At 33.5% G+C, this 72089-nt stretch overlaps 6 protein-coding genes and 1 non-coding gene across 8 annotated transcripts; 3 read left to right on the top strand and 4 right to left on the bottom strand.

Annotated features, from left to right (window-relative positions):
• Positions 1-4965: 4965 nt before the first annotated feature.
• LOC115981423 (MDIS1-interacting receptor like kinase 2-like) lies at positions 4966-8340 on the top strand. The gene is made up of 2 exons (XM_031103557.1): positions 4966-7852; positions 7930-8340. Exons 1-2 carry the CDS (start codon positions 4966-4968, stop codon positions 8220-8222), a joined length of 3180 nt encoding a protein of 1059 aa, XP_030959417.1. The 3' UTR covers positions 8223-8340.
• A 13395-nt stretch (positions 8341-21735) lies between these two features.
• Positions 21736-21808, bottom strand: TRNAA-UGC. The gene has a single exon. It is a non-coding gene; the product is annotated as a tRNA-Ala (tRNA).
• Positions 21809-23768: 1960 nt separating this feature from the next.
• LOC115978969 (14-3-3-like protein GF14 iota) lies at positions 23769-27411 on the top strand. The gene is made up of 7 exons (XM_031100901.1): positions 23769-24115; positions 25199-25505; positions 25810-25897; positions 26012-26121; positions 26216-26364; positions 26843-26889; positions 26978-27411. Exons 1-7 carry the CDS (start codon positions 24043-24045, stop codon positions 26981-26983), a joined length of 780 nt encoding a protein of 259 aa, XP_030956761.1. The 5' UTR covers positions 23769-24042; the 3' UTR covers positions 26984-27411.
• A 3046-nt stretch (positions 27412-30457) lies between these two features.
• LOC115979600 lies at positions 30458-33756 on the bottom strand. 2 transcript variants are annotated; one of them, XM_031101653.1, is made up of 5 exons: positions 33586-33756; positions 33416-33488; positions 31729-31780; positions 31540-31609; positions 30458-30876 (listed from the first exon to the last, which is right to left on the bottom strand). In XM_031101653.1, the coding sequence occupies exons 1-5, from the start codon at positions 33694-33696 to the stop codon at positions 30790-30792; spliced, it is 393 nt and encodes a 130-aa protein (XP_030957513.1). In that variant the 5' UTR covers positions 33697-33756; the 3' UTR covers positions 30458-30789. The 2 variants fall into 2 exon arrangements, with proteins under 2 accessions (XP_030957513.1, XP_030957515.1); XM_031101655.1 differs by having other exon boundaries at positions 33416-33476.
• A 4203-nt stretch (positions 33757-37959) lies between these two features.
• On the top strand, positions 37960-44975 carry LOC115978968 (triose phosphate/phosphate translocator, chloroplastic-like). The gene is made up of 12 exons (XM_031100900.1): positions 37960-38816; positions 39007-39078; positions 39610-39675; positions 39782-39860; positions 39940-40060; positions 40732-40827; positions 41206-41318; positions 42069-42146; positions 42256-42372; positions 43371-43470; positions 43591-43691; positions 44395-44975. The coding sequence occupies exons 1-12, from the start codon at positions 38527-38529 to the stop codon at positions 44419-44421; spliced, it is 1260 nt and encodes a 419-aa protein (XP_030956760.1). The 5' UTR covers positions 37960-38526; the 3' UTR covers positions 44422-44975.
• A 276-nt stretch (positions 44976-45251) lies between these two features.
• On the bottom strand, positions 45252-46394 carry LOC115981422 (NAC domain-containing protein 79-like). The gene is made up of 2 exons (XM_031103556.1): positions 45882-46394; positions 45252-45509 (listed from the first exon to the last, which is right to left on the bottom strand). The coding sequence occupies exons 1-2, from the start codon at positions 46392-46394 to the stop codon at positions 45252-45254; spliced, it is 771 nt and encodes a 256-aa protein (XP_030959416.1).
• Positions 46395-60181: 13787 nt separating this feature from the next.
• On the bottom strand, positions 60182-66136 carry LOC115978967 (pentatricopeptide repeat-containing protein At1g26460, mitochondrial-like). The gene is made up of 7 exons (XM_031100899.1): positions 65311-66136; positions 63211-63433; positions 62629-63111; positions 61658-61864; positions 61196-61333; positions 60907-61095; positions 60182-60533 (listed from the first exon to the last, which is right to left on the bottom strand). Exons 1-6 carry the CDS (start codon positions 65961-65963, stop codon positions 60907-60909), a joined length of 1893 nt encoding a protein of 630 aa, XP_030956759.1. The 5' UTR covers positions 65964-66136; the 3' UTR covers positions 60182-60533.
• Between the last annotated feature and the right edge of the window lie 5953 nt (positions 66137-72089).

The following is a 72089-nucleotide window of genomic DNA, read 5'->3' as shown; positions in this document are numbered from 1 at the left end:
TAAAAACCGAATCCATCATGTGGACGGATCACCCCTAACGGTGAATAATTTTACAAGTTCATAAGTTAGGCTGTATAACCGCCGCAAGGTGAACGGATCGTCGACTCAATGAAAAGCTGCCTACAAAAGCGGACGGACCGTAAAAAAAAAAAAAAAAAAAAAAAAAAAAAAAAAAAAAAAAAAAAAAAGAGAAAAAAAAACGGACGGTACTAAAACACCATCGAAGTGGACGGATAGTATACCTAATCCGTAATAGACGGGTCCGATTGGAAGTGAGAAAAGCTTGTTAAAGTGGACGGATCAACAGACCAATTTGTCCAGACCAACACTCAACATATAAGTAGACGGAGGAAAAAATCCTTAACGGACGCAAATACTTAACCAGCAACAAAAACATGCGTAAACATATAATGAAAGAAAAATATTGTTCGGTACAAGAGTTAACTTGAAACAAAACTGTCTTCAAAGTGCTTAAAACATAAAAAAAAAGGGGACGGATCCTCCTCAACATTTACTACAAATTAATCTACTTTTTTCGGCTCTTCAACTTGAACGTCCTTCGACGGAGCAGACTCTCCGTCTCCCTGAACAGCATCTTCACCAAAAAGGTCTTCCGTGTTTTCTGAAGCGACGGGCAGAGCGGATGTCTGATCTTGGTCACTGACGGTTATCATGGATACGTCAAGATCCGGATAGGCTTTCTTTATCTGACGGAGCGCATCGTCAAAGCCTTGAAGGAATGAACCCCCCAGCTCCTTCAACAAATCCAAAGAGTTGCGATACTCGGTGACGGCATCCTCCCCAGCTTGACGGAGTTTCTTCTTTAACTCTTTGACCTCCTCTTCTTTACCCTTCAAGGCCTTCCCAGCTTCCTCCGTCCTCTGTTCAAACTCTTTCCTGGTCTTCTCAGACAGTTCGAACTTCTGCTCCATGGTGAACTTCCACTTATGCAGCTGGCTAAGCTCCTCCTCCGTCTGCCCAGCTTTTGTCCGTACACGTTCCAGAGCCGCTTCACGGTTGAGGCAGCGATCCATCAAGCCCTTCATCATAACCAAGGACTGAAAAAGACAACATTAAAAAGGTGTTAAATAGAAAACTAAGAGTGGACGGGCAAATGGTGACGGATAAAAAAGGACTAACCTGTCCAATGGCGAATAACCCCGTCTCCCCCATTGCCTCCGTCGAATGATTCCCCAGATCCTCATAATCCTCTGCGGAAATTATCGACGTGAGTTTCTCCAAGGCAAACTTCGAGTCGTCACGGAGAAGGGGAGTGGGCTTCTCCTCGTTGACGGGCGGGGCATGCATTAATCCCTTGCCGGATCCATGTTTGGCAGGGGTGACGGCCTTAACACCCTCAGCCAGCAAGCCTACAACAGGCTCCAATGAAACCTTCGGCTGCTTGAACGGACGGTCAGACTTTGGTGGCTGCTTCCTCTTAGCCGACGACCCCGGCAACTTAGGAACCACAACTTCACCCGTCTTCTTTTGTTCGACGGCTAGAGATTTTATCATCGCCCTCCTCTTAGCGTCGTCCATTTCTGTAAATACTGGACGGGTGAAGATTTCTTACTCAAAATAGAAGCTTAAATTCAAGAGTAAAAGTGGACGGACTCACGTTTGTGTATTCTTTCGTCGTATGCAATGGCCTCGCGAGTAGGTTCTGGACCGTCACAATACCAGTGTATTGTTTTTGGGTTCACTAACTTAGCCCAGGTCCTTTCTTCCGGCTTAGTTCTTCTGCAAATCTCTTCAAGGAAACTAAATTCCTCGAGGCTAACTTGCGGGCGCCGTCTACCTACAGAGAAAGACGATCAGAATATACACACAAAAATAGACGGATATGAAAAGCAATATAAAACTGAGACGGATGCATACGCAATTGGTTTATCACTGCCCAGGTTGTGTCAACGGGCAGATACTCCGTCTCCCCTGGATGGTTCATCCATCTGTTACCCTCCAGGAAGAAGTAACGACTCTTCCAGTCTCTGTTTGAGTCTGGGGTCTCGAAGATCACCTTCAACAAGGGGCTCCGACTAGCAAAACTATACATCCCCCTTGATCCAGAAATCTCGTCTGGACGGTAGCAGTGAAGAAATTCACGGACCGTCAGTCTCCTCTCTCCATTCGACCAAGCACCATAGAGAATCTCCATGGCTATGAAGACCCTCCAGGCGTTAGGAGATATCTGTGTGACGGACAACCCTAGATACTGCAAAAGTTCCCTGTGAAGTGTAGAGAGCGGGAACCGAAGTCCAGCCTTCAATGCCTGCTCGTATACTCCGACACCTTCTACCCCTTCATAGTAACACTTCTCAGAGGCATAGGGTAGACGGATGGAAACGTAGTCTGGGATTTGGAAGTTGGTCCTAAAAGTGCTGAAATGTCTCTCCTTGATGACGGATGTGAACTTATGCACTGTCCACTCTGGCAACATGATGAACTTCCTTAGTCCATCAGCACCTACAACGGACTCCAGTGCTTGATTCCCGTCGTCATCAGAACCCTCTATTTCAACTATCTCCACATCCTCATCTGTAGAGGACGAAGAGGAGGCAGATGGACTCCTATCTTCGCCGGGGCTCTCTTGGTCTTTATGACCGGACGGGTATACACTCTCGTATTCCGTCCCGTCACGAACCACCGACTGGTTACTTGACGCACTAGACATTTCCTACAATTGACGATAAAACCTAAGACTGACGGGTTTGAAATCACTGACGGGTATAGTGAGCCTAACAACAATGCATGGACGGAAATGTACTTGATAATGTATTGAAGTAAGTACTTACCACACTTGGCGGATTATGGGTGACGGTTGATATAATCGGTAGATTCTCGACCACGACGGGTGCTCTGACAAGGTTGACGGTTTCGCTCTGACAGTCGTTTTCAGGGTAAAAATTGTGAAAATGAGAGTAAGGCGCCTTATATATATATAGGAGATGCACGGAAGACGAAGCGACGCTTCGATCCTATACAACAGCCACTTAGAGATTGACACGTGTCATGCTCAATAAATGCTGACAACCTGTCAGTGCACATCAACAAATTGAACCCTTCATGTAACCGTCAACTTGATGAATCTTCTCCTGACGGGTTGATCTGTCTATAACCGTCATCTTAGCTTTCATGAATCCGTCAATTAGTGTAAACTTTCTTAGCCACACGGATCCCATACCGTCATTAAAATACCCGTCATACCCGTACTTTGTGATCGTCACCCCATTGATCCTCTGACCTAGAAGTTGACGAATCATTGGGGTGAAGGGGGCAACTGAAGATGATAAAATATTAAGCCTAATGGGCCTACCTTAATGGGCCCGACGGATTGGGACTGTTGGGCCCATGTGAAGATGGTCCCACGCGCTTCGAAGGCCCATCGCAGACAAACATCGTGTGGGCCCATGAAAAATTGGTATCAGAATCCCACATTGGAAAGATCTGGAGGTCAAGAAGAAAAGCCTACTCTCCACCACTATAGTCCCACATTGGAAAGATCTGGGGGTAAAGAGCCACCTCTGCACCACTATAAAAGGGATGACATTCTCGCAAATCGAGGTAAGATTAATTGACCCCTCTCTAACGCTTTAAAAAGGAAAAGGACGAATTCTGACTTGACCTTCGGAGAGTGTTAGGCCGGCCCCACACCGGTGCTCTCTAAAGGTTTTTCTCTCGATCGTTTTTGCCGTGCAGGTTCGATTTTGAGTCGCGAGTACGGTGTGACCCATTGGTGACGAATTTTCAACATCATCAGCAACTTTTCCAACAATAAAAAACAAAAGTTGCTTAATTTCCTTCCCGGGGTTCCTTTTTCTTTTGGAATTTATGTTCACGGTCTTTTTTTTTTTTTTGACTTGGAAAATGAAACCAGAAAAAATATATGCAACTTTTCCACAAAATTTTCCACAAATCTGGAAAGTTTTTCCAAATTTTCCAAATTTGTGGAAAATTTGGAAAAAAATTTCCACAAAATTTATGTTCATGGTAGGTATACGTGAAACTGACAACCAACCCGTAACAACTTTGGAAAAAAATTTCCACAAAATTTATGTTCATGGTAGGTATACGTGAAACTGACAACCAACCCGTAACAACCAACAACCAACCCGTCTGTTACGGAAGAGAGCTAAAGTAATAGTTCTATGATTGTTTGTGGCACTAGGAAAAACTCTTTTTTCCACGCGAGAACAGCAAAAGTCTAGGGTTGATACATGGCTGGGACCATGCCCTCCCAAATTTTGAAATTTTTCTTAGTATATATATATATATATATATATATATATATAAAACTTTGCATCAAATATGTTTGAATTTATTTTTTTTAACTTATTAGGTAACAATTAACAAGTTATTAACTCATTAAAAAAATTTTGTCATAAAAACTACACGTGAAATGTATTTTTAGTTGCCATATAATGAGTTAGAGTAAAATAACTTCAAATATGTTTAGAACTTAATTCAAGTATGTTTGGATAATTCATGTTTTTGAAAATTTCATTAGTTTAATTGAAAGATTTTTCAATTACTTTGGTATAAAATTTAATAATTTGGAATTAAAATGAAACTTTTTAAGAATTTCACTATGAAAATGATAAAAATAAATTTTATTTTATGAAATACCGCCATCAAATATAATTTTGATTAAAAACACAAAACTCTTTTTTTGTTGGGTATGTGTATGTATATAACTTATCAAATAAAAAAAGTTTATATAATAAAAAAGCACGCATATGTGTATATTCTGTGTGGGATTGTTTTTGATAAATATATTAATGCTAAAACTTGGTCCTCAAACAAAAATTCTTAGCTCTACCCTTCCAAAGTCAATGATGATGTTGAAACTCTTCTCTTCCCATTAAGACAATGCTTGACTTGATTGGTATTTAAAGAAAGAGAATGATGAAAATTGATAAACAGGGATACTGAATCAGATCCTTAATTTTCATTAGCTTCAAAAAAACCATGGCATTCACTAGCTTCAAAAACGTATTTTCCCCCGTTTCTCTATTCATGTTGGCCCTGTTACATTTTTCCTTTATTTCTGATTCAGTTTACGTAGATAAAGAAACCGAGACAAATGCTCTTCTCCTTTGGAAAGCCAGTCTTCAAAATAAAAACCAGTCACTCCTGCCTTCATGGACTCTCCTTCCTAATAATAATGCAACCAATTCTTCCAACAATCAAAATGCAAGCTCAAATCCATGCAGTTGGTTCGGTGTTTCTTGCAACCATGCAGGAAGTGTTATCAGATTAAACCTGACTAACTCAGGCTTGAAAGGTACTCTCCATGAATTTTCATTCTCATCACTCCCTAACCTTTCATTTGTTGATCTCAGCATGAATGAACTCTTTAATACAGTTCCTATTGATATTAGTTACCTGTCTAAACTCATTTATCTTGATCTATCCTTTAATAACTTTTCGGGGAAAATCCCACCCCAGATTGGCCTACTGATCAACCTTGAGGTCTTGCACCTCGCTGAAAATCAGTTAAGTGGCTCAATTCCTCCAGAAATAGGTCATTTAAAGTCTCTTAATGAACTTTCTTTGTATGGCAACAATTTCTGTGGATACATTCCTGCTTCATTAGGTAATTTGAGCTATTTGACTGACTTTTCTCTCAATAGTAATTTCTTTTCGTGTTCCATTCCTATATCTTTGGGTAATTTAAGCAACTTGGCTTATTTGTACCTCTATGATAATCAACTTTCTGGTTCCATTCCTCCACAAATTGGAAACCTTACCAATTTAGTTGAACTTGACATAAGTAACAACAGTTTCGAAGGTCCCATCCCTTATAGTATTGCAAAATTTGAAAAGCTAACATTGTTGCATATGAACCAAAATCAGCTCTCTGGCTCCATCCCCCTAGAAATTGGAAATCTAAAGTCTCTCATATTCTTAAGCCTTGAAACAAATAATCTTTCTGGCTTAATTCCCAAATCTTTAGGTTCTCTTAAAAACTTAACCGTTTTACACCTGTACAACAATCAACTTTCTGGTACCATTCCTGAAGAATTAGGAAACTTGACGTCCATAATTGATCTTGAACTGAGTAGAAATCAGTTGAATGGTACTATTCCAATTTCCATTGGTAGGTTGAGTGGCTTAAAAGCTTTATTCCTTTGTGATAACCAACTTTCTGGTTCCATTCCACAAGAGATTGGAAACTTAATGAAGTTGACTGCTCTACTGCTAGATGCCAACCACTTCACTAGCTTTTTGCCTCAAAACTTATGCCATAGTGGGTCTCTCCAATTACTAAGGGCAGACAACAACAGTCTCACTGGTCCAATACCAAAAACCTTGAGAAACGGTACAAACTTAATTAGAGTCCGCCTTGAAAGAAACCAATTCTTTGGAAATATATCTGAAGATTTTGGTGTCTACAGAAACCTCCAGTACATGGACCTGAGTTACAATAGATTTTATGGTGAAATCTCACACAATTGGGGCAAGTGCACACAACTAACTACTCTAAGGATTGCTGGGAACAATATTTCTGGTCGCATACCACTTGAAATTGGAGACTTAGTTCAACTCCAATTACTTGATCTTTCTTCTAACCACTTGGTTGGGGAGGTTCCAAAGGAATTTAGAAAGTTGACTTCTTTGTCGAAGCTGATGTTGAATGGCAATAAACTTTATGGTGGTTTACCCTTGGAGCTTGGATCATTAATAAATCTTGAGTATTTGGATCTATCCACTAATAGGTTTGGCAAGGAAATCCTGAGAAATATAGGGAACCTTTTGAAACTACATTACTTGAATATGAGCAACAACAAGTTTATCCTTAACATTCCAGCCCAAATGTGTGAATTAGCTCATTTGTCCCAGCTAGATTTGAGCCTTAACTCACTCGAAGGAGAGATACCTTCACAAATCAGCAATATGCAGAGCTTGGAGTTGTTGAATGTATCCCATAATAACCTCTCCGGTTTCATTCCAACTGCTTTCGAAAAGATGCGTGGCTTGTCGTTTGTCGACATATCCTATAATGAGTTGGAGGGTCCTCTTCCCAATAGCCGAGCATTTCATGATGCTCACATTGAAGCATTACAAGGTAATAAAGAATTGTGTGGAATCGTTACGGGATTGCAACCCTGTAAAGCAAGACATGTCTCAGAGAAGGGAAATAAAATCATTTTCCCTCTCTTGGGAACACTTTCACTTGTATTGTTATTCCTAGGAATATTCTTCATTTTAAAAGGAAAAGGGCAAAATCCACAGACAAATCAAAACACATACATGGACAAGGAAGAAGTGTTTACAATATCAACTTTTGATGGAAGAACAATGTACCAGGAAATCTTTGACGCAACCCAGGGTTTTGATGCTAAGTTTTGCATTGGGGAAGGAGGATATGGAACCGTCTATAAAGCCCAGCTATTATCTGGAGACACATTTGCAATTAAGAAACTCACATCCTTGTGTGATGGTAATATTTCACAACAAAAAGAGTTCTTAAATGAGATAAGCGCATTAACAGAAATCCGGCATCGAAATATTGTAAAATTGCATGGCTTTTGTTCACATTCACGTTTCTCAATTTTGATTTACGAGTACCTTGAAAAGGGTAACTTGGCCTCAATTTTGAGCAATGATGGAGGAGCTAAAGAATTGGACTGGAATAAGAGGGTGAATATCGTCAAAGGTGTGGCCCACGCTTTGTCTTACATGCACCATGATTGTTCACCACCAATTGTTCATAGGGACATATCAAGCAAAAATGTTTTGCTGGATTCAGAGTACGAGGCTCATGTTTCAGATTTTGGCATAGCGAAGATTCTTAATCAAGACTCATCCAATTGGACTTCACTTGCTGGCACATATGGATATCTTGCACCAGGTAATGTACTTACTTGTTTAATCAATATAGAACATATATCATATGAATACATTGACATAATATTCTACTTTTTTTAGAGCTTGCTTATACAATGAAGATAACTGAGAAATGCGACGTGTTTAGCTTTGGAGTTTTGGCTATTGAAGTGATCAAAGGTAGGCATCCTGGTGAAATTATCTCCATTCTATCTGCTTCAACCGTGGAGGATAATTTCTTGTTGAATGATTTGTTAGACATACACCTTCCACCTCCCACTCTTGAGGTTGAGAATCAACTAATACTCATCAGAAAGTTGGCAATTGCATGCTTGCATGCTAATCCAAAATCTAGACCAACTATGCATATGGTCTCTCGGATTTTATCAAGCTGAAGTGCACTTTCCTAGAGCCATCATAGTCTAACTAGGACAAGCAAGGATATGAAATAAGACACTGTATTCTGTCAAATTTATGTTGTTGAAGGCAATTATTTGTTTAAGATTATGTAATGCCTAGATTACTACTAGATGTTTAATTGCATGTATTAATAATGTGCTTCTAGTAATACAGATTTCAAGGCATTGTGATTATACATGTTTGATTAGCTATTATTAGGGTTTTTGGCCCCGATAGTAACAAAGTTAACCAACTCTTGACCAAATAATTAATTAATTTAATTATGCTTTAGATCTGAAATGAATAGCAACACACGAATATGCATCACACAGAGACACCAAAATGATGACCTGAGAAAACCGATGAAACAAACTATTTCATAGTAAAAACTTGGGGGATTTAATCATCAATACCCAAGTCAACAAATCCACTAGAATATTATTGAAGTGTGTAAAAAAATATTTAACCCTAAATCTAATGCTACTTCTTGTAGTACTTACTAACGTGACCACACAGCTTCAAGACTATGGGTTCTTCTATTCTCAACTTGTTGCACGCGAATGTACGCTCAGGACTCAGAGAACAACTCTAAAAGATTTGTACCAGTAACTTGAATGTAAATTGGATGCAACAATTTCACTTTGATCATAGGATCTTTCCAATAAACATAGGTCTCTGGCTGATGCTTCAAGAGTGGTTGGGAAATTTCAAATCTATGTACAATACACTACTCTCTTGTAGTCTTAGAAAACATGCTCTAAGGCTTGCTTATATAGTGTACTTAAGATGCAAGTAGCTTATATAGTGTACTTAAGATGCAAGTAGCTTTAGATCAAATGGTTGACAGAAAATACTGCGAATTCAATCAGCATGATTCTCGATTAGTTGAGATATGCAGGAAGTCGGTTCACTTATGTAACACTCGACAGGTCGAGTTGGTGATAAAATCCTGTGCAATAATAGTCCAGTTTATGTTTCTTGATTCGTTTGAACCTTGGTTTGTCTTGTACTATGAATTACTTCAATACCGATTTAAAAGACAACCTAGATTATAACTGTTACAAATGTTCATGACTTGTCAACCAAAAAATAAGGACTTCACAATCTTCCCCTTTGACAATTCATACAAAAAAATTTACATCTAAAGACTCAAATACAATACAGCTCAAAGAAAATTTATATCCCTATAAACTACACAATCCTAGGAAGCTGCAAGGAGGTTGAATGTCTTGTGTAGAGATTACTTACCTTTTTCTCAAACACTAAAATAAAGCATAAACACATATGTGGAAATAAAGATAGCTAAACAATATTGATTACAATGATATATAAAAAAAATACTACAAAAAATCATAAATAAAAGCATGTGAGTCAACATAAGAAGCCAGATACCAATTGTTAAACCAACAACCAAAAACTAAACATAAAGCATAGTGTATCAAAGATTAAAAAAAAAAAAAGGTACAAGTCCCAAATAGAAAAGAACAAGAGTTTTAGAATTAAAATAACATAATCAAATAAAAGTCTCCCCCTCAACACAACATCTCCCCCTTTCTGCCATGATGGACAAAGGGGTCACATGTAATGCCTCAAACTCAGATAAGGTCTAGAGAGCATGAATCCTCACGTGTAACGCCCCATTGACAGGGTTGCGTGGTCCCCTCTTTGGAACCTAAGGGTACACTCTCTTGTTGAGGAGCTCTAAGGGTGTACTCCCTTGTTAAGGAGCTTCCTCTTCGGAACCAGGATTGATAAACTCCCTTGCTGAGGACCTACCAAATGTGCATTGTCCCCTCCTTGGGACCGTCCCTCACAAAGGACTAGCTACGGTATGACCGTCCCTTGCAAAGGACTAAATACGATGCCGTGCTTCTATTCACAACTTGCCATAGGGTTTCAAATCAATTCTAATGATGTTCACACAAGGTAGGTTTAAGAATAAATCAATTTCAAATATGTTTCCTAAAGTTTCCAAGACACTTGCTTTCCAACCATTGTAAGTACAAATAACTCATCAAATCATAAAACATTTCATGAATGGGATCCAATAATAATTCCTCAAAGTTATTTTTCTTTTACACTTCTCTGTGCACATCTTTCACGTTCACCACAATACTGCTCTCCCATTTTCCGCCATAGCAAAAACATGTAATGGTCTTCTAGAATTGCTTTATTTCTTTTTGCCAATCTTTTGACCTTCTTATTACTGGAATTTTAATTGATACATTTTGTTTTTTAAGGGAAAAAAAATATTAATCCTCATTCATATTTGATTCGAATGGAAACACAAAACAATAACTCCAAGTCACTATATGCAGAAAAGAAACAGGGAGACGTGAGAAGTGAATGTGAATGTACAAAGAGACAGTTAAAAAGTGATATAAATGACTTACTCATCAACAATGGTGATCAATGAGAGAGAAAGAGAGAGAGTGAGAGAGAGCTTACCGATCAATGAGGGAGGAGAGGCGTGAGGTCTGTGGGAGGCAAAAACGCGTGAGTAGAGGAGCGAGAGAGATAGGTTAGGGTTTTGTTTCTTCAAATAAAAAATAAATGAAAAAAATTGGCGCTGAAAAAAATATTAAGCTGAAAATTATGTTGGCGCAGATAATTGAACCCTTGAGAGAGTGTTACTCCACATAGAAGTGCTACCAGTAGACTACTAAACAAAATGCTATTTGTATGTGGAACTAAATTAATGTATTCTAACACTGTAGATATTTAAAGTTTTCAAGAACAAAAAAAAAAAAAAAAAAAAAAAAAAAAAAAAAAACACACACACACGCACACACATTTATTTTAATATGCTTTCCAAAAATTGATAGTTATGATAACAAAAATAGTAAATTCAAATTATAGTTTTGAGGTCAAATTATAGTTTAAATTAATTAATACTAGTATGTAACTTGTGTTTACACATGAGATTGATCAATTGAAGTGGTACTATTGATGTTAGCTTGAGTTATTAAACATATAAGACATTAGTTCAATTATGATATTTAGATGTACTAAAATGGTTTTTCCTCAATTTTTATGATATTAGTTATGTCAAATTTCTCATTACATTACTATTATGTGTATAACTAGTGTGTAACCCCGTACATAAGAACGTGTACATTTAAAACTAATTACAGTTACACACACACACATGATTTAGGCACAAAAATTTAAAAATTTAGATTAGATGAGCCACGTGACGCAAAATTAAACTCTAATTGAAATCCAATTGAAATTCAATTAGGTTTATGTGGTATTTCGGACTTTTTTTATGTTTTATTTCGGACTTTTTTTATGTTTAAGGGGTATTTAGGTCATTTTTTAGGTTTTTGGAGTATTTTGGTCATTTTTTAGGTTTCGGGGGTATTTTGGTCATTTTTAATGTTTAGGGTGGTATTTTAGTCATTTTTAGGTTTAGGGGTATTTTGGTCATTTTTTAGGTTTCGGGAGGGTACTTTGGTCTTTTTCAGGTTTCGAGGGTATTTTGGTCATTTTTTAAGTTTAGAGTGTATTTCAATCATTTTTAAGGTTTATGGGGTATTCTGGTAGTTTTTAGGTTTCAGGGGTATTTTGGTAATTTTTAGCTTTCGAAGGTATTTTGCTCAATTTTTAGGTTTCGGAAGTATATTGCTCAATTTTTAGGTTTCTGTGGTATTTTGGTAAATTTCTACGTTTAGGGGTGTTTTGGTCAATTTCTAAGGTTTGGAGGATATTTTGGTAATTTTCTTGGTTTTAGGGACATATTTTGGTAATTTTTTGGTTTATGAGGTATTTCAGTCATTTTTTAGATTAGGATGTTCACCAATGTCATCCATATCGGCCATCTCATCAGGAGATCTTCAATGGTTATTCCTCCTTTTTTTCCACTAAATGACAATCGGCGAAGAACATATTTGTTGGACTGTAATTAAATATGTCAATTAGAGATAATCAAGTCAGCAAAAGTTGGATTGAGAAATCCTTTGTTTGTACTGCATCATAGACATAGAGTTCTTAAAACCATATTTTTCTGTTAGCTGCATCATAAAAATATTTAATATATAATAACATATATTTCTGATTTTAAAAGTTTTGATGAAATTGACACAAATGAATGTATATATTGACAAGTTTGACACAATTAAAGTTCTTCCATTTTTAAAAGTTTTGGGATGAAATTGGGATAATTAATAGTTTAGGGACAAAATTGATACAATTAAGTATGGACAAAATGTTTCTCAAAAAAAAAAAGTACGGACAAAATGAAATAGCTACTTTGTTAGGTGTAGTCGACTTAATCTTTATATTAAATGTTTTTTGACTTAATTAACAAGAACATACTCGTTTGACTTAATCTTTTTCTGGTAAGTAATATAAAATTCAATAATAGTCAAATGGACTTAATCTAGATAATTGAGCCACAAAATTTACACAACTAATAGTTAAATGACCTCGATTTCAAATTTTAAAAAACAAAACAAAAATAATAACATTTAATGATATGAAAAATTAGACAAAACTAAAAATTAATGTGAGAAATGTACCAAACTAAAAATTATAAAATTAGGCACAATCTTTTCTTTATTCATTAATCTTGATAACATTAACACAATTAAGAGTTGGAGTTACAAAATAGATATCAAACTAGTTACTAACCCGTACTATGCACGGGAATTTACTTATTTGAGAGGTAGACTAAAATAAATTTATAAAATCTTAATTTGACTAAGAAACTATACCACTGCATGATTTGCTATTATATGACTTCAATTTGTGTTACAATTTGATGATGAAGTCATTATTTGAACGTGTAATGTCTTACAAAAAATTTATAAGATAGTTTCAGATACTACAAAAAAGTAACTCAAAAATTAAGATATTAAAATTTCTGAAAGACTAAAAAATATTAAAAAATCAGATGATTCATTGCTTAGAAATGATTGAAACAAAACAAAATATATATAACTAAACAATAGAAAAATATAAAAGAAAGATAAATTACATTCAAAAGAATAATCCATAGCTATAACTATTGAAAGGAATCAAAAGATTCAAACTGTTAGGACATATGTGTTATACATGTTAGGAACATATGTCATTCTTTTATGTAATTGGCTAATCTTTTGACAAAATGCACTTTACTTGTAATTGAATAGATTTAAGATGTGTTTAATACTTCAAGAAACAAGGTTTTAAGTTCAAGTGTTAAAACCATGCAAGTCTGTCCAAGATTCAAGTGTGAAAAGTGTTGTTCATTAAAACTCGACAGATAGCATCTATCGAGCCTTGAAGAGCTGTTTCAGCCCGTGGCTCAACAGCAGCTCAACAAATAGGGTATCTATCGAGGTTTATGAATTTCCGATTTTCTGTTCTGTTTTTCATCCAATCCGTGGATATGTGTTTGGGCTTTCTTTTCTCACAACCCTAAACATATATAAGGATTATTTTAAGGGTTGTAAAAGATTACGCACAATTACACAAGAGCACATTTCACAAGAGTAAAGAAGTGTGACCAGAAACCTAGTTTGCCCTAGTTCTTTAAGAAGCTGCTATGTTTTGTATACCATTGGGTTTTGTGACCAAGCAACTTCATGATCTTCATCGAGTGATGAACAGAAAAACTTTACAGCCAACAACCTTCTCTAGTTGGTGATTGAAGTCACGTACTGGGAGCTGTGTATTACAAGGAGAGATTGTCATTACAGAACAAGTTCAATTGGATATTGGGGTAAGGGTTCAACTGTAAGTTGGTATATGGTATTGGGATTCCTTTACTTATGACCGCTTGTTTTAATAATAATGGATTCTCGAAAGTGGTGACTTTAAAATTACCCGATGAGATTTTTGCCCTGTAGGTTTTCCTCATTCGTAAACAAATCACCGTGTCAATTTAATTTTCGCTGCATACTTAGTTTAATTGGTGATTTTTTTTTGTGCTGCCATGTATATTGCATGTTAATCTGATTAATTAATAAACTTGACTAGTTAATCTGATTAATTCATCACAAGGGGTCAATAAGTTTTTGGCCTATCACAAACCCTACAAATTATAGATAATATATATATATATATATATATATATATATATATATATCTATAGATAGATAGATATATGTGTGTGTGTGTGTGTGTGTGACTACACAATAGAGAAATATAAAAGAAAGATGTGTTACCATCAAAAGAATAATTCAGATGTTAAAACTTTTGAAAGGCAAAAAAATATTAAAGAATCATAAGATTTACTTCCTATAAATTTTTGAAGAAAAAAAATGTATATGATTACACAATAGAGAAATATAAAAGAAAAATTAATTACTTTAAAAAGAATAATACATGGTATAGTCTTTGAAATTTGCTAAACATGTTCAAATATTGCAAAAATTAACACAAATTCAGATGTTAAAACTTTCAAAATGCTAAAAAAGATATATAATTAAAGAATAAGTTATTGAAACTATAAGGACACAGTTTGGATCCTAAACCCAAAAAGTAAGTAGATCTAGACCCAATGAGCCCAACACAATGAATTTGTAGAGAGTAAATTGGAAAACTAGGTTATAATAAGTTGGGTAGCAATTATAATGTGTCCAGATAATAGTAAAGTAAAAATGGACAGGTTTTATCTCAAGAAAATCATCCTCGGCATAGTTCGAGAAGATCAGTTCATGTATATATTGCTTGAAATTGGTTATAAATACAGTGTTAATGGCTACAGTGTTTCTTTCTTCAATTTCACGATCCCCATTCCATGGAGGGTCTCTTACATTATATAGTTCTCTTTAGACAATCTTGGCCATCCACTTGTTGATCATCCAAGTCACTACTTGAGTGCTTGTCCCATCAGACACCCTCTCAGACCCTCTGTGAATTGGGGCAGCCAAGACAGTACTATTCAGAGGTCTTCTCCACATTAATGCAGCAAGAAAGTTAGCTGCAGAACATTTAATGCGGTGGTAGCAGCTTTCCCTTAGATAATTCCCAGCGCCCATTTGTCCTATACATTCAAAAAACGTATCCTTATCAATAGAATTTCTTGGAACGTCACCTTAGACGACAGAACACACTTTCTGACCTCCACCTTGTTAGCTGAGGAGATACTACTACTCAGCATACTTCCCCTACCTTTCACAGTCATAGTTTGCCCATGAAGTTCAAAGCCTTGCATCTTCCTTATTGTTGATCTGTCCTCGGACCACTGAGCCTCCTCGGACAAGGCCCAAGGCCCAATATATATTTTTGGGCCCCTGGTCCCTATAAAAACAATTCAAAAAATATATGACTATTTAAAAGAGAAATATAAGAAAAAGAAAAAAGTACATGAACCCATAAAGCAATAAGTTTTAAATTTTAACGGGTCTAAACTTTAAACGATGAAAAAAATCATATACAGTCATAGGCGTAGGGTTTGGTGATTCATGTATGAAAATCACTTTTTTAAAAATACAAGAAAAATCATAATATATATATATATATATATATATATATATATATTTAACAAAGTAGAGGAGAAGAGAATAACAAACGAAGAGGTCATACCTCTACTCGGTTTTTTTATTTTTTATTTTTTTTTATAATAAAAATATTGGGGTTTGCACTATTAGAGCTATTTAAATTTGTAGAGAAATTCCCAAAATCTAATGTCAATGCACAAACCCACCATAAATGAATCATAAAAAAAATCATACGTATTTCTTATTTTTTGCTAAACTTTCAAATACCCTTGAAATCCTTAACGGAACCCAATAAAAATTATTATCTAAAACTCCCTTTCGAATTTGGAATTTATCCGTATATCGAAGGCTCACAAATTAGTGCCTACATAGAAACCTTAAAAAAAAAAAAAAAAATCCAAATTTACAAAGGGAAAGAAACCAAATTAAAATTGAAATAATATAACAACAATAACCACTATCAGAAATTGAATAGGGAAATTTTAGGGCAACACTCACTTGGATGTGTGGAAATTGGAGAGGGTCCTTCCCATTGATCTAGGATGGTTTGTTCTTGAAGTGGTATCATGAGGCAGCCTAGAGAGAAGAAGGCTTTCAAAAGAGAGTGAGAGAGAGAAAAGGAGAGAGGAGTGTATAGAGAGAAAAAGATATATGTAATTTGAAGACAAATTATCAACGTTTGATTTTGAGTTTAAGTTTGACTTGTTAGAGAAATAGAGTTTCACTCCTTGTTAAGTTTGGGTTTTGGCTGTTGATGTCCAAAATCAGTCCTCCTCAAGTTGAAGTTGATATTATTAATTAAAAGAAGTTAAATAATTTTGTTTTATAAAAATAATTTCGATAATGATGTGGCCAGCTCTAGAGAGGGGAGATCAATAATGATGTGGCAAGCCCTGAAAAGGTTAATAAAAAGTCAAAGATTTTGGTTTTATATCTATACTAGTATTATGCCCGTGCGTTGCACGGCTTAATAAAAAATATTTTGATAATATAAATAAATTAAATAACAAATAAAATATAAAAGGTATATTATGTAAGTTCAAGTTTGGTATTTTTTTTTTTTTTTGTTCAAAAACAAATATTTTTAAAACTATGGCAAATTGTTAAAATAGTATAACAATTATTAATGAAATCTCTCTCTCTCTCTCTCAATTGTATATAAAGTATTGTTCTTAAAGGACTCAAACAATTACATAACTTAACCGGAGGTTTTTCATTTGCCTAAAAAAAAACAAAAAACAAAAAACAAAAACATAATTCTCTTCTAACTTATGTAGGTACATCTAAATTGTGTTATGCACTTGAAGAGCATAGACTAAATGGTATTTTTTTTTTCAAACCTTTATTTAGATTTACATTTTGATACGGTAATGATCTCTTTTATCTAAATCAAATCTCCTTCAAGATGAATGGAAAGTTGTGACAATTTAATATGGATCTCCTTCAAGATGAGTGGAAAGTTGTGAAAATTTAATATTAAAGGAGTCCTAAGGAATAAAAAGGATATAGACAATTGTTAAAAAAATTATTAGTTCAAGCAAAGTTGCATAATCATATTGAGGTGTGGATTCCTTTTCATGATGTAGATTTAATATTACTTGGCTATAGCAATCTTGTGAAGGAATATGTTGTTGATATTCATAACATGCTATGTTTTAGAATTTTTTTTCATGAATATTGATATTTGTAAAAACCAAAATGAAAATTAATTATAGTGAAATTTAAATAAAAATATTACATGCTCATAATGTTAGATAATCTCTTCCATACACATATAATATTATTAACAACAAAAATAAAAATAAGAAATAGTAACATAAAAATTTAGTATTTTACTATTCTAAAAATTAATTTAATTTAATAACGAACATATAAACACAACACGAATACAATCTAGAAATAAAAAGATGAACCCCTTGTTGTAGGAGAGAATACAAAATTTGATAATTCATCAATAGTAAATAAAAATATTTATAGAGGATTTTATAATATGATGAAAAAAAAAAAAAAGTAGAGTAAACACACAAATTTCATTTAATTTGACAAATAAAATTTCTACCATTCTTACCTCTTCTTTCATATTGGAGAGTTGCGGGTACTTGATCTTGATTTATCTCTTCTGTTTTATTTTTTTGTCAAACACTACACAAATTTGCAATTTTTATTGTCTCACCAACTTGCAATTCAAGCTTGTATCTGAAACATTGTTATTCCACTTAAATCGATTAGAATTTTTTTTTTAATAATATTTATACATGAGAAATAATAAATAAATAGAGTTATTTACATAATTAAATCATTATATATAATGAGATACATTCTAAAAGATACCACCAAATCCACCACAGTTGTTTAGTACTTACTAAATTTTTGTTATATCATTGTTATATTATCCTTCCAGTTGTATTTGCACCTGCAAGAACTTTGAAGGATCAATAATGATGAAATTTTCTCATACAAATATTTACCTTCTTTTCAAGAGCATTTCCAGTTCTAACTTCTAGTACGTGCATTGCTTTTGCTTTGCATTTACTCCAACCAAATTTTGTTTAGATCTATGAGAGTAAGCTACATGAACCGTATATAGAGCAAGCCATGTGAACCAAAACCTACATGTAAAAGCAAAGTGTGGATCAGAAAATACCATTAAGAAGCAAGGTTTCATATTACCAAAAAAAAAGGGGGGGGGGGGGGGGGGGGGGGTGGGGATTATGGTGTTGTTGAATCTTGGACTCAAAAAGTTGTACCGTTGGTGAATTTTAAGAGCATCTTTGGTTGCATGGGCAGTGATGAACTTATGATTCAAGTATCAGGCCATTTTCTTTTGATCGATCCTAAAAACCTCGAGAGTTTAAAAGAGAACAATCTTAGAATTGAAGATCTTGGAATTGAAAATATTTTACTGGAGCACTACACAACTAATCTCATCCTAAAAATTGATTAAGTATTAGAGTTTAAGTTGATCATAACAACTAAACTTCTATTTTATCCAAAATATTGCAATTTTTAAAATCTAAACAAAATTCTTCAATTTTTTTATGTGCAGTAAAAATTTATGAAAGTGTGAAGCTGGAATTTAAAAAAAAAAATAGAAATTGTAGGAGAAGAAGATAAGAACAAAAAAAATATATCTATTTTTTTAAAATCTAAAAAAAAAAATCATGCAATTTAAGAAGATAAGAAAAAATATATATATATCTATAAAAATTTATGAAAGTGTGAAGCTTAAGAATAATTTTTTTTTCTTAATGGATGAGAAGATGTTAAGTTGATATTAAATTATTAAGTTTTTGTGTCTATCAAACTTTATCTAAAGAAGTCATTTCAAATTAAAATTTTTATCAACATAGAAATTATAGGAAAAAAAGATAAGAACAAAAAAAAAAATATTATATTTATTTTTCAAAAATCTATTAAAATTTCTACAATTTGGTGAAGACACATGTCGCAACCACAGCGTCTAAACCTAATTTTTATTATATATATATATATATATATATATATATATATATATATATATATTTATTAGACAAAACTAGAATCTATGAAGCACGGACATGGATACTAACACTTTGGGTAAGAAACAGCCATATGCTTTGGGCCAGTAGATATGAGTAGCACACCGGTATAATTAACATGAGTTTATCGCTAAATGAAGTGTTAGTGCTTCATACACTAAAACCAATATTAAATTTTAGGGATTGAAAAAAAAAGAAAAGCAAAAACTAACTATACTCGATCACATCTTGATTTGGAGGGTTCAAGTCTTTGTACTCATACAAAATCCAGTTACCATTTTGTTTAGATGGCGAGTTCTCGTTGCTTTCATAGCGAAATCTACTTTTCTCAATCCCTTTTAATGAAGTCTTGCAGAATTTATCCTTGCTCCATGAACCTGATCCTACTCTTCGGTCGAAGCAGGTGCCATTGTCATAAGTTTTAAGCTTTGTGAAGAAATAGAGTTGTTTAACAACAGGATCTCCTGCAGAAAACATTCCCAAGGTTCTTTCTTACCATACAAATCACAGTCTTTGACTGGGTTAAGTGGCTAGCTCCTCGTCATTGGGGTCGAACCTGTAACCTATTATCATGTTCACCATAGTTTATAATAATAATAAATCTTCTTGTGAATGTCTCGCAGTTATAGATTCACGCACACACTATTTTTCTCCTCTATAACTTTCTTCTCTTCTTGTTTCTCTTTTTTCACGTAGCTCTCCCCTTATGCGGCACCACTGCTTGCTTTTATAACGAAGTCTGTCGCCACACTTTCATGCGGCACCACATGTCTAATCCAATAGTATTTCCAATTTCTGTTTGGAATAGGAGTCTTCATTCAAGGGCATCTACCACATTAAGTGGGCTTGACCCGCTACATATTTCTCTCTATAACGAAGGAGTCTCTCTCTATCAGCCATAGATGAATATGGGTTGGAGTATTTGGTCTGGGCTGAGAGTATTTGGGCTTGTTAAGGCCCATCCATTTCATGCGTTTTTTTTTTTTTTTTAATGTTTTTTGGAAAACCAAAGTTCCGTTTTAGTGACAATTTTGGTTTATCGATTGAAATGAAATTTCTATATTAATTTATAGTATTATATAATAATAATAATAATAATAATAATCATAGTGTATAACCATTTCGTCTGAAATCCACATTTGGATTGAAATTCACTGAAATAACAAAAATGCATTAGAATTTGTGCCAAGGTGAAATAAAGAGGTTCCAAGTACTAGTTTTATATCTGGTACAAAATATTCTAGTCGTTCCTATCAGAATGGAACAAAACAGAATTCAAAACATTGAGGAGAACTTGTTTCATTTTCTTTAATTACTTTAAAAGGAAAAGAAAGAAAAAGTAATTAATTAAGTTTTATATGTCAACAATACTACTAATTCTTCTTATAAAAAGACCTACGTTAGTAATAGTAATACTACTTGAGTTTGAATCCTCTTTTGTCATTTATTGTAATAAGATAGGAAAAAATGGTGTATTACTATTGTTTTGAACAGCAAAATTAGAGATTCTTAAAGTGTATAAATGAAAATATCAAATATTGTGGGTTTCTGATCCAACTTAACCCTAATAGTAAGGATTTCAAAAAATTTATGAGTTTAGGGTGATTTTGGGATTACATTTTTTAGTCCAATAGGTTTAAAATTGGTTTGGATTTATGGGTTCCGCTTAATTTAATTAGTAAAATTTTTTGTCATCAAATAAAAAATTTAATATTTAAATCTGGCTTGCACAAAAAATTTATTCATGTCTTGACCTAATGATAAAGAATAATTATATTAGGGTTGCTAAAATTTTATCTATCTACAAAATAACAGTATGATTTATATAACAAAATTAAGTTTACCTCATCACTTTTTCTCACAAATAATCATGCTTTCTACTTCGGCTAACTTTCCTCTCTAAACCAAATAATTCAAACACAAGACCGGTGTCAAAATTTACCTTTTGGTCTTTAAACCCTTCCCTCTCCACATCTTCGCAATAACAAGATGTTGATCATGTCCATCAATCTTTCTAAACATCCGGGTCCGTTTACTTGCCCTTTTCTACCTCAAAGAGCTTCATTATTCCATGGCACATGCTTAGAAGTTAATCTTGGTTTCTCTTGCTAGCAAGACCATTGTAGCGATTTCAACGTCTAAATTCTAATACTCAGAATTGACATGCACCCTCTCTTGTGCATTCCTTAAAACTCTGCATAGATTAGTCTTTTGGCTTTTGTGCAATCATCTAGTCGTATTACACATCACATCCTTTTTGATCACGAGGCTCTAGTTGAAACTTGAGAGACCCAATCATTCATTTTCTCTGGTGTAATCTTTTGATAGCCTCATAAGTCATCACACTGATAAGTCTTGAAAAGGGTCAGCTTTAGATTGTCAACTGCATCGAATTCCTTCAATCAAAACTTGGAAACACGATAACAGTGAGAGAAGAGAAACAATCAGAACTTGATCTAAACTTGGTAACAGGGTAACAGTGAGAGAAAAGCACTAAAAAAATATGTTGAACAGAATCAAAAGTTGATTCAAACTTAACTAAAAAAATAATGTTCAAAGGAATTTGGAGATGCAGGGGATCGAACCCTGTACCTCTCGCATGCAAAGCGAGCGCTCTACCATTTGAGCTACATCCCCATTTGTGATTGAGCAGGAGATATTCATTATATATTTGTTTTAACAATACTACTCTATTTTCTTAACTGTTTATAGAAACTACAATAAGGGAATCATATCCATTGGTGAACATTGCAGATCGATTCATGAAATTTTATTGCAAAATGTAAGTATGATTGCATTTTGTAGGAGGGAGCAATATTGGGTTTAATTAATGAAGGATGCTAATGCTATTGATCCCTACTTAGCAAGGCAACTAGTATCTTGTAGAAATGTAGCAGAAGAGGTGTAAATGGAATCACTCATAGTTTTGTGTATACCATTAGATGAATCAATTGTTTAAAATGAATGTTTTAAATTTTAATTGATAAAAACATATTGAGAAACATAACAGGTTGCAAAAACAATGCAATTTGATATATATCATATATGGTCATATGGAGGATAGTCAAAGCAATTCATGACAACATGAGACTAAAGCAACATGTCATATCACCCAAAAAAAAAAAAAAGGCTTGGGACTTCATGGACAAGAGGTCCAAACATATGACTATAGGCTCAATCCTATAGCTAAAGCATCATGGCCCAAGCTCTTGGGATGAGCACGGCAACCTCACCAATCATGCTTATAACAGCAATAGCAACAAAACCATTAAGGCCACGATTGAGATGGGGCTACAATCAAAGAATGTGCATCTCTAATGAGCCTATAAATCCAAGATCCCCAAGGCTAAGAAAAGTATAGTGCATGAAAATATTAGTGCATAAGACCTCCTAAAGCTAATTCTTGGCGAGATCATCACTGACATAGGCATCAAAGTGATTTGGTCAATGCCACCCAATTGAATCTTTGTTTTTAATTATCCAACTAACATGTTGGACATCTAACCTTTTTTTTTTTTTTTGGTTGTTGATAAGATTGGCCATCTAACCATTGGTTCATCATCTTGCCGTACCAATGCCCCCAAGCCAAATCTTTATTTTTGTAGGTATCCCAGTGACATGTCTATAATGAGTTATGCCTCCTAAAAATTAAAATTAATCACAAGAGACTCAAATATATGATTAATTAATGTCCATTATACACCACTGTTTACTGACATCTATCCAAACTTGTCATCAAACTAAACTTATATACGCATATCATGACATTGAATGTTTTCCTTTTCAACGAGAACAAAAAATGGTCAAAAAGCTTTGTAATTTAAGTAAAATTTCTAGCATAAATTTGTTAAGATATTTTACAGTCTTTTACTAAAAGGCGAATCAAAACTTATACACGCGTATCATGACATTGAATATTTTCCTTTTCTCAACGAGAACAAAAAATGGTCAAAAAGTCTCGTAACTTAAGTAAAATTCCTAGCATAAATTTGTTAAGACATTTTACAGTCTTTTACTAGATGGTGAATCAAAACGATTGCAATGAACAACTAATCCAAAACGAAATACCAATAGCTGTTCAATAGTATCTCAACATTAATATTTCATAAATAAAAATTCCCGAAAAATTAGATACTTTGAACTAATTTTGCAAGAGCTTGGTTTTTTCATCGACAGAACATGAGTTCAAATTCCCACCTTCACTTATATTAAACACAAAAAACATTTTTAGAAAAATAAAACAAATTTTAAATCCGTGTTACCCAAAAAACCCTTCCAACAGTAGGGATTGAACAAATTCAACTCAAAAAATAAAGGGAAGTATTATATTCACAACAAATCATAAATGGGTAAATTATTATCGATTCTAACTTGAATCTACAACTTAAATTATGTCTCTACTCACCCGTAACAGCCAATAACAATACGCCACTTAAAATTTGTTACGAGAGTGTTGCTATCCTCTTTTTTTATTTTTTTATTTTTTTTAATTATTATTTTTTTTTGGAGGGGAGAGTGTTGCTATCCTAGAAAAACAAAAGAGGAAGAAAAACAAAGTTGGTTGAGTCCCCCAAAATGAACACACCCAACAAAACCCAAAAAAAAAAAAAAAAAACTCACGAATCGCGCGGGGGGAGTTCATTATTTTCAAATCCCACAGCACTCAACCAACGGTCCAGATCTAGTCTTCCCTGGCCTCGATCTTTAACAGCCCTTCCTCTTTCCTCTATATATAAACCCTTCTCCATTCTCTTCGCATCTGACATTCTCATCTCACTTTTTTGTTTTTGGGTTTTCTCTCTCTCATTTTTTATTTTTAGTTTTTTCAATTTTTGCTAATTTTTTTTTTTGTGTGAAAAAAAAAAAAAAAAATGTCGACGGAGAAGGAGAGAGAGACACAGGTTTACTTGGCCAAACTCGCCGAACAAGCCGAGCGTTACGAAGGTTTCGTCCGGATCTTTTTGTTTGTTTTAAGGATTTGTTGATGTTTGAATGTTTGTTGTTTACATTAATTAATGTATGATTTGTTTTTTTGATCTGAGATTCAATTTGAAATGTTCATTAATGTTGTTGTAACATGATTTATTGGATTCATAGCTGGCATTAATAATGTTGTTAGATTTGGATTTGTTATTATATTTGGTTTTTGTGTAAATAAATCTTAAGAGAAATTTGTAATGTATGTAAAATTTTGATTAGTCTGTTGAGGATTCATAGTTGTCTGTAAAATTTTGGGACTTGGGCTTCGTTGTTGTTGAAGAAGTAAATAAATGGAAGATACTAGGAAAATTATTTTTTCGCGTGGTAAACCTTTTTGTGTTGTATCCATGTATTTATTTGAAATGGAATGAAGAAATTTATTGAAATGTACTTTTGATCTGTTTAATTTGGAATGAGTTCGATTTCATTTTTGTTCCTAAAATTTAAAAAGTTTCCATTTTTGTCTTTGAAACAATTAAAAAAAGGTATCAATTTCGTTGTCACGTCTATTTTTCTGTTAGATTTGTGTCAGGCCATGTTATAAGATTGATACCTTTAAGATTTTTTAGGGACGAAATTGAAACTTTTTAAATTTGAAAGCTGAAAAATCTAATTTGAACCGAATTTTAGGAGCAAAAAAGTTTATTTTAGGTGAAAAAGAGATGAAAAGAGCATTTTTTTTTTCCCTTCTAAAGAAAGGAAACCCATTTTTAAGCATATGAAGGCATTTTAGGAACCCACTTGTTTCAATGTTTTCTTCATCCATTAAGCAGTCATATGCCAAAAGTTTTTTTTTTTTTTTGGGTCTTAATAAGTGAATAGCTTTTGTTTGGATAGTATGTTTGCCTTTGAGTTTTGGATTATTGGTACATTGCAAGATTGAGTACTGTGTACATCACTGTACTTATAAAAAAGAACATGTGAAAAAAGCTATGTGTATTCAATTAAAAAGGACATTTTTATATAAAATGTATTTCAGAAACTATTTTTCAGTTATATTATGGAAGTTATTTCTATCTAAATTCTTGTATTTGATTGATGACCCAGAAATGGTCGAGTGTATGAAAAAGGTTGCAAGACTTGATCTTGAGCTGACTGTGGAGGAGAGGAACCTCCTCTCTGTGGGATACAAAAATGTCATTGGTGCTAGGAGAGCTTCTTGGCGCATTATGTCTTCAATTGAGCAGAAGGAGGAGTCTAAGGGAAATGACAACAATGTTAGACTTATTAAGGGTTACCGCCAGAAGGTTGAGGAGGAACTCTGCAAGATTTGCAATGACATTCTTAGTATCATTGACAAGCACCTGATCCCCTCATCCTCTTCGGGAGAGGCCACGGTTTTTTACTACAAAATGTGAGTCATGTACTCATTTAGGGTAGATCCCATCATTTTGCTGCTTATGTGATCAAAGCAACTCCTGTAGCAGTCCATGCAATTGATTACTTTTATTGAATATAGTTATATGTATATCTGATATTTTTATATTGAATATATTCCAAAGGATAAAAAAACAAGAGAATAATTATGCTTGGATATGATTATAATTTACTTTTTCTGCTTCCCGTATATCTATTTATGCATATTTATGTTTTGATTATACTTATTACTTTGGGAAATATTATACTTCTTTGGTTTGATGTGTTATGCTTGACTTCAGGAAAGGTGACTATTATCGGTATCTTGCTGAGTTTAAGACTGAACAGGACAGGAAAGAGGCAGCTGAGCAGTCATTGAAGGGATACGAGGCATGTTTATTTGATATATCTTGCATATCCACCAATATTCAAACAATGCATGTTCATGTATCATTCTTTATTTTTGACATTACTTGATGTGCCTTCCTGCCATCTCTTTGTTAGGCTGCTTCGGCCACTGCAAACACAGATCTTCCATCAACCCACCCAATCCGTCTTGGCCTTGCTCTCAATTTTTCTGTCTTCTACTATGAGATAATGAACTCACCTGAGAGGTATTGAGCTATTTCCCTTGTTATCATGCTTAGGAATTTTGAATCATATTCATGCTAGTCTGTCTTGATTTAACATTGTTACTGGAACTTTCAGGGCCTGCCATTTGGCTAAACAAGCTTTTGATGAGGCAATTGCAGAGCTGGACACCTTGAGTGAGGAGTCATACAAGGACAGCACCCTGATAATGCAGTTGTTGAGAGACAACCTCACTCTCTGGACCTCTGATTTGCCTGAAGATGGAGGTATTATGGACCCAGTGGATAGATGTCAGATGGTTTAGTTTATTGAATTGTTTTAAAATGATGATCTATTAGCTAAAAACTTTAGGTGATTGCTGCACAGAAAGTGTACACTTTGTGTGGTGTCTACTTGATTGGTCACTCTATTTGTCCCCTGGCGTTGGTAACAATAATTGTCTCTTGCATAGGATATATATATCCTCCCTCTGATAGTGTGTAGGTCTCCCATCCCGTCACAATGGACCCACACGTTGTGAGATGTAGGATTCATATATTCGATGCATGAGACACTTTCTTGTTAGTAAGAGGGAACAGAATACATCTCCTTCTAAACCTTCCTGTTTGGAAAATTTTTTAAAGCACTTTAGGCTAATACTCCCCGTTTGATAGAAAACTGAAGTATACGTTTAATTTTAGCTTAAATGTTTACCGGAAACATATTTCTGAAAGTGGATACTCAAACATAAGTGCTGTCATGCAGGTGAAGACAACTTCAAAGGAGATGAGTCCAAACCTGCCGAAGCCGAGGTTAGTGATTGCATGATTTCTCTTTACTTTAATTAAATAATGATTACCTTTGCTATTACTAAAAAATCTAGCTTAAACTATTCTGCAGCACTGATGGGGCTACCTGAGAGACCCCTGCAAAATAGCAGTTGGATATCAGAGTGCTTTGTGAAAGTGTTTTCTTCAGCTTTTCTCACAAGGGAAATTGGACTGAACAATGTGGACATTATAATTTTATTGATCTTTTTGGGTCCAACCAAAGCCAGAAGATCAATCAGTTGTATGCCCCTTTTATTTCTTAGATTTACTTTTTTCTTCCATTATTTTGCATTTTGATTAATGTTAATTAACTGAGATTTGTTATTTAAGCAATGGATGATTTTACCTTTTTCTTTAACATCTTTTGTTGGTTTGAGGTTTGTTGTAATGCCGGATTAGACTTTGTAGATTGAAAACTGTTGGATCGGATACCCGATCCACCACTTTACATATGGTTTCTTAATTTCTTTTGTTTGTTGGAGAGTGATTTATAATTTGCTTCTAGATTTGACATGTAGCTTTCTCATATGGAACACATTTTAATTTTCATCTAACTTTCAATATGGCTGAATATAAACCCACTTATCTTTATTTTTATATATTAATCTCCTATTTGCATCATTTTCCAAAACACGAACTATATTCAAAATATTGAACATGTTTTCTTGAGAAAATTATCTTCTATGCAATTGATGGCTCACATGTGAGACTACACAGTAGTACTCACTCGTGGATGTCATATATTGTGAGATATTGGTTACGTGCAACTTATGCATAAGATTCTACTTGTTTATTAAGGGATCTAAAAAAATAATCATGGTTTTTCCATCAATATTAGGTCCCTTTTTTTTTTATTTGGGGGGGGAACTGGCATTTTATTTGTATTTATAAAAGTTCACACAACATAGGCGGGGCAACTCCTTAGAGGCAGAATTCCCTGAAACTTTCTCGGATAGGAGCTTTGAGTTTATATGGGAACAAGCAAGACCAACGTTAACAAATACTCCTTCCGTCCCAATTTATTTGTCATGTTTGAAAAGTTAAGCTTTTTAAAGAAACATCACTTATTGTCTTATCTGCCTTATAAAAATGTATAAGTTTAACTATCCTTAAATAAGTTTTTTATTATTATTATTATTTTTTTAAAAAAAGTTACTTTTAATAAGGCAACTAAAAAGGTTCTCCAATTAGATTTATTTTTTAAATATTTGTTAGTTTCCTTTTCAAATAGTCTTAAAAATAAAGTTGGGGTATAATAGAAACATTAGTAAATTAATTAATTTTATTTTTAGAAAGATAACAATATTTTGGGATATTCCAAAATGAAATAGAGCTTTGAGTTTATATGGGAACAAGCAAGACCAACGTTAACAAATACTCCCTCTGTCTCAATTTGTTTGTCATGTTTGAAAAGTTAAACTTTTTAAAGAAACATCACTTATTGTCTTGTCTGCCTTATAAAAATGTATAAATTTAACTATCCTTAAATAAGTTTATTATTATTTAAAAAAAAAAAAAAGAGTTACTTTTAATAAGGCAACTAAAAAGGTACTCCAATTAGATTTATTTTTTTAATATTTGTTAGTTTCCTTTTCAAATAGTTTTAAAAATAAAGTTGGGGTATAATAGGAACATTAGTAAATTAATTAATTTTATTTTTAGAAAGATGACAATATTTTGGGACATTCCAAAATGAAATAGAGCTTTGAGTTTATATGGGAACAAGCAAGACCAACGTTAACAAATACTTCTTCCGTCTCAATTTGTTTGTCATGTTTAAAAAGTTAAACTTTTTAAAGAAACATCACTTATTGTCTTGTCTGCCTTATAAAAATGTATAAATTTACAAAACTATCCTTAAATAAGTTTATTAGTTTTTTCTTTTTTTTTAAAAGAGTTACTTTTAATAAGGCAATTAAAAAGGTACTCCAATTAGATTGATTTTTTAAATATTTGTTAGTTTCCTTTTCAAATAGTTTTAAAAATAAAGTAGGGGTATAATAGGAACATTAGTAAATTAATTAATTTTATTTTTAGAAAGATGACAATATTTTGGGACATTCCAAAATGAAATAGAGGACAATTAAACTGGGACGGAGAGAGTAACTTTCTTGTGTTTGGATAAAACTTAAGTATAGTTGCCAAGGTGTTTTACCTTAAATGCCTTGATTCAATTCAACCACATGGTTGCATTAATCAATACAGCACAAAAGTATTTCTTTCCTAATAATACTTAAATTCAACTATATAGTTCATTGACCAGTATAAAGTTAGAGTGGTTAAATTTAATTGGAAAAAATAGAGTTTTGTGGTTAAATTTAATTGGAGAACGTAGTAATCATACCTAGTGTACAAAACTACAACTTTTGTGAGGTATAAGAGAGGTTATAATAGGCAATTTTATCCTCATTTAGTTTTGGGGGAACATAGTACAACACATAAAAACTTGTACCTAAATTTCATCTTTGGTGAATATATTTCCAAACAATATATTAGATATCTTTAGTGTTTCTTATGGAGTTACCATGTACACTGAAATTGCATTATCTCAAAAATATTTTTTTCCATGCTTAAGGGATAAGTTTATACCTTCAAGATTGGACTTGTGTCCTTTAATCTAGTGCACTAGACACAACACAGGAACCACATGTGATCAAAAAATGCCAAGTGTTGAGCTTGTGTACCATCCAATGCACTGAAACCCTTGTTAAAGCCCTTGATGAAAGCTTTTAACGTTCCAGATTAGGTCTAGGAATTTATATTCTTGCTTTTCTTTCTCTTTTTAAAATTGAATACAATTGAGAGAGAGAGAAAAAAAAAAAAAAGAATTAGGGAAGACAAAAATAGGAGTATAAAATTTCAAAGAAGCCTCGTATCATAATTTCAAATGAATGACTGTTTATGACGGAAAATTATTAGGTACTTTCGGAGTACTATAAATGCGTACTTCCCCCTTTCACATAATGGTGAGTCCCACCATGAATTTAATTAGTGAGACCCACCATTTATATGAGAGGAGAAAGTACGCATTTATGATATTGCGAGAGTACACAATAATTTCCCATTTATGACTAGAAGGAAATTGGGAACATTCAGCAAAAAAGGAGGAGGAAATTGGGAACCTATCTTGATGAGATGGAGAATATGGAGCTGTCTTCACAATTCACACACGAAAATAGGGACTAATCTTGTGAACTTCACTATTGCCATTAGTTTAAACATGGAAAATAACGATCCTTGTGGGATTGGTGACAAAATAATTTGGGCAGCTCATGCTAAAGTTAAATGATAAATGACTCATTGAAGGGGATTTCCAACCAAATGATAGTTTCTAAGCCCTCATTATGTCAAACTGATTGGTAAACTAAACCCACCTCTATTAAAACTAAGCTGCAACTTTTGTTTCCAAAGCATCAACAAAAGATCAAAGTCTGCAGTGACTTGTTTAGAATTAGTTGACTTGACTCAAGGAACAGATACTCTTGCCTCATTACATGCTGGTTCAACTCTTTCTACAAGAAAATCATTATCTGAATAGAAAACTCGTCACTTGCAAAAGTTTGGCTACTCGCCATGGCTCTGCATCAATCATAGTTTCAACTCGACAGAGAGGAAACCCATATAAGAGACAACTACAAGAACTATATCAACACGCTAACCCTATTGAAGATTTTAAAGCAACATCGATTGCTCATCAAGTTTGCACCTAACCATTATGAGTTAGATTAAGATAAAAGACAGACAAAACTGCCACTGTACAATCTACCACAAAAAAGAAAAAAAAGAAAAAAAAGGAAATAGGTGCAACGGATACAGCCATCATACATCAGAGGCTGAACAAACAAGTTTAAACAAAACATGTATATATACCAAAATTGTGAGTTACGACTCTTCCTTGATGAAATAACTTTGAGGCAAGCAAAAATCTTCCTCATGATTCAGGAGTTCCACATCTTCATCATCTGGTTTCTGAAATTTAAAAGAACAGAAAAGAGCAAGATCAACATGTAAATTAATGGATCAGCTCTTGAAACAAAAAATCAAATAGATAGGGGGAGGGGGATTTTCTAGAATGCATATTTACAAATGCATATTTCAAAATTGCATATTTGCAATTAAGAAATTCATGTTTCCAAATCTATGTGTGTAATTTATTCTTCTAATTCATTCTTGCTCTTTATCCTTAGATAGTAACCTCCAACAAAGAGCTTTGCATGTCTATCAGCTACATTTACTTTCATATGTTCTCACCTAGTATCTAATTATTCTAACACTTCATTTATGTATGCCTACATCTTCACCTGAGCTACACTTTATTTTATGAACACCACGTTGGTCATCAAGCATTGCAATGCATAAAAGCATGGTTACCAAAATACCATTAAACCAAAAGATAAGTAGATAACTAGGTATTTTAATATTTGCAACATTTGAACTGCAAAATTTGATTGAGTGACAAATAGTTACTAATTTACATGGGGTTTAGAAAGTTAAGAGAAAAAGGAAAATGGGAAGGAGAATTCGAAAAAGAGAGGTCCATTGATTTTCTTTTTGTGTATAAAAATGAGTTCATAGCAATTGATGGCATTATGGGAGAAGAAAAAGATATGTATCATTTAAATTAATAAATACCAGCAATTCTAAGTTGTAGAAACGATCCAGTAACTGCAGGACCTCATCCGAAGAAAACGGTCGATCAAAGCTGTGACAAGAACTTAAATATTTTAAGAGCATGTACCAGAAAATGAATGTTCACAAAAATCTGTGCTCCAAAACCATGGTATAGTTTTGAACAAAAGAGATTTTTGAGACAAAAGAAACCTTTTCCGAAGAAATTCCATCAAACCAAAGAGGACAAAGTGACGATGTATCCCTGCATGGAAACAATTTGTTGAGTGCTCATCCATTGCTAGATATACTAATAAGGTAAGAACACAAATGGAAGTTGATGTACCTTAATTTTCTTAATAATAACAAGTGCATTACATGATAGAGGAATTTTTTCTTGACAATATGAAAGTTATTACAGTACCCCTTAAATTGACCTAAGCCATCAGATTCTATATGTACCAGGTTGTAAATTTAATTCAACAAAAACAAAAAATGGATACAAATACTCAAGATTTTCTGCCAAAACCAGACCATATATGAGTTCATTGGGAGTCATTAATCAGCTCTTTGCTATTTCATCATTGTCAATTAATAAAATAAAAAACTGCTGCCCAAGTATGGAGAAAAATACACTGATCGAACCTTTGCTATAATATAAAATCCTCAATGTCGTATATCAAATAATATAAGTTGCTTTTAAACATGCCATGCTTCTTTCAATTCATAAATTGATAATCTGCTTAATTCCTTTTTGGGTTAAAGTAGAACATCACAGAAATCTTCAATACATGGAGACAGCAACACTTAACCAAGGAGAGCAGATAACCTCATTTCTGCATTCCTCTGAGGAATTGTATCATAACATACCCCTCATTCAGTGTTTTTTCTATGCCAATTGTTACATACATACATACAAACAATGTTGCATTTCAAAACCATCTTCATGGAAATGTTCAAGTTGGTTATAGTTTGAACTGGAAAGCTTTGATGCTATAACTTAGAAACAAAAGAACAAAGCTAGATATAGTTCTTTAGGTGCTATACCTTAAATTTCCCAATTAAATTATTTCATGTGATTTCATTGGCCATATGATTTTGCTTGGATTGTCACCAAACCATTCATTGGCAAAAAAAAAACACAAACAAGAAGCTGATGCTCTTACATTCATTTCTCATCCAAAGTTCATTAAACCCTTCAAACTATCTTCAAGCATGACATATCAAATGTTTCAAGAAAACTGTCTCACCAAAGACAAATAGCAATCAAGAAAACTGTCTCAAACTCACACACACCCCTGAAACACAAATTGAACCTTCATGTTTCAAACTCAATGACACAGCTTTCCATTGGGACATAATTGATGGTTCATATAATATTCTTAAAAATTTTAAAGAAACACTTAAATACTTAATTTTTCACTAAACTATAAATTACACCCTCTAATTTTGAGCTATTTGTAATTCAATCCTTCAAATTTCAACCTTTTTTTTTTCATTCCAGTCTTTTAACTTTAATCAATTTTCAATTTAGCCCTTTCCGTCTACTCCCATCCAATCTCGCCATTCATTTCAATATTTGGTGGACAAAACGATGCTGATTAAACAGAAGGACTAGATTGCAAAAGAATTAAAGCTAAAGGACTAAATTGAAAATTTAAAAAAAATATATGAAATTTAAATAACTGAATTTCTAAATTAGCTTCCTTTTTTTTTTTTTTTTTTTTTTTGTGCAATATATTGCTTAAAATATTTTTTCTCCTTTCTCATTTCTTCAGAATAAGAAATTCAACACCAATTCACCAACACATAAATAAATAACAAAGATAAAGAAACATAGAAAATTTATAAAGTTAAAATTAAAAATTAAAAAAAATAAGAAAAAATAGGATAAACCTGCCTTGTAATTTAAAAGGTGGGTAAATTTCGAGAGCTTCCAACAGCCTAAGCTCCAATTCCACCTGCGATTGCTCCTAAAAGATTCACCATTCAATCACCAAAAAAAAAAAAAACAATATTTAGAGAGAGAGAGAGAGAGAGAGAGAGAGAGAGAGAGAACGGAATTGATACCTTGGGGAGAGAAGAAGCAGAGGAAGGAGGAGCTTTGCAAGGAGAGTGTACGGACATTCCGTCTTGCTCTTCGTCCCTTCCTTTCCCTCCTCCACTCTCAATTTCTTTCATTTTTTTTTTAATTTTTTATTTTATTTTATTATTTGTATTTCACACACAAACAGAGAAAAAAAAAAAAAGCACTGTGTTTTAGATTTTGTGGTGTTGTTGCAGTAAATTTTGTAAAAAGTGTTTCCAGTGTTTTTCTTTTTCTGGGATCAATTTTTGTTTTTTAGGGTTTTTGGGGTCTGATTCAGAACAGAGCTGCAAGTGTTAGTAGGTACTGCTATTGGGGAATTTTGTTGGGCCAGCCCTAATTTTGAGTAGAGGTGTTGGAGTGGGCCTAGGCGAAAATGTTGTGGTTTTGTTTAATGGATCCAAAACCAATATTTTTAGGGATGCCAAGGCCCAAGGGGGATAAGGATAAGGATAAGCTGGGTGTTTTGTCTCTGTCCCTTCTTTGGGTAGGGTATTTTGGGAAACATGTCACCATCATGGTTTTAAAAACCGAACAGAGAGCCAAACCTTATTTTTTCAAAATTCCTAGTTCAACTCGGTTTTTGGACTGGTTTTTTTCGATTGTTGATTGATTTTCACCAATTTTGGGCCTTTTTTCGGATTGAATTGGCCTTTGGTTCTTAGTTCAATTGGTCGGACCGGCCAGTCCTGTCTGGTTTTTAAAACATAGGTCACCATTTTATCGAGTTTAGTGCATAGAAGATCTAATGAAGTGGTTTGAGAGAGAGAGAGAGAGAAGGTTTAATTATATATTTTGTACTCAACTTTTGTTGTGTTTCAAAATTCTTTATTCACTCATTTTTGTTATTTAAAAAATGTCTTCCTTTCTTTGCTGCTATTAAAATTACTGAGATTTTGTTAAAAAGTCTTAACTCAAAATCTGAGAAAGAGTTAATGGCAATGACATTTTTTTTTAAACAACTAAAAGTATAATGATTAATTTTGAAACATTTCAAAGGAATTAAAAAAAATTATAAATTGTTTATGTATTAAAAATATATATACATATATATATATATAAATACAAAAATACAAAAATATATGTATTCTAAAAAAAATTATATATAAATGTGCTTTAAATAAATAAATATACACACACATACATATATATATATATATATAGAGAGAGAGAGAGAGAGAGAGAGAGAGAGTTGGGGGACAATATTGGGAGGAACAAGGTGGAATGAACAAAACCCATCCCTATCCTGTCGCTCCCTCTTTTGGGCAATATGATTTTATCTCTCTTTTATTTATTGTTTGAATTTTTTTTTTTTTTAAATTTTAAAAAAGAGTCTAAATTTATGCCATTTGACACATTACTTAGAAGTCTCCTCAATTAGCTTGCCACCTCACCACACTCTGACTTTATATCAAACTATTACTACTAATTCTTATAAAACAAAGTATTACTACTAATTAATTGGCATTTTTTTATAGGATGAATGCATTTACTTGATAGGAAATTATTGTGTACTCCCGGAGTACCATAAATGTGTACTTCCTCCTCTCACATGAATGGTGGGTCCCACTAATTAAATTTATGATGGAAACCATCATTTATATGAGAGGGGGGAGTACGCATTTATGGTACTCTAGGAGTACCTAATAATTTTACTTTATTATAATGATAAATATTAATAAGTATTTATTACGTTTGTGGCATTTATTAGTTTATATATAAAAAATTTAATAATTATGATCATTATTAATAAGTAATTATTATGATTGTGGCATTTTAAGAAAATATCACTTTGCAAGATTCTAATGGGGGATATAGTATATAATAGAATTTAAAATCAAAAGCTTTTATGGACCTCAAAACTCAAAAGCTTATATTTCAAAATATTATGAGGTCAATCAAAAGTCAATTTTTTTTTTCCCTGTCTTTTTCTCCAAAAAAAATAAAGTCCATTTTTTGTATTAACTATAAAAAAGTAGTACATCTTGAGTCAAAGGAGACTCCATCAAGTAAAATTATTAGGTACTCCCGGAGTACCATAAATGCGTACTCCCTCTTCTCATATAAATGATGAGCCCCACTATGAATTTAATTAGTGGAACCCACCATTCATGTGAGAGAAGAGAGTACGCATTTATGGTACTCCGGAAGTACACAATAATTTTCCTATAACAAAATTTCATATTTAGTCTAATAAATTATTATTGATAATTACAATAATTATCAAATTCATATTTAGACAAAAAATAAAAGAGAGAGAAAATCGTATTATGCTAAAAATTCTTGTACATTGCATAGGGTACCGACTAGTTATAATCAAAGTTAGAGCCTCTTTGGAGAAGATAGATCTTATGAATTTTTCAACTAGTTTGAGGCTGTAGTTTTGTATTAAGGTGTTGTAGATTTCTATGTTTTATGAAGGAAGAGAAGTCTTTGAACCAAGTATTAGATTTACAGACTCCAATTAAGCCTCTTGCAAACCAAAACAAAAAGAAAAGAAAAGAAAAAAAAGAAAAGAAAAATCTTACAATTGTTTTCAAGTTTACATCCTTTTCTTGGCTAGTTATAGGTAGCAATAGAAATGAAGTCCATGATAGTAACAATCACAACTGGCACAGTTTTCTTATCACTTTCTCATTTATGGCCTTGAAAGTTGAAATCTCATCATCTCAATAATGCAAATGTTTGTATAATAAGGATAAGAATGATGACAAATTGACAATGACCACCTGGGCATGCTAATGACGCTAGCTGACAATGCCAACAGCATGGCCATCCATTGCATGCGTCAAGCATCACAGGCCCTTTATTATTACTATAATAATACAGTAAAGGCTTTGCAAGCCCACATAATAAAATATTGTGATCTAATTAACTGAATAACTAACCTTCAAAAGTTGTAACCAACACTTGGAATTGTCAGCATGGGTCAACAGATTTTCCTCAACCCAATCTCCAACTAAGGTTCAATTCATATCTTCTAATATCTATTTTCCTAGCAATTGTTGATTAGTTCTGCTACCTGGCTTTATAGCATTTCAACTAATTATTTAACAAAAGAGCTTTGGCTTGTGTGATATGTCCTCTAGAAAGCATGCACCGAGACTTTTATAGATACAAGTATGACATAACGACATAAATAATTTCTAGAAAATTATAACATAAAAATGGCTAGAATGACATGAGTATAACATATTAAATGAAGTGTTCATGTTTCTAAGTATGTTCATTTAGAACTTTAGTACACTTGATAGGACATAAACGTAACACGTGTCTAAAATTGATCTTATATTGTCCATATACTAAAGTTCTCAACAAAAGCCTTGCCTTACCAAAAGAAGACTACTTTTTCTACTTTCTTTAAGCAAAAATCAAGACCAGATTCTTAGAAAAGCAATTCATGATGTTATATCCAACAATAATGGAGGTACTTTGTTTGGCATCAAAATTATTTTATTGGAATAACTTTTCTAGTCCAATGGCTCATAAACTTCTGTAGAGTTGAAATGAGTAATGACATTACGTATCCGTTTGCCAAAGATTATTTTTGCTAACTTATTTTACTATTCAAATTATTTATGCTACTATTCATGGCTCATAAACTTCTGATGATTGATGACAATGACTGAGTCATGTGATAGAGACATTGCCTGTGGTGGGAACCCAAAATGTCTATTTGCAATTGGTGAATCATTAGCCAAAAGGCCGACCCTGCAAGAGACAATGCCTCTTGTGCGTTCTAAAAACGCATTAAATCTTTTAATTATAAAATGCTTAAGAAAAATCTTTTCCATTGTAAAATAAAATAGAAGAGTGGTTTTTTTTAGGGGGAAAATAGAAGAGTATTTGATAAATCATTTATAAACTCAAAATTCATGATTCATTTGTCAAATACAATGTGAAATTCTATATCCACCCACACAATACACTCGATGAATTTAATCTAAATAAATTAGCCATTAAACCAAACTTTAAGGGTTAATTATAAACTTAATGAAACTTAAATTTTGGACTTATTTAAGAGAGAATATGTCATACATATGATATATGTATAATTGGATGTATAAAAAAATTAAGGTAAAATATAGTTAACACTCTTGAGATTTAGACTAATATCAACCAGATTCAAAACATTTTAAAATTTAATAATTTGGCCTCTAAACCATGACTTGTTTCTCCGCTCTCTGTCATGGTGAGTAGAAGTTAAGTTGGTTAGTTTTAAAATATCTTATACTTAATTGACGTTAACTCAAACTTCAAAGGTGTTAATTGTATTAAAAAAAAAAAGAAAACTTGTCACCAAACTCCTATTAAACAACGGTTCTTCACAAAACAAATGAAAGGCAGATACCATTTTAAGAGGGAAATTAAGAAAACAGAAAAGAATAAAAAACAACTACCCCATGTTACACTCACTCTCTCTGTCTCTCTCTTATTGAAAGTCCATCACCCAATGATCACTGTACCCAACAACTCCCATACGCTCTTTGCAACTAGTACTCAAAGTTCAAAGTCTCAAACTTTGATGCTTTTCATAGATTCCTGTTGTAACAGAAACTGTTTTTGAGTTTCTGTTTCACTTCCTTAAGCTTCAACTACATTCCCTCCTTAATTTTGTCTGGTTTTTCAAACCAAAACCCATTGTTTTCTCCGAATCTAGTTCATTATCTTCACAAAGAAAGAAAAATCCACAACAAATAGGATTTTCTATAGTTATAATATCTACTATTTTTGTTAGTTAAAAACAAGGAAACCAAATAGTACTCTTTCTAATTTATCCCCTGCATACAGTTTCTTGTTTTCAACGCTCTTTAATTTCATTGTACTTTGTATTCTTCCAAACTCAGAAAACCCACTAAGAATTGAAGCCCCTCAAACCATTTTCCTTATCAAAATCCCATAAAGTTTGTGTCTTGTTGCAAACCATGGCTTTAGTGACCAACGCATTTCAATGTTCAATCCAAACTTCAAGATTTTCTTCACTATACTTGTCACCCAAGAAAGTTACAACTAATCATGTTGTGCTCAAGACTCGGTCACTGGGTTCAAAGTCCACATGCTTGGCCTTTTCTCCACTGCCAGAGAACCAGGGACCTCAGAAACCTGTTGAATTCTCAGGCAAGGCCTTGAGATTTTCTGGTTGGAGTGAATTGTTGAGGCGGCGAGGCTCTGTTGAATTTCCGGTTGTGGCGGCCACAACCGCAGATGCTGACGGGTCTAATTCATCACTTCAATTTTCTTTTATTTAGTACTTAAGACTAAGTTTGTATGCTGAGAAAAAAACTAAAAGAAAGGGAATTTTTTTTTTGTTTGTTTTTTCACATGTAATTCTTAGCAACCAGTTTGGATTTTTATTTTGGGATCTGTATTTGTTTGATAATTGATAGTCATATTTGAAATTGCAGGTATGCCAAGCCTTCTAAGAGCTTTGCTGAGAGATATCCTGCACTGGTTACTGGTTTCTTTTTCTTTATGTGGTAAGCTATCATTGTATGTACATTTTTGTGTTAAGACTTGATACATTGCTTGTTCACAATAAGATATGAACTTAGGTGCCCAGTTGAATTTTTTGAAGGGTATAGCAATAGTTTGGAATTGTTTAAATTTGTAACGGAGGACTCAGTTAATAGAATATGTCACAATTTTTAACTAATTCTCATGTTTTGTTTTTGGGTGAAAAAACCATATGAGGGTGCAAGGGGTCAATGCAGCCTTAAATATACATACTACTATGTTCAGAGTATATGCACATTGCAATGTACTTTTAAATGTTCTTTCCTTGTCCTTTTTCACTTGAATAAAATGTATATTGCACCCACTAATCATGTTATTTTCTTTATTCTCATTGGTTGTGCTGTCAATTATTTACTATAAAGCGCATGAATCATACATGCCCTAATAAAATGAAGGAGGAGATTTTGTAAGCTAACATTATGCTGTTCTAATTCACTGACTAAACAATTGCACTTAATCTCTGAATGTTATACAATTCCATGTTTTCTATGCAGGTACTTCTTAAATGTCATCTTCAATATACTCAACAAGAAAGTCTACAATTATTTCCCATATCCATAGTATGCTTCTTTCACAATGCTTCATTTTCATTATATTGAAATTGTTGTGGCTTTTGAAAAATCTCACCCCATATGACAATTTGAAAATCTTGTATATCTTTTGCAGCTTTGTTTCTGTAGTACATCTCCTAGTTGGAGTGGTGTACTGTCTTGTTTCGTGGGGTGTTGGTCTACCAAAACGTGCTGTAAGTTTCAACTTCTGCGTTGGCTATCTTCTCTTCTCTAGGTACATGCATTAATGAACTTGTCTTACCCTGTATGCAGCCAATTAATAAGGAGCTCTTGGTACTACTGACTCCAGTTGCATTCTGCCATGCCCTTGGACATGTCATGTCTAATGTATCATTTGCAGCTGTTGCAGTATCTTTCACACACACCATTAAAGGTAGAAAATTTTGAGGAAAAAGCTTCTTTTACTAATTTCATTAGTATTTTACATCTATTGGCCTGATGAAAGTCCTTTTGGACATATCTTTGAGTGTGTGCATACATGTGTCTGTCAACATCTTATTTTATTTTTTTTATTTTTAAGCATGAGGGTTACAATGTTTTGGAGCAAATCAACAGCATCATATGTTCAAGTTGAAAGGACTGTGTCCAGTTGTCATTTTACTCACCAGATTGGATGTTCTGCAGCTGGGGCTCTCTTACTTTGTCAAAATTAAAATTTTGTTTGTGGTTCTTAACTGCCTCCTTGGCTTGATGATGGCAATGTTGTGGGTTGATTTTTGTTGGTACTCATTGGTGTATATGATCAACCATGTGTGCTTAAAGATGTAATGAAAATGTATTCCTGCATAGGTTCCTATTGGTGGAAGCTCCTAAGAAAAGCAATTGCAAGTAGATATAACCACATACATTTTTTTCATTGACATACATTTTAGTTTGTCTGTAACTTGTTCTTTCATTTAATTCCATTACGCTAATCTGAATTAATATAGATGTCATGATAATGCCTCTTTGATCAATAATACTCAACATTTTTGGTGAAGGTGAGAGACAGTAAATTTTATGATAGTTTCTAGTTCCTAACTAGTCTTGATGTATTTTCTGCAGCCTTGGAGCCATTCTTCAATGCTGCTGCTTCTCAGTTTGTTTTAGGCCAGCAAATTCCTTTGCCCCTCTGGCTATCATTGGCCCCAGTTGTTATTGGTAACTCTTTGGACTCCGAAATTCTCCCTTCTATTTACTTCTCTTATTGAAAGGACAGAAGCTTGATTTCATAAATCTGGCATGTGGGAGATATTACTGATGCTGCCTGTAATCTTGTCAAGAACTAAACACATACAGAACACACACACACACATCACCTCTCACAGACCCCACAGAATTGGGGGTTTTGTGCACTATATATATATATATATATATATATGTTTGTATGCAGTGCATGAGTGCATCTATGGATATGCATCTGCAGCCAATTTCTCAACCTTGGCAATGCCAGCTCACTACTTAAATCTGAATACAGTATAGAATCAGCTTTTATATTTCACCACCCACTACTGATATAGTCTGTAACTTTTATTGCAGGTGTATCAATGGCATCACTGACTGAACTTTCTTTCAATTGGACTGGTTTCATCAGTGCGATGATTTCAAACATAGCATTTACCTACAGGAGTATCTATTCAAAGAAAGCAATGGTAAGCACTTTCAGAAAACATGGTACTTGCTTAGGAATAAGTTCTGTTCTAATCTTATAAGTCCTAGAGCTTAGTTTCCAGGTTCATGTTATTGTATGCTGTTTGGCCTAGTTCATGAAGGTGGATAGTGATACAAGGGTTTTGTCTAAGAAAGCAAATGTTTTTAAGTTCTGTTGGCTATGGCATATCCTTGTGTCAAAATCTGTTGCAATCATGAATTTCTTCTGGAAAGCAAAAGGCAAGTTTAAAAAGCGTCTTTCGTATGGAACAAGTTATGTGAGCTCTAGTCAGAAATTTTCCTAAATAGAGTTATGTTTGATGTGTTAAATTACACCTTTGTAACTGCATCAGGTGACAAAGTGTTGTTGAGCTGCGTTGATTGATATCTTTAGGATTACAGAGCCAATGTTGGTTAATTGTATGTAAAACACCATGTGCTCTTGCCTCTTTCCTAGGATTATCAAACACCTTTTACAATCTTACTATAAATGATGCAATGTAAAACAAAGTTAAGAATTTCACCTGACAGATGAGGTATTTGGAAGGGAACTATTATATTTGATTCAACCCTTAAGTACATCAAGATTCTATAATCCCAATAGCCACAACTATTTCATATATTAGCCAACCGAGCAACTATTGTGTGAAAAATTCTGGGATAAATTAAGTGGAGGTAATACATTTCTAGTTCTTTCTACATCCATTGACCATTAGTCCAAGTTGTCTAATTAATCCTTTTATTTTTAACAGACAGGAATGGACAGTACAAATGTGTATGCTTATATTTCAATTATTGCTCTCTTGGTTTGCATTCCGCCAGCGATAATTGTAAGTTAATTTATCTTGAATATTGTATAAAGTTTTGTTAATCTATTATCTCAATGTTTCAATCAAAGTTTATTACAGATAACCGTGGGATTACTTGGATTCCTTTCAGATTGAGGGCCCCCAACTTATGCAATATGGTTTTAGGGATGCTATTGCCAAAGTGGGTTTATACAAATTCCTCTCTGATCTGTTCTGGATTGGCATGTTTTATCATCTGTACAATCAGGTATGCTATAGAACATGCCATATTCAACTGCTCCTTTAATCTAAAGGTATATGAGATCTCTGTGTTTGATATATGTTGATGTTGACTTGACCTCTCAGCCTTCCAATTTGCTTCAACCCTCATCTGGGTTTGTGATATTACCCCCTCATCAGATCATTAGTACTTGGTTTTCTTCTTACTCAGCTACTTCTTCATGACCAATCAATGTGGATATTGAAGAATGCTATCATTTGAAAAGACTTAAGTTATAAAGTAGAAAAGCTGCATCATTAAATTATGGCATTTATCTCTTCATATTCCACTGTACATAAATTTGCATTTGAATGGACCATGGATGAGTTGTTGAACATGTGCCTTTACTTGGGTTGTTTAACCGTGTACTTGTCTAGGTGTCTGATAGAAACACAATATGACTCAATATCTCAAGCTTGATGCAGGAAAATAAACTCTAAAAATGGGACTTGCGTTTGGGAAACAAAAATAAGAATTTTTTTTAAAAAAAAAAAGATAGGATCTAGGTATCAGGAAAAGCAATGAAAATAAAATAGAACCAAGGTATTACCAACTAGGAATGTTTGTAATCAGCACCAAGCATGGACGAAGCATAGGAACTTAGGAATCACCATCTAGGCTTGCTTAGAATCACCACCAAGCACTTGAAGCAAGCTTCCAACCCAAATTTTATAAAATCCATCAACTGCCTACAATAGTGAATTTTGGGCCCTTTGAATAGGATCCCAAATTACATAAAAAATGTAAACAAAGTAAATTCATAATGAGATTGCATCATATATGGATATAAAAATATAATATAATCAAAGCTGAAAACCCTCTAATAGCATCAATCACGATCAATAAAGTCCAACAAAATCAATCAGCACTTAACAGTTGCAGTTTGGTATTTCTGAAACCTTTTTTGGTTCCTCTGCCCCAGATAAAGTATTTTGTTGGAGCACATTCTTCTGTTTCCTAACTTCAGGTTTGAAATTACATTGCAGGTTGCTACCAACACTTTAGAACGTGTTGCACCACTTACACATGCTGTTGGAAATGTATTGAAGCGAGTTTTTGTCATTGGATTCTCTATTGTTGTATTTGGTAATTGCTCATTGGTTATTTATGACATTTATACGCAGTGTTAAATAAGCAACTCTGAAAATTCAGTGTACTGGAAATTTTAGATTTGATGTCATATCCCTATGGTTTCAAATTTCACAGGCAATAGGATATCCACACAAACTGGAATTGGTACTATTATAGCAATTGCGGGTGTAGCCATTTATTCCCTAATAAAGGCAAACATAGAAGAGCAAAAACGGGTAATATTTCTATTCTGTTTGTGATATTTTTTCCTTTATTTGTGAAATTGAATGAATTGAAAGGAAAGTTCATCCACTAATTAGGTAAAACATGGATTGTTTTTTTCTTGAGAAAACAAATGTTCTTCAGAGCACGTTTACAAAAACATGATTGTTTACTGCATAACTTGAGCCATTATAGACAAATGTTATTATATTCAATAGGCATTAGGCTATGCTGCCACATTATGAAATAAAACCTAGGCATTTCACATTACTAGATAATTTTATTATAGTGCATTTCATCCAATGTGTTTGGGAATTTTTAAAGAAGGAATGCAAAGAAAACAAATAGATAATTTTACTAGTATATCAATCAACTTCCAAACAGTGGATGGAATGGAAAGGATTCTTTTCATTCCATTCATTTCTATTCTTTATCTGCCTGTAAAGCAATATTCGACTTCTGCCACCCCCAAGTTATTCTAGTACACGTTTAGGCTTTAAAGTTTAGACCCTTTTTGCAAATCAAATAATAACAATAACAATCAACACCTTTAGACCCTTCGATTTTATTTCTAAATATTTCTTTTAGCATTTGAAATGAGCATGAACTGAACTGTGATAGACCAAAATTATTATGTATCTTATCTTCAATTTTTCCCCCCTTTTGAAGAAGCCATTTTTTGACTTGGGCCTCACATATATTACTTAAACTTTTCAGAAGGCTGCAGCAACTTCCACATCATAGGGCTGCACTGTTGCATTGACTATGGAAACCCTGTATATTAATGAGGGTAGTGAGGATATTCATAAAACTTGTTTGAGATGATATCTTTGGATTCAGGCAGTACAGATCTGGTACTGCTGTTTAAATTGGATGGTTCAAGTTTCCAAGCCGTTGGTGGATTCTTCCATTAAAATAACAGCTCTGGGAAATAGAGAAAAGAATAAGATCAAAACGGAAGTTTTTTTACAAATTCTAAGAGCTCATATTGTATTTCAAAATTGTACCATTTCAATTTTATCAGGTGTGTTAGAAGAATGCACTGTTGTAATGGAAAAGCTTCAATTTGGTCTCTCACACACACAACTTTGTTAGATGTTTTAGTGGTAGGTCTTAATTTAGTGGACCTACTTGATGACTCAGTAATTTAAGAGGAGAAAATCGATTTAAAAAAAAAAAAAAAAAAAAAAAGTAATTCCATATAATATATGATTAGAGCTTGATGGATTTGCAATGTCCCGAGAGGGGAATGTGGAAGCTATAGATTAAATTGCAACAGCCATTTTTTGTTTTCTTTATTAATTGATTTTGTAGTCTGTCTTGGAAAATTCATCACATATCGTAATGGTTAGAATTATTTGAATTATTTTTGTAACCCATTATTTTTATGTTATTGTTATAAGTATATTGTGTTATCAATTATTGTAATGAGTTTATGCAACATAAAAATTAAAAAATAAATAAACAATTATACATAAAATAAAATACAACGATGTACATGGTTCGGTCTAAGGCATACATCCACAAGCAGGAGAAAGTTTTACCATGAAGATGGTAAGATTACAAAGGTTGGGTCAAGTTTTATGAATCCCATTAATTGTTATTTCTCCTAAATCTGTCATCGAATAATCTAACCAATATTCTCCTATTTGATTTGGTCCATTTGAAATCTGATTGGACATGTTTGTAATCTGATCTAGCGTATGATCTGGTATACCTATAGTTTGATTTAGCAGATTTGTAGTATGATCTATCACAGTTATACTCTGACTTGACACATTCTCTTCTTTTTTAGAATGCCTTCTAAGTCTGCAAATCACCAGATCTCCTGTCTGCACACAAAAAATGAGAATTAAGAAAGTAGTATTAAAAAAAGAAAGAAAAAGAAGATATATGAGACACAAATAAAGAATGTAACTTTAAACCAAACCCTAAATAATATTCATAAATAAAAAATAATAATATAGGAAAAAAATAGAAAAGAAGATATATGAGACACAAATACAAACAAAGAAATAGAAAAATAGTATGTCAAGAATATATTTTAAAAAAAAGGTCAAGAAACTAAACTTAAACCAAACTAATCATATGTGAAAAGGCCTCACTTTAAATTATCATCTTAATCTCTAATATTCCTTATTTAGAAGTTTTCTAGAAAGAAAACACAAAGAAAGAAAAGGAAATTAGAGATGATTAGTAAGTACCTTAGCGTGTTGTAGTAAAGACTCATCAAGGCTAATCTCATGCAATATCCAGCGATAGCGGTGGTTGTTTTCGTCATCTTTGGCCTTGGACTTGTCGGTCTTGACGTTGTTTTTCTCATAATGGTAAGTCTTTTTCACTCCGATTCTTTTTCTTTCGTTTTGGTCGACACAGTAAAAAATATCGCTGGAATTTCCATCTCCTTTCCAACAACCTTTGCCGATGCTTCTCTTGCAACGGTTGGACTTGGTAGAGACTCTCTTCAATCTTGTGAAGAAGAACATCTCTTCTTTGTTTCGTATACAGTTATTACCTCTTTCCATCTTCTCCCAAATCTGCCATGGTTCTTCAGTGCCGTAAAGATCGCGTTCTGGGATTACTTCATGGCATTTACAGTAGGAAATTTCCGTGGCCTTGGGATGAAGATAGTGAGTCACTAGCACTTCGTCTAGTGGATCAAACACGAACCCACCTGGCCATTCAAGCGTCGATGAAGATGATAATTCAGCCTCCATTGTTTGACTCTTGCTCTCTCTTATTCTCAGCTCGCTGTGTTTCTGAAAATGTGCTTTGTGTGAGTGTAGGTCCGTAGGATAGGTTTAACACAGTATTAATTTATATGTATTTTTGCAACTTCGTTCCTTTTCTGTACGGATACGGATTCCTTGCCAAAAAAGAAAAAAAAAATGGCACTTGAGTCAGCCCTAAATCTTAACCGACTCTAATTAGAGTTAGAAAGTATACGATTAGTCACATATCCCACGACACAAACCCTAAAACATTTTAGTCAAAAGATTGTTATCGTTCTTGGTTTCAGATGGAAAAGTCAGCTCTAGTACTGTGTAGAATTGTAGGTGATAAAGCGTGCGTATATTATTATTATTATTTTGGATGAAAATATGAGTTGAACCGTGATATTGTTTAATTAAGAAATAGAAACCAAAAACCGATTGGGTTCTAGTCAGTAGCGGCTCTAAGAATTTTTCTCAAAATATTCCTTAAAAAATATAAATTACACAATCTAATAAAAAGATAAATTCATATATTGACAATAACAATAAAAAAAAACACGCAAATACATAAAGTTTACAATTTCCTTTTATGAGTTTACATATTTTAAAATCGTTGCATGATGTTCAATTATTAATGCTATAAGCTACATCTCTTGCAATGTATACAACTAAGCAATCATTCATCCACTGATCTCCCATTCGATTGTGCAGTTTATTCTTTATATATTTCATTGTTGAAAAACTTCTTTCTACTGTTGCAGTAGCGACAAAAAGAGTCAAAACTAACTACATAAGCAAATAGACTAATGGATAAGTGTCATGCTTCCTCGTCTTCACTAACTTTTCAGCAAGTTCACCAACTCCTTGAAACTCTAAAAACAAGTCATTGCTATGCATATCAAAAATATAATTCTGAAGTTGAGAGCCAAGTGCCAAGATATTTGTCCTAGAAAAATCAGATGGATAGAACTTTGCTAGACGTATCAACTTTTCCTTATTAAAAGTCACAAATGAATTACTTGGATTCAAGAAATCCATACAAAGTAATAAATCGGTTGATGAGCAAAACAATGGACATAAAATGCTGACTTATTCTCTTTCAAAATCAAAGTTTTGAGACCATTGATATCACCTTGCATATTACTAGTCCTGTCATAACCTTGCTCACATAGTTTTGATAAACTCAAATTATGTTCACAAAGTAAAGATTCAACAGCATATTTGAGTGACAAAGCGGTGGTACTTGCTACATGTACAATAATAAGGAACCCTTTTTTGTTCACATAACGAAGAACGATGGCCATTTGCTCTTTTACTGAGATATCACGTGACTCATTAACTAATATTGAAAATAACCCATTATCAAGATCCTTGATGATGGCTTTGGATGTTTCACGTGCAACTGCATTCACAATATCTTTTTGAATTTCATGGTGGGTAAGCTTGCAATTTTTCAGAGCTTTTTGCAACACTTCATTGATAGATTCATATTGATCCGCCAAAAATTATAGAAGCTCAAGGAGATTTCCTTTATCACTTGAACCTCCAGATTCATCGTGACCATGAAAAGCTAACCCCCTGCATAAAAGGAATCTTATGCAATCAACTATTGCATTTAATTGAATCCGATATTCAATTTTATCTTGATTTGATTGCTTAACCAAAATACTTTGAATGTGTTGCTTTTCCTTCATTAGATCTTCACTCTTCTTGAACTCCTCCAACATGGGATGATAACTTCTTTTTCTGATTCTAAAGTTTGAATCCCTTCATTACAAAAGGCTAAGCTCATGCAAGATTCAGTGCCAATGGTGGTAGTTGAACTTGATATTGTTGATGGATCATGATTGAGTTATGGTTCTTCTCATAACATAACATAAGTCGTAAGTCTTTTTGAGCACTCCAATTCTTTTGTTTTCAATCCTATCAAAAATATCACTGGAATTACTATCACCTCTTCAACCTTGTGAACAACGTCTTCTTCCAACAATTTAATTTATAAAGGGTTCAAACATGTTTAATTAATTTTGAATATTTGTGAAACTTTTTAAATATTACTTATAAACCTAGAAATCTAGAATTATAAAGTTTTTGTAATAAAAGACTATTAAATAAATAATTTTTTTTTAAAGAAAACTTTTGCCCGTAACATGTGTGATTAGGATAATAACTTATTTGTTAGCTTCTTTTTCTCAATTTATTTAGACACACATTTTTAAAATTTCATTAAAAAAATAATTAAAGATATAAAGAGGATAACAATTAGCATACTAACTTCATGTCAATAAATACAATTCAGCTAATGAGAAAAATTCTTATCTTGTGTGAGTGTGAGTGACAATTGTATGTTGCATCACATGATTCAAATACTTAGATAAGGATCATTATACAAACAAATATTTGGCATTTTATATAACATTTATTCATAATAATTGGTATTTTATGTAAAATTTGTTCATACTATCTTTCTCTATTAACAAAAGAAGACATATTCTTTATCACTTAGAAATAGTGGAGGAAACCAAAGATTAATAACTCCTTGCATTCTTCAAATACAGCTACAATATGAAATTTCGATCACCTTTAAATACAAAATTTAGTAACAAATAGACGTTTTAATTTCCTAATTGTATTGTTTTTTATAGTCTATGTTTGTAATCCAATTTTTCTCTCTTATCCATAGGTAATGTCAAGGAGAAAGTTTTACTATAAAATGGTGAGATTACAAAGGTAGGGTTAGGTGTTATCATACACCAAATGCCTATATTCACCAAAATTGAACCCCAAATCATACACCAAAACCGAACCCTAACTGACACATTCAATCAATAGAAACAAATACAACAACAAAAGCAATGCACAATATTCAATCAGAGATTAGAAAATGAAAAATTAAAGCATTGAAAGGTTCAGACCTTGATTAAGATTGGCGAAGATGCGTGTGGAAGCTGATCTTCACTGGTGCTACTGACCTAGCTCGTTGAAATATTCGTTACTCCGATCAGAGATTCCTGCGAAATATTTTCCATTGAACCAAACACAACCTAAATTAGAATTAACTGGAAAACAACTGAACTAAATTCTCCTCTCTGGTCTGTCCACTTCAAAAACCATTTGCTTTTGCCTCTTCTAATTCTCACTTCTATCAGAGGCATTTTATCATTCAAATGGTATGGGACATTTACATGCTACACTAAACTTGGCTCATATTAAGAGTTATCTACATAGGTAATTAATTTCCATTTTCTCCAACTTTCTAGTTCAAATTTCACTCCAACTCGTCAACTATACATCTTTCTTTCTCACGCACAAACCAAAAAAATCTCTCTCTCTCTCAACAACTCAACAAAGCAAAATTAAAAACTAAAATCAAATGACCCAAACAAATCAATCTCAAACTTTAGATTTTTTATACTCATTGCTAGAAACTTTTCCATTCTCTCCAATCAAATATTGAAAGAGAGAGTGAAGGGGGATGTAGCTGCATTTTATTCTTTCAACAACATCTTGGCTATAGATATTGTATCGGGATTAAAGCAGATGACTAAAAAATTTCATTCATTGAATCAAAATTATTTATTCACAATGAATACTTTGATAGATATTTATAATTTGGTCCCCACATTTGGGACACATGGCAAAAATTTAGCTCACAATTGAAATCTAAATTTGAATTTAAAAAATAATTATGGTGTGGTCCCGCATAAATCTAGACACGGTGCAAAATTAGAAGTCTAATTGGGAATTCTAATTTGATTTTCTCTAAAAACTTCACCTATTATTATTATTATTATTATAGATTTGTCATTCCATCATCCCAAAAAAATGAGAAAAATAATATGTAAATTTATGAATTCCCCATTATTAAATAGGGTTTAGATTTTTCAATCAATTAGATTATAGCTTGAATGTAGTATGTTTTTAACTTATTGATCGATAGATTGTCATATGGTTTATGGGTCACATCTAGACAAATTTTTATTATTTATTCATTTAAAAAAATCCTTATATAATTAAATTTCTTAATTATAGCTACAGAAAATTCAATTAATTCTTCTTAATTCTTACCTCTATAACATAAAATTATATTCACATATATGATCATCTTTTGGTAAAATACTATTTTAGTTCTTAAAATTTATCAAAAGTTTTCATTCTTAAATTTTAAAAAGTTCATTTTTCATGCACTTTTGGTTCTGGCCTATAGTATTAAGCAAAAAAAAAAAAAAAAAAAAAAAAAAAAAAACAATCTAGGCTTAGTCCCACATCATTTGTGTGTGTGTTGGGGTCAGTGAGTTTATATACTGCTCCACGGAACTAAGTATTGCATGCACTTTTGGTTCTGGTGTGTAGTATTAAGCAAAAAAAAGTTCGTTTTTCATCTCCAAACTAGTGAATTTTTTTTTTTTTTTTTGGGTCTCTAAATTATTGAAAATGTTTTACTTTTTAACCGTAAATTTTACCAAAAGTTTGTTTTTAGTCCCTAAACTATTGAAAAAATATATTTTCTTTCATCCCTATTTCTCTCTCCAAACTATTTTATAAAAAAAAATATTTTACAAAGAAATACAAAATTTTGATAAAATTTAGAGACCAAAAAATTATATTACCCCGTAAAGAAATATATGAATAGTATGTCAAGAAGGTTCTAATATTGAAATATATATATATACTAGTATTATGCCCGTGCGATGCACGGCTTAATCAAAATTCATATGTAAATAGTTTTTTTTTAATTAATTTACTTAAAATTAGATAATAGAAATAAATGAATATTTTACTTTTAAGTTATATAATGAATGCATATTGTGTGAAGCTAAAGGTATTATAAAATGTATATGTGTGTGTGTATATATTTAGTTTTAAGGCTCAATTTATCATTGGATTCTAGTTAGCTTAACTAGTAAAGTCTCGGCTATGGATTTGGATCTGAACAACTTTCCTAGAATTTCTTTCTCAAAAAAAAAAAAAAAAGCTATCATAAACTTTATATAAATAAAAAAATACATGCAACAAAATCAATGTCTTACAAAGAATAAGAAAATAAAATACAAAAAAAATGTTAATTCAAGAACATGGTTTCAAATTATTGGGAAGACATCCTCTAGTAATATGTGTACATCGTTTTCATCTTTAGCAAATCTAGTTGGTTCGTTTGTTGCCTCAAGAACATCAGTTCAAATCCTATCACCAAAAAATATATATATATTAAAGCTATGCAATCTTTCACATAAATAAAAAAGAGATTGAAAGATTAAACTTGCTTAATTACCCAAGAAGATCAAAACAACCAGATATAATAAAGACCAAATAAAAAGTAACTTAAATGAAGCATTGAAAAGAAAGAAATATAAATCAACACATAAAGTTGTAGAGAAGTTCCTATTAAAAAAAAAAAGTTACAGAGAAGAAATTGAAAATAACAGTTACGGAGAAGAATTTGAGAGAATGAAGTCTAATATATGCAATGTTAGCAAAAAGAGTGAAGAAAAAAAATGATAACAACAACTAAGTTTTTGTATTTATCTAAAAAATTGATAGAGATGTATAGAAAAAAGTCAATAAGAATAAATTATAATTTTGTGTCTATCTATGAGGTGTTTCCAAAAAATAAAAAAATAAAATTAAACGTTTTATTTTTATAAGAAATTAAACATACATTTTTTATATAAGAAATTAAACATTGAAGAATTTGGATTTTAATATTAAGATTTTTAGTAAAATATAAATCACAACCTTAAACTTTCCAACTCCTTCGACAACCTTACTAATTTCAATTTGTTTAAGGAGAGACTATGGTTTCTCCAATGAATTGAAGGGAAAAAAAAAAAAAAAGCTATTTCTAGAAGAAAAAAAAAAACTTAGTTTAATTTCTTATAAACTTAAGATATTATCAAAATTAATTTTAAAAGGATTAGATGAAGAATTTGGATGGTAATTAAATTAAAACTTTTATCAACTTAGAAATTATAGGAAAATAAGATAAGGACAAAAAATATATATTTATTTGTTTAAAAATTTAATAAAATTTCTGCAATTTGATGAAGCCATTTAACGCAATCACAACTTGTAAGCCCGACTTTATTATATTGTACTAGTGTTATGCCCATGCGATGCACGGCTTAATAGAAAAGTATATGTAAATTAAACACTTTATTTCAATAATATAATTAAATTACTTATCTTAAAAAAATTAAATTAAAAATTTTGCACTTATGAAGGAGATTTAACTCTTTGATAGTAACACTACACACAACTAAGGACAAATTTAATACATTGAGATGATGATTATATGAGAATAAAAATGATTACTTTAAGAAAGATAAAAGGTTAGTATGGAATAACTAATCATATAATGAATATAGAACAATTTTCGTTAAAGGAAAAATTATCTAAAAAATTATTAGAGTAAATAGAGAAAAATTTTATTTAAAAAATTAATTACATGGAAATTGAAAGGTTGTCTTTAAGAGTGAGAATTATCTCTAAATTTTAAAAAAATAACCAACAAAAAAAATGAGTCTGAAAACATACATAACATTTAGAAAAAGAAAAGGAAAATAAGCACGATTGAAATTAATTCAGAATTCATGCTAGAAGTCAAAAGAGGTTTTGGCCTAAGATTTATTCCCTATATGTTGAATCTCCTCCTAACTTATGTTAAACAGAATAGCATCATAAACGCATAAGCTCTTGTTGTATCTTATTGGATCATAGCACATCTTGTAAATTTGCTTGATTGCATCCTGTGAAGTTGCTTATCAAATAAAGATTTGCTAGCTAAGCTCCTAGGAGTTTGTGCTCTTCTCCCCCTTCACCCCCCCCCCCCCCCCCAATATATATATATATAGTCACTAATTTATAAAATCACATTTTGCCCCCTTTAATATTATCATTGATTCTTTTAGGAGTACCACTCTAGTCACAAAATTTTCTATAACATTTTTACAAACTGTTGTAGTAGAAAATTTTATTGGTTTGCATCTGGGCCCATCACTTACATTGCATTTTTATTTACTAATAATCACTCACCACATTAATAATTTGTAAAAAAAAATTTGTAATTCTAGCATTTTTCCTCTTTTTAAAGGCCAGATCTAAAATCTAAAGAAAAATAAACAAGCCCAAAAAAAATTCAACAACAAAAATTACCAATAATAAAGCTAAAAATAATTAAACTCAATCATCCAATTTTACCTAAAACAAACAACCTGACCCTCTAAAAAATTTTAAACAAAATAATTTTGTCCATACCTGGATGCACACAAAAAACACACACACACACACCAAAAAAAAAAAAGGACTCAATAGCTATTAAGCAAGTGAGATGGAAGCTTGAGCCATCGCACGTAACAAACAGCAAAACTACTCCCCCTAACTTCAAGTTCTGGCTCCGTCCCTATTTGTAAGCATATATACATATCACCCAAGATTCTATTCTGTGTATCCAATTATTTATTTATTATTTGATATATATATATATATATGTAGGGGCAGGTTTTGATTTCTAAGCCCCAAAGGTAGAAGGACTCAGGCCCAAAGAGCCCAACACAATGAGTTTTTAGAAAGTGGGCTCAAAACTAGGTTTCAATGGATTGGACAACGCTCACAATGGACCAAGGATGATAAGAGAGCAAGAGAAAACAGAGAAAAACAAGCCTTTGGCAAGGAAATTCTTCATCGACAAAGTTCGAGGAGAGTAGTTCTTGAATATATCACTCTAGGACTTGATTACAATTTCAGTTCTTTGTGCTACAGTGTTTTTTTTTTATCGATTTTTTCTCCCCCTTTACCTCTGAAGGATTTCTTACATTATATAGCCCCCCCCCCTTTTTTTTTTTTAATCTTGGCCCTCCATTTGTTGATCATACAAACCACTACTTGAGTGCTTATCCCATCAAACGTTCTTTCAAATCTTCTGAATTACGGCAACCAAGGTAGCATTATTTAGAGGTCTTCTTCACATAAATGCGGCCAAGAGGTTTGGTGGGATGCATTAAATGGGGTGGCCACTATCATCCCTTCAGTCATGTTAGGGCTACCCTCCTCTTTGAAACTCTTTCTCTACAGTGTAACCTCTTCTGGTAACACACCATTGTCGTGGCCATGTCTCGCCCCTCCGGTCCTACCATACAAGGTTATGGTCTCCTCAGAACTGCATTAGCCTTCTTGGCCTTGGTACAACACATGACAATACTACCCTATTCAATTTCTGTACCCCACAATATATATATATATATATATTAAAATATACATGATAGATTACCCATTTACACTAATTCGGAATTACTATTGTACTATAACTCATTCACAATGAAGATCTGTTTTATGTCAATAATCAAATAGATATAAATATATAATTCTCCAACTCATGCACATGTCTAACTCTTCCTAACTATGCACGATGGTTTTTTTTTTTTTTTTTTTAACTTTAAAATTTGGTGAGATAGCATTTACATATCACTTTGAAACAGTGGAGGAAACCAAAAATTAATAACATTCTTTGAAACAAAATCTGATTTGGAGAGCTTGGCATAATTCACTTCCTTCGAAGTGCAACCTATTGCGTCGAACAATTATTTCAGAGCAGATTTGTGATCGTTGCAAGGAAGATAACGAAGATTTTGTGCATTCGGTTTGGAGTTGCAAAGAGCTGGATGGTGTATGGGGAATGAATGATATATGGAGTTTTCGGAACCAACAAAGTTTTTCCAGCTTCAGCGAGCTCTTGGCTTGGGTGTTTCAACATCAAAGGAACCCAGACTTGTTTGCTTTCACTGTCTCGTCAATTTGGCACCAAAGAAACCAGGTGAGAACCCAGCAAGCCTATCGCCCTCTTAACCAACTATCTCAATTGGCTCATGACAGATATGCATAATATAAAGCCTTGAAACTTGCACCACTTCCTAATAGGTCGAAGAGGAGAGCCCGGTGGAAACCACCTGATCAGGATACTTTCAAAATCAACTTTGACGATGCCATTTTCGTTGAAGAGAAATGCTCCGGTCTGGGAGTCATCATTCGAAACCAGGAGGGACTTGTTATTGCTTCCATGTCTACTCGGGTTCCTCAACAACTCCAGCTAATAGAGATTGAAGCCTTGGCAGCCAGCAAAGCACTTGAGTTTGCTAGAGAGGTGGGCATATATGAAGCTGTTCTAGAGGGCGATTCTTTACTAGTGATGACGGCATTGAAAACCAAGAATCCTGGGTTAGCCCCCTTTGGTTTGCTGATACAGGACTCTTTAACACTCTCTTCAGGTTTTTCCAAATTGTCCTACTCTCACACCAAGAGAGATGGCAACCTAATTGCACACAGTTTGGCTCAGTTAGCAATTAATATTCCAAATTGTGTAATAATGGATGGAAGATGTTCCATCGGATGTACTGTCTTCATACCAAGCTGATTTAGCTGGTATTTCATAATAAAAAGCATCACAATGCTGTTTCTCAAAAAATAAAAATTTATATTATCACCAATTCTTTATCTGGGACAAAACCTATAACCCACTAGAGTATCTTCTTCTGTTCCATTATTTTTTCTCCAATTCTCTCTAAAATTTTTGTGTTTAAAATAAGGCACTGAACTTTTATTTATGGATTCATACTATACAATAAACATGAGATCATGTTTATAGTGAAGTAGATATTCAGATACTTGAAAGATATTTTAGAACATGAGATCTTGTTTGCCCCGCAACAAGGTGATAATTTAGTGGTAGGGTATGTGGATGCAAATTATACATGCAATGCGGATGACAGTAAGTCTTACTACTAGTTATATTTTCAAATTGTTAGGCGGGCCTATATGTTGGAGATCCACATTACTAATAGCCATATCTTCTACTGAACTTGAATAAGTTATTACAAGTGAAGTTGCAAAGGAAGCATGGTGGTTGAAAGGGCTAGTCATAGAGCTTAGTTTGAATCAAAGAGGAGTTCAGTTGCATTGTGGCAGTTAGAGTGCCATTTTATTTAGCAAAGAATGAGGTTTATCATGTGAGGAAAAAACATGTTGCTATGAGGTTCCACAAGATAAGAGAGTACTCACAAGATAAAAGAGTCGATTGTTATTGAAGAAATTTTTCTTAAGAAGGTTCACATTTCAGAGAATGCAGTTAATATGTTGACGAAACTGGTTTCAAAGGACAAGTTCAAACATTGCTTGGACTTGATTGGTGTTTGCACCTTGTGATAGCCCTTAGTGGTATGGTTGTGGCGAAGGAGGTGTTAGTCCTATGGCTTGACCAAATTTAAGGCAGATTTGTTGCGTGTCTTGTAGTTGTTCCGTGTCTATATATATATATATAGAGAGAGAGAGAGAGAGAGAGGTTCTCATATTTTGTGTAAGCATTAATAGAGAAAAAGTGTAGTGCTAAATACAATAGGGTACTTTATAAAGCACTCTATTATTTGTGTGAGAGAATAAAGGGTGTATTTGGGACTTGGATCTTGTGATAGTGCTTGTGTGCTATTATTGCAATCTCCTTATTTTATACTAGAACTTTCTCTGTCACCACTTATGGATGTAGGCAATTGCTAAACCACGTAAATTCTATGTGTCTATTTTTCTTCTCTCTTCTTTAATCTTGTGTAAATGGTTTAATTTCACAACAATATTTTCTTTACAGATTCATACTTGAATATGGATTTCTTGCCAAAAAAGAAAAAAAAATGGCATCAGCCCTAAATCTTAACCGATAGAGTTAGAAAAAAAAATATATATATATATATATATTAATTACTAAATATTTTTTAATCTTATTATTAAATATTTTTAAGTATATATTTTTCATATAATATTAAATATATATCAATTTAGGAGCAATAGCAGATAATAAAGTGAATTCATGACTAATATATGATGTTTAGAAATTAGAATACAAAGCAAATAATAAAATCTAAAAGAGTAAATAAAAGATAACTAGATAAGTGTTTAATATTAAAATTAAAAATAAATAAAAGGATCGTTTGATTTTATATATTGAAAGGAAAATTAGTGCATGTAAGGACTCGATTTGTAACGACCCCAAATTGGTTTATTGGGTTCGAATATTAAAGGCCCAAACAATAAATTTATAGAGAGTGGGCTGAAAGACTAGGCCTTGGTCACCGGACAGTGGTTAGTCATGGTGTTCATGGTAATCGCACAAGGGCGAACCGTGCTTGCCCAAGAATATTTTGTTCTCGACACGACCTGGGAGGCTCTAGTTCTTGGCGCTCCTCCTTTGAGCTTAATGTTCTTATTATTCCTTTCACTTTTTTGTTCCCCTTTTCTCTGCCTCTCCTTTGGAGTATGAATTCTTACATTATATAGCCCTTCTCTGTTGATCCTGACCTTCCATCTGTTGATTAGGCAGGTAACTACTCGAGTGTCTGCCCCATCAGCCGCCTCCCCCCACTTTCTGTTAGTTGCAATAACCGAAACCACACTGTTTAGGGGTCTTTTCCCATCAATGTGGCTAGGACGTTTGTTAGTGCATTCAATATGGAGATGACGTCTTTTCCTTGAACTACTCCCACACTGTACCCCCGTGCGAGTCCCATTCTACTCGCCTTTTCTTTTGGGAGCGCTTTGGAGGCTGCCTTTGATGATGTGTCGTTCTTCCCTTTTGGGCCTTGGGATGTCGAGGACAGGATCATCCTCGGCTGCATCTCTAGGCCATTTGGACTTTCGCTACCTGTCCTCGGCAACTACTCTCCTCGACATAGGCCTTGGGCCCTAATGGAAAGTGGGCCGGGACCACAAATTCTCTGGCCCCACAGTGCAAATTTAGTATAAAATCTATTAAAGATTATTTCCAAGATTTAAAATAAAGTCAAACTCCATTGTTATAACTAACCTATTTAAAATGAATTGAAAAATAATTATTTTGTGGCTTTTCTTTTGTTTATATATTGTTAATATTGAAATTAAAATGTATGTTTTCTATCTAGTAAAAGAAAATAAACTTATTAATAATTTCATAGAATGATAGAATGCATATAATTTCAAAGTTATTGTGTGTACTTTTTATTTATTTATAATATTTAGGTATAATTTAACTTACTTCGTTGAATAAAAAAAGATATAATAAAATATTGATTGAAAAAAATAATTGTTTATTGAATTCGGAAAAAAAAAATGATTGAAATGGATTAAAATGGTGTTTACTTTCCAGTTTTGATTTTTGATTTTTTTTTTAAAAAAAAGTTAGTGCCTGCGGTTAAGATTAAATTGGGTTTTTTCATTGCTTTATTTATTTATTATATGAGCTAAAGTTTACTAAAATTATCTTATTATTTCATTGAAATAATATGTTTATCCTTCTTTTTCTAGCAATAAGATGTTTTAAATGTGGTTTAAAAAAAACAAGTTGTAAATGTAATTTTATTTTATAAAGGTAAGAATTAAGAACAATAAATTGATTGCCGTAGTGATAATGAAGGAATTGAACTAGATAAGGACTCTCTTTTTTAAACTCTTCTATAAAAAAAATAAAAATAAAAATAAAAATAAAAGAGAGAGAGAAAAGAAGAAGAAGGGGTTAAGTGATTTTGAGTCGCTTGACCCCGAATGAAAGCAAACAAAAATGGGAAAATACCAAAATAACATAGGGCCATGAATTGATCAATAAGTTAAAAATATGTTACTTTCTCAACAAAAAGAGAAGTCAAATTTCTGCTTTCGTATTATTAGCTTTTTTTTCTTCAGTTTATTACATAATCTACTGATTTGATTAAATTCTGAATTTTGAGAATTGGGTATCTCATAAATTTTCTTTTTAAGTTCTGGGTGTTGATATATTTGAATTATGGTCGAATTGGGTGTGATTAGGGCCCTAACTAACGCTCACATTTGCAAATTTTTTTTGGATCTTTAAATTGTATGGTTTTATTAGTTATAATTATGTGACTGACATTGCAGACGATGTCTAGTCCAGGTTTGATGAAGATGGCCTCTGAAGGTATGAAGAACATGAGGCCTGAAGACTTGAAAATGGCTGCAGAGCGGTTGATCTCAAATCATGCTCTAATAATCATTGATCAACGATCAATTTCATATCCGGCTCTTTATTTTATAAATTAGTTTGCTCATTTTTTATGTCAATTGAATTGATGATTGAACCTGCTTGTCAATGTTTGTGAACGGCACTCTTTCAAAATACTTTTGATCTTATTTAATATTGTATTTTTATATTTTCTGTGTTTTTGGATGAAAGGGATATAAAAGTTCAGCAAAATTACATATTTAGTCCTATTTTTAACGGAAGTAGGTTACAAAACTCTAACTAAACTAACGGGTAAAGTGTCAAATTTCAAACTACAGGTAGACAACTTAAATTTCGACCAAACTACAAGTAGGTAAAATGTAACTTTCCATTAAAATTATGTTACAGAAGCCTAATAGTTGACAAATCCAAATGTATTTACTAACGCAAAGTTAATACATTCAGCTATAAAATAGAACTGTCAAAAATAAAATACATTCGTTTATAAAACTTTTGTAATATTCCTATTATCACTTTTAACAATTCGTTTAATTTTGAAGTTTCAGTCTTTTTAGATACACTAAAGTCATTAAGGGCAGGCAGTGATAACCTGTATGTGCAATATTAAGCTATTAACTCTTTCCCCCAGAATGTTCATCATTCAATTTGTGATAAATTGATTAATCCCTTGCAGAGATTCAAATAAAAGCATTGAAGTAAAAAGGAGTAGTTGACTGCACTAGGCTATTCCCCACTCCACATGCACTAGTATTCTATCCAAAAAAAAAATGTCATTCCAATGAGCACACCACAACATAAATAACCCGCCAAATAGACAGGGAAATGGGAAAACCTACTCTGGACTTCTTAAGTAATTGGGTTTGTCCTACAATTATTCGTCAACATTCAAATCTTCTCTCGTTTAGCGAGTCACACTGCCCTCTTGTTCTCCTCAGATAGCACAGAAAGAATGCATAAACTAAGGGGGAAAAAATAAGTATAAAAAGGCTGTAGGAGGCTATCATTCTAATGCATCCTACCAAGATTCAAAATTGGATACAATCAGATAATTTACAAACAAGGATTAAATCTAATCAGGACAAAGACAACTCTGTGAACTTGGTGAACCAAACTATCAGCATTGATATTTTCCAGCCCAAAAAGAGGCAGACCTGCAAGCAGAAAAAATAATCATGAATCAGTCATGGTTGATGTATGATACCCTATTTTAAGTTCCAAGCATACATTGCCTCTCCTTTTTGACGAAAAACAAATAGCAACTAGCCTTCATATCGAAGTGGAATACATTCAAGAAAAATTATTGGACACAGAAAAAGAAACCCCAAAAACTGGAATGAAAGTGACACATGATCTTCTGAACAGTCAAACTTGTCACAACAATATCAAACCATCCAATTTATAGGCCTCAAAAATATAGCCCATATTTGGGACAAGCCTGACATATGTAAACAGGATCAGTTCAGGCAACAAGAATAATTACTTCTCATTCTTTAATGCAAGTATTTCTCTTGTGCATCAATTTACCTATCTGGCGAAATCGGTGTTGTACCCAAGATTAAACAGCATATTCCTTCGAGCCTCTGTACCCATTCGAATCTTGAACTTTCTAGCCAGGGCCTCAACTTGGTCATCACTCTCATAGTCCATCTCACGCATACAACGCCTTCTGACCTTTTTAAGTGATTCTTTTGCTGGTACAAATCCAGCAGTTACCTACCCATTTACACATGCATTAGCTTTTTTTCCAGAGATGAGAAACTGAATGTTATAAACAAAAACCAAATTATAATTTATAAAAAAAAAATGCAGTTACCATCTCGTCAATCACAGAGAGAGCAGCTTTTGAATCTCGGTTGATGAGATGGGCATCAACAAGCAATGAATATGACATAGCATTTGGTTTAACACCCAAACCTACTAAGTGCTCAAACACCCTCGAAGCTTCAAATGTCTGCCAAAGAACCAGAAAATTAACTCAGCAAGGTGTTTGTAACATTGTATACTGTGTGTGTGTTTCTCATGCATATGCCAGCCTTTGACTGTGCATCAAGGCCCTTCTGCAACACATGGGCATAAACATGGACCCCAAAGAAATACAAGTTTTCACTTGCCCCTTAATCAGGAACATACAATTCGTTAATCCTATGAAACCACCATTAACTAGCTACAAATCCTCATCCAGCAACTCAAAACTAGGCACTAGCAGATGAAGGGGAGGGTTATAACATGCATGTCTGTGTGTGTCTGGGAGGAAGAGAGAGAGAGAGAGTCCTACCTTCTTGAGCCTCCCAAATGCAAACATTAGCGCGTTATATGAATGAATATTAGGGGTCAATCCAAAAGAGGAACCAATGGCCTCAAAAGTTTGGTAGGCACGATCAAGGTCCCATATATTTGCACAACCCAAAATTATGCAATTTAGAGCAGCAACAGACTTGTAGGGAGGATCAGCACGACTTAAATTCTCCAGTTGAAAATACACCTGAGGAAAATCATAACAAATACAGATCAGAAAGAAGCTGCAAATGAATGAGTAGACACGTAAAATATTCGGATCCTAATTTTTAAACCAAAATAAAGCACATGTTGCATATAGAGCCTCTACAGGAAAAGCATACTTGAGATAAAATCCCATCAACTGTCTCTCTCTTGCTGCTACTAATAGTATTATCTTAACACAAGATTCTTGAGATACAATAAATTGGTCCTTAATGAGAAGAATTAACAAAATTAACATAATGGAATGAATCAAAGTCAAAACTGTGTGAAGCCAAGCACTCAAACAGTCTTCTCATGAGACTTCTAAAGTATTTGGCACGAAAAATATAGTTGGTTATCTCCTGATAAGCGAATAGCATACACACAGGAACACAGAGAGGTGCAGGAAGGGGTTGATATGAGTCATATTTTTTCTGATGCATTAATGTTCAAAGGGCTTTTAACTTTATCCAAAAAAGAAGTTGGGCTTTTAGAAGGAAAGAAAACAAAAGGTCATCCCCAGTGCACGTGGCTCCCACTTCTACAGGGTTTGGCAGAGGTGATCACTAGGCAACCTTTACCAAGTAAATAAAACATCCAAAGTGATTATTATCATCAATTTGCAGAAACTCAAGAATAGTACAATAATGCAGATTTATCGAACTGCAGATTATAATTATGTAAAACTTTAACTACTAGATAGTCCATAAAAAGTAATGTACTACAGGAGAGTGCTTATTAATAATTCTTAAAGTTTGAAAGACATACTGAATCCAAAGTCTCAAAACCCTTTTTGGAACATGCCACGACCAATGGATTTAAAGAGGTAAAGGGAGAGAACATTTCTTCTTCTGCTTCTTTATCAGAATTTCCATAAGTTGCCTCAAATTCATTTAAAGTACTAAAAGCTCTTTGTAGATTGCCCAATGATGCAAGGGCATATATCTTCCCAATGTAAGATTCTGGGTTAGGGGCCTTGTTTTGACGCAAGGAACGTCGTAGGATTGCCCATGATGCATCCAATAGAGAAGAGCTGTAGGTTCTACCGGCAGCTCCAAGTGCTGATACAACTAATCCTTCATCTACTGAAAGCATAACAGCTGGTCTTGCTTGCTCACCCCGAGCAATCCATTTGGCCATAAATTCCAGGGCATAGAATGCTAACTTGCTATTATCCTCTTGCATTGCAACTTCTGCAATATAGTTGCACATGTTCCAGGCAGGACAAAGAGCTTTGTTCTGATCCATTGTCTGACAACGCCAATAGAAACAGCCACATGTTAGAAACATTGGAGGATAAGTGCACTCCTACATGGAATATTCTAAGAAGTAACCATATCAGTCATGTACCTTACACCTTTCAATAATTGAGACCAATGTATCCAGCCGGCCCTGATTGGCACAACTCCGCACACATTCAGTGAATACCCTCGTTGACAACATATAACCAGATTTTAAACCCATATCTATATATTTCAAGGCAGCATCAATCTCATCCGTAATAAATAGCATGCCAACAACTAAGTCATATGACTCATCATCAGGAAGAGATTCTTTCCCTGTCTGCAGCATCCTGATAAGCATTAAGTGAAGAGTGATTCATCATAAAGTCAATGCATGTCAGCTTACACACCTATAAGTACTTACATGTGTATCAAGGATGTTATCTCTAAAGGATGAAAAGAAAGTAAATCCTTCAAGCAGTACTTTAGTAATCAAATTTTTACATGCATTTAGCCAGAAAATGTGTTCACACAATACAAAGTACAAACATTGACACAAGCAAAGTTGGTTTAAGTTAATTCATTTAATTTTAGAGTTGAACTATTTCTGTGAATTCATGGATATCTAGAAATGATAGCATTTATGGACCATTAGGTCTTGTTTCGGATTCTTTTATTGGGCCTTTTTTGTGGGTTTTAATAACTTGGGCTTAGTAATTAACACCCATAGGGTCCAGGTCTTATAAGTCCCAGCCCCCCCAACTGGTATCCAAGTCTTGTTAGCGTTAGGCTGAGTTGTCCATGTATGTATTCGGCATAAAACAAAGTTTTACAAGATTTTCACCAATATGCTATTCGGGATTTTCATGATGCAAGCCTACTTTGAAATCTTCGCAACCAAACATTGATTTCCCAACCTTACAACTCTACAGTTCATACAATAAAAACCTTTGTACGACCCATTTTATAAGCCTCCAAACCCACAAACCTGGCCTGCTACACTTCCCAATTAGCTGTTCATAGGGCATTTATGATTTTCTTCCTTTTCTTACCTTTTTTGAGACCCAAAATACACCCCTCTCATTACTCTATGATTGAATCCTAGAAATATTTTTGATAGGTGTTGAACCCTAGAAATATCCAGCACCAAATAGTATCCTGTGAACTTTAATCCTGTTTCCAGCCCCTTACAACCTCCAAACTCAAACTTCATTAGTCTGATACAAACCATAACCCAAGAGATATCTGGTACATGATGTTAAATCAGATTAGGCATCAAATCCCTTCGTTCTAATTCTATGTCAAACTTGATGCCAGACAATGCCATAAACTCCCATTTCAAGAACACCCCAAGGGACACAGCACAATGCCAAATCTAAACAAACAGTGTATAAATTTTGACACAAGACAAATAGTCTTTCTGGATTACTGAAGCACAATGCAGTCACTTCCTGGAAGGATCCTTGCACTCTATTGTAATAGATACCTCTGGGCTTCCAAATTGTTTGTCCGATGATTGTACTCTTTACTTATTCAATGTTTATAAAAACAAAAAAGTCCATCCTCTACATACTAACCACAAAAACCAAGTCTTAGTCCCAAAATTTTGGAGTCAGATATGGATCCTTGGAAAACTAGTAGGAGTCAGCCACATGCATTCTTTTATGTCATTCTATTCTATCAGAAACCATATTCTCTACTAAGGGACTAGTTCCTATGGGGATTCCCCTTGGTCTAATTCCACGCCTTACAACAGAAGGGTTACTTTCTTATGTCTTTGACATACCAAGCAAAGAATACTGCACTAAACCACTACCTAGCATTTCATTTCTGAGAACAACAACCGTCATAAATTCATAATCACATACATTCCATCACATTACTAAATATGGAAAGAAAACTGAATTTTTATTGGTAAGTAACCAATTTTACCCTCCACCTTGCTCTTCTTACTAGACCAAAGATATGTCATTTGAGCTAGAAAACTAGAAAATCATGCAAGACACGCATGCCCACATACAAAAATCTTCCAAACACGTTCTACATTTGTCTCACACATACAGACAAGGGGACCCACGTTTCCAAATACAAAAATCATGGAATCCCACATTCAAAAAACGAATCCAAACTTAATCCAGCCCACATTTCTCACAGGCATTTCAACAAACACATAACATTACATTCCAAAATGAAACCTTTCGAAAAAAAACAACAAAGAAGGACAAACCTTTCGAGCAATTTAGTCGAGGCAACAGTCTCCCTAGCCTTATACATAGCCTTGAGAACCAAATTAAACGACGCGGTGTTAGGCACAACATCATAATCCTCCATCTGAGCCACGAGATCAAGCAACTCGGCCGCCGAAGCATTGGTCATCAAATTAGCCCTCAAGTAATGGTTGTAAAGCCCCACATCGGGCTTATTCGGCTTCCCGGCCCGATCCAAGGACCGAATCCAAAACTCAAACAGCTGCTTCATCTCGCCCCAGCGCTGCGAAGCCATCCATTCGGCGAACACGTTCATCATGCTCTCGCCATCTAGGGTTTGGGAGAGTGCTTGGATGCGAGAGTTCGGGGATTGCGCGAGAAACCCCAGGGGCATGAGGGACTGAGTCAGGGATAGCGAGTTGGGCGAGTTGGCGATTGGGCTGCGCCAGTTCTCGTTGTAGAGTGGGCTACCTGAAGCTGGGTTTGGTGGTAGAGGTGTTGCTGTTGGTGTTGGTGGTGGTGGTGGTGGTGACGGTGGCGAGGGCGAGTCAGACTGAGTTGACTCGGCGAGTTGGGGTTCTTGGGAGAGAAATGTGAAGGTGGTGATGGATTTGGTGGTGGAGGATTTGAAGAGGGTTCGGGTTCGAGTTAGGATCGCCATTTGAGAAGCCATTGATGAGAGAGAAAGAGAGAGACGGAGACAGGGTTTAAGGTTTCAGTTTGTGAGTGTTTTCATTTCAATTTTCAAACCAGTTTGAGATGCTTGGTTTTTGTTTTAGGGTTTTTGAGATTTCTTTAGTTCTGTTCTGTGTGAGTGAGTGAGAGTGACAGAATGAGAGACTAAGAGAGATTTTCGGATGGGTGTGATATGGTAATTTTGTGTGTGACAAGGGGTATTTTGGATATTATGAGGAAATGGAGGGTCACTTGGAAAACGGCTTAGCTGAAATTGAAACTTTTAACCGAAAAATAAAATTAAAAATTAGCTGAAATAATATAACGAAACTTAGAAATAATACCAAAAGGTAACATGAGGCTCATGAATAATAGTAAAAATAAAATAAATAATAAAATAAGCTGTCCAATATAGGCTTACCCTAAATGCACCTTAAGTGACTTTTTTTTGGGAAGTTTTTCCCTTTTTTTGGGTCTATTGGGTTATGATATATAAAAATCAAAGCATAGTAGAATGCCGACGAAGTCCCAAGATTGCATTGAAAGCTCTTTTAGTAGGAATGTCCATTGGACAACTCATAATCCGACCCAACGAGGCTTTGGCAAACGAATTGAGCCTCTTTCCATTTATAATATCTTGGATTTAATTTAGCATATAAATTGCGGAGTTGATTAGAGTAGAGTGACTTTTTTGTCTTGGCATTACCATAAGAGCATCCTAATCGTTAAATCTGAGATTGCAAGCAGAGGAACTTGTGAGCCATAACTATTATCCCTTCACTACGAGAACACTAGTGGAATTCATTGTTGAACTGGGAGAGTGGGACATTTCCTAAACGCTTTCTATTGCGAGGTTCAAATGTAGTACCTCGATTTGGGAGTATACTCAATAACCAATACACTACTATCCTAAATAAAAAGATTGTACACTTTCTCTAAAAGTAACAAATATTTATTTGCTTTGCCACTTTAGAAAAATCATTTTGCCTACAATGTACAATTTACATTCCACTAACACTGCTCATGTAAACTAATAATTGTACTTAAAGATATACTTAGTGTACCACGGTTTATCCTTTTAAATAAGAGATAGTAATAAATAAATAAATAAAACTGATCTTTATCGATTTCGTGAAAATTAATCAGTATTTTTCCTGTTTGAATTTCAAAAACAAATAGAGACTATTTCAAAAACAAATAGAGATTATGTCTCCTTATTCTTTCTTTGGATAGTTTGCTTGGGCCTAAGTTTTGAATGGACACTTCCATAGACATTAACAAATTTCAGAGAGCTCCAAGCACCAAGGCCGAAGAACTCATTAAGCTTCATAAACCTAAGATGGTATGGGCTGGGCTCATTTGGTGGAACTTGTGACTAACTCACTTTTATTTCTTTGTTCAATGATATAATCATATAACTCTATTGGAAGAGTCAATTCTATAGGGATGGCTACAAGGAACTTGATTTGCTAATTCTGAATATTGGCAAGGCCTCAATCAGGTTTTGAATTTGAATACCAAACTACCTACTGCATTAGCATTGGTACTGCTATATTGCTATTTTTAGCACTATCAATACTAAAAATTAAAAAGCATGCTGTAATGGGGGAGGGAAAGCCAAAAAATTTGGCTATTGGTGAAAAAAAAATATTTTATTAAAAGTTATATTATTTTATTGTGTTAGTAACTTTTTTTTTTTTTGAAAATGCATTGTGTTGGTAACTTGGTGGTGGTAGTTGTTTATTGTAGTAAATATATTATTTTATTGTTTATATTATTTTATTGTGTTGAATGCTAAAATAAAACCACTGATGTTGGGTGTTTTGTAAAGTGAGATGACAAAATAGATAAAGTAGACTTTTGTGGTGCTTAATTGCTAAAATTTTGACACCATTAATGCTAATGCTCTTAGTGAAACAGCCTTCTAGGCTTCTAGCCATTTGGGCTAATATCCAATCTTTATGGTTGAACAATAACTTAGGCCACAGTCGAGGCTTGCAAAAATGCAAGTCAAAACCTCAATGCAAATTTGCTTATATTAGAGCATACGTATTAGTTCGTGCAAAATTTTCTATCTATTTTAGTATAAAAACCTACTTTTTTTATTTTACACAACCACTTTTCAAAACACTCCACATCAGGTTATTTATTTTACACCACATTTTATTAAAATATTAATTTTTTATTATTCTCCCAAATCATTTCTCTCCCCCTCAGCCAAAAACCAACCCCAATTTGCACACATACCGCCCCTTCAAGGATAAAACGGAGAGTCCAACTCTAAATCAACCTTTGTAATGGATAAAGATGCAGTCGGTTCTTATCTCAAATTCACATTGAGGATAAAGATAACTTCAAATGATGTATTTCAAATATTTGTATTCAAATAATTTGTTGCATACGATCTCACAGCCCTATCAATCAAAATTTCCTGCAAAACCCATCTAAAAAATCAAATCTTACACAAAATTTCCAAAAAATCTTAAATAAAACCCAGCTTCTCAAATATCAAAACCTAAAACCCATCTTTTTAAGATTCTCAAATATCAAGACCCAGCTTCTGCGTTTCTAGCAAAACCCAAAACACAACAAAATTTCCAACAAATCATACCCAAACCCAATGATTTGAGGTTATATACTATGGGAAAGAGAGAAACTGCAAACTCTAAAAATCACTCATCCACCTAAGGGGGTGATATGGTAATTTTGTGTGTGATAAGGGGTATTTTGGATATTATGAGGAAATAGAGGGTCCATTGGAAAACAGCTTATTTAGCTGAAACTAAAAACTTTTTGCCGAAAGATAAAACTAAAAGTTAACTGAAATAATACAACGGGACTCATAAATAGTACCAAAAAGTAACATGAGACTCATGAATAATAGCAAAAATAAAATAAATAGTAAAACAAGCTGTCCAATATAGGCTTACCTTAAATGCACCTGAAGTGAGTTTTTCCCTTTTTATGGGTCTACTAGGCTGTGATATAAAAAAACAAAGCATAGTAGAATGCCAATGATGTCCTAAAGCTGCATTGAAAGCTCTTTTAGTAGGAATGTCCATTGGACAGCTCATAATCCGACCCAACAAGGCTTTGGCAAAAGAATTGAGCCTCTTTCATTTATAATATCTTGGATTTAATTTAGCACATAAATTGCGGAGTTGATTAGAGTAGAGTGACTTTTTTTGTCTTGGCGTTACCATAAGAGCATCCTAATCGTTAAATTTGAGATTGCAAGCAGAGGAACTTGTGAGCCATAACTATTATCCCATCACTATGAGAACACTAATGGAATTCATCATTGAACTAGGAGAGTGGGATATTTCCTAAACACTTTCTATTGCGAGGTTCAAATGTAGTACCTCGATTTGGAAGCTCAATAACCAATACATTACCACCCTAAATAATAAGATTGTACACTTTCTCTAAAAGTAACAAATATTTATTTGCTTTGCCACTTTAGAAAAATCATTGTGCCTACAATGTACAATTTACATTCCACTAACACCGCTCATGTAAACTAATAATTGTACTTAAAGATATACTCAGTGTGCCACGGTTTATCCTTTTAAATAAGAGATAGTAATAAATATATAAATAAATAAAACTGATCTTTTTCGATTTTGTGAAAATTAATCAGTATTTTTCCTATTTGAATTTCAAAAAAAATAGAGATCATGTCTCCTTATTCTTTCTTTGGATAGTTTGCTTGCGCCCAAGTTTTGAATGGACACTTCCGTAGACATTAACAAATTTCAGAGAGCTCCAAGCACCAGGGCCGAAGAACTCATTAAGCTTCATAAACCTATGATGGTATGGGCTGGGCTCATTTGGTGAAACTTGTGACTAAGGCTGCGTTTGAATCGACTTCAAAGTGATTCCGGAAATGATTTTCCGGAAAATGCATGCGTTTGGCTGTCACGGAAAACATTATTTTCCGGAAAATGATTTCCGGTTGACCACGAATTTTCCCTTTGACCACGGAAATCCATTTCTGCCTTCATTTTCACTTCAATTCACTTCCGGAAAAAGAGAGAGAGAGAGAAGAGAGAGCCCAGATCAGAGAGAGAGAGGGACGATCGCGTCGCTCGTCCGACGATCGCGCCGCTCGTCCGACGATCGTGCCGCGATCGACGATCGCGCCGCTCGTCCGACGATCGCGCCGCTCGTCCGACGATCGCACCGCGCGGACGAGCGGCGCGGTGCACGATCGCGATCGTCGATCGAGCGGCGCGATCGACGAGCGTGCTCGTCGATCGACGAGAGACGAGCTCGTTCGTCCGAGCGATCGACGATCGACGAGCGCGCTCGTCGATCGATGAGCGCCGCTCGTCGGACAAGCGTTTCGCCGGATTTGATGCATTTTCTGATAAAATGATTAAATGAACCAAACACCAAAATTAATTTTCCGTAAAATGAATTTTGTGACAGCCAAACACATGAAAACGTTTTCCTTTCCGGAAAATAGCATTTCCGGAAAATAGAATATTTTCCGGAAATGATTTTACGCGAACCAAACATAGCCTAACTCACTTTTATTTCTTTGTTCAATGATATAATCATATAACTCTATAGGAAGAGTCAATTCTACCGGGATGGCTACAAGGATCTTGATTTCCTAATTCTGAATATTGGCAAAGCCTCAATCAGGTTTTGAATTTGAATACCAAACTACCTACTGCATTAGCATTGGTGGTGCAAAAAATTCATACACCACCAATACTAAAAACTAAAAAGCATACTACAATGGTGGATGGAAAGCCAAAAATTTTGGCTATTGGTGAAAAAAAACAATATTTTATTAAAAGTTATATTATTTTATTGTGTTGGTGCCTTGGTGGTGGTAGTAATTGTTGTTTATTGTAGTAGATATATTATTTTTATTGTATTGTTTATATTATTTTATCATGTTGAATGCTAAAATAAAATCACTGATGTTGGTTTCTAAAAAAAAAAAAAAAAAACCACTGATGTTGGGTGTTTTGTAAAGTAAAGTGGTAAAATAGATAAAGTAGACTTTTGTGATGCTTAAGTACTAAGTTTTTGGCACCACTAATGTTGATGCTCTTAGTGAAACAGCCTTCTAGCCATTTGGGCTAATATCCAATCTTTATTATTCTCATACCGTCACTTCAAGGATAAAATGGAGATTCCAACTCTAAATCAACCTTTGTAAGAGCATTCACATCCCAAAATTCTATCACATCCTATTTTACCATCCCAAAAAAGTATTTTATCAATTATACCATATCATTTTACAATACTCTTAGCATCCTAACTTTTATTTTACAATACAACACATTATAATAATATTTCTACACAATAAAATAATATATCTCAAAACCCAAATAAAAACAAAAATCCAAAATCCAAAAACCTGTGAGAGAGAGAGAGAGAGAGGAATTGATAAAGTAAGTGAATAAAATATTAAGATATATATATATATATATATATATTTTTTTTTTAAGAATTGAGCTACAGTGCAATTCTAAAGGCTATAGCACTGTTGCAAAATTTTTTTGCAATAGTTGGTTTTTAAAGTCCGGATGTGTGGGGGGGTTTTGAGTTTTTATGCTAAATATATGTCATTCCCAATGTGAATGCTCTAATAGATAAAGATGCAGTCAGTTCTTATCTCAAATTCATATTGAGGATAAAGATAACTTCAAATGATGTATTTCAAATATTTGTTTTCAAATAATTTGTTGTGTACGTTCACATAGCCCTACCAATCAAAATTTCCTGCGAAACCCAAAACCCATCTTTAAAATCAAATATTACACAAAATTTCCAACAAATCTTAAATAAAACCTAGCTTCTCAAATATCAAATCCTAAGACCCATCTTTTTAAGATTCTCAAATATCAAGACCCAACTTCTGTGTTTCCAGCAATACCCAAAACACAACAAAATTTCCAACAAATCATACCCAAAACCCAACGATTTGAGGTTATATACTATGAGAAAGAGAGAAACTGCAAACTCTAAAAATCACTCATCCACCTAAATTACAGCATCTAAACTTCCACACATACCAAAACTCCATTGATGAACTAGAAAATTTTAGAAACCCAAGAATGAAGATGATAAAATATTTTAGTGTGATCTCCAACTCCAAGCCTAG

The sequence above is a fragment of the Quercus lobata genome, chromosome 3, assembly GCF_001633185.2.
Source record: "Quercus lobata isolate SW786 chromosome 3, ValleyOak3.0 Primary Assembly, whole genome shotgun sequence".
Classification (NCBI taxonomy): Eukaryota; Viridiplantae; Streptophyta; class Magnoliopsida; order Fagales; family Fagaceae; genus Quercus; species Quercus lobata.
Note: the sequence above shows the minus strand (reverse complement) of the source record. Positions and strands in the feature narration are given on the sequence as shown.

Bases quoted from the DNA above. Each gene is read 5' to 3' on its own strand.
- LOC115978967 (XM_031100899.1), bottom strand. From the start codon at position 65,963: ATGGCTTCTCAAATGGCGATCCTAACTCGAACCCGAACCCTCTTCAAA. The intron at 63,434-65,310 runs GTTTGTCCTTCT...AATGCTTATCAG, and splicing joins TCGACTAAATTGCTCGAAAG to GATGCTGCAGACAGGGAAAG. The intron at 61,334-61,657 runs GTAGGACTCTCT...GTTCTTTGGCAG, and splicing joins CATTTGGGAGGCTCAAGAAG to ACATTTGAAGCTTCGAGGGT.
- LOC115981423 (XM_031103557.1), top strand. From the start codon at position 4,966: ATGGCATTCACTAGCTTCAAAAACGTATTTTCCCCCGTTTCTCTATTC. The intron at 7,853-7,929 runs GTAATGTACTTA...TACTTTTTTTAG, and splicing joins ATATGGATATCTTGCACCAG to AGCTTGCTTATACAATGAAG.
- LOC115981422 (XM_031103556.1), bottom strand. From the start codon at position 46,394: ATGGAGGCTGAATTATCATCTTCATCGACGCTTGAATGGCCAGGTGGG. The intron at 45,510-45,881 runs GTACTTACTAAT...TTTTGTGTGCAG, and splicing joins CTTTACTACAACACGCTAAG to ACAGGAGATCTGGTGATTTG.
- LOC115978969 (XM_031100901.1), top strand. From the start codon at position 24,043: ATGTCGACGGAGAAGGAGAGAGAGACACAGGTTTACTTGGCCAAACTC. The intron at 25,506-25,809 runs GTGAGTCATGTA...GCTTGACTTCAG, and splicing joins ACGGTTTTTTACTACAAAAT to GAAAGGTGACTATTATCGGT. The intron at 25,898-26,011 runs GCATGTTTATTT...TCTCTTTGTTAG, and splicing joins AGTCATTGAAGGGATACGAG to GCTGCTTCGGCCACTGCAAA.
- LOC115979600 (XM_031101653.1), bottom strand. From the start codon at position 33,696: ATGAAAGAAATTGAGAGTGGAGGAGGGAAAGGAAGGGACGAAGAGCAA. The intron at 33,489-33,585 runs GTATCAATTCCG...TGAATCTTTTAG, and splicing joins CTGCTTCTTCTCTCCCCAAG to GAGCAATCGCAGGTGGAATT. The intron at 30,877-31,539 runs GTATTTATTAAT...TTTAAATTTCAG, and splicing joins TCTACAACTTAGAATTGCTG to AAACCAGATGATGAAGATGT.
- LOC115978968 (XM_031100900.1), top strand. From the start codon at position 38,527: ATGGCTTTAGTGACCAACGCATTTCAATGTTCAATCCAAACTTCAAGA. The intron at 39,676-39,781 runs GTATGCTTCTTT...TATCTTTTGCAG, and splicing joins AATTATTTCCCATATCCATA to CTTTGTTTCTGTAGTACATC. The intron at 39,861-39,939 runs GTAAGTTTCAAC...CCCTGTATGCAG, and splicing joins TTGGTCTACCAAAACGTGCT to CCAATTAATAAGGAGCTCTT.